Source organism: Anabrus simplex, chromosome 1 (genome assembly GCF_040414725.1).
Source record: "Anabrus simplex isolate iqAnaSimp1 chromosome 1, ASM4041472v1, whole genome shotgun sequence".
In the NCBI taxonomy this organism is placed as follows: Eukaryota; Metazoa; Arthropoda; class Insecta; order Orthoptera; family Tettigoniidae; genus Anabrus; species Anabrus simplex.
In genome coordinates this window covers 1,513,546,546-1,513,618,634 of record NC_090265.1, presented here as the reverse complement: position 1 = coordinate 1,513,618,634, position 72,089 = coordinate 1,513,546,546, and positions in this window count along the sequence as shown.

The window sequence follows — 72,089 nt, the reverse complement described above, 5'->3', positions numbered from 1 at the left end:
ATTACATTTTTCACTTTTTATCCCCGAAGAATATCGAAATATGCAGGCAATTTTAATGATGGTGCAGACCATCGGAAATTCCTATCACATAACAGATTGCACAATCTCCGTTCAATTTGGAATGATCTACAACCTTAGTCTTATGACTTTTTGCCGTATCTGTATCCCTTTTACGTTTGATTTTTCTCTCTTAATGGATGTTAAGTCAATTTGGAATTTTCACATGCATAATTCATACCTTCGATTACCTATATGAAATACAGAATCATCAAACTCTTCACGAAAATTGGCCCACCCAGTAGCCATATATGAGCCAAATGCTATGTATGTAGCTGTCACATAATTATCCGAAAAGTAATGTAATGTGAGATAATCTTACAAAACCTTTACCCTGTTCCACGTTTCTAACTCAATCTGACCCAAGAATAGATGACATATCATAGGACCAGCCATTTAGGCCACTAAATCCGGCGTGTCTTATGGCATAATCCTTTGTAGATATGACGTACGTTTAGTAGCAGTTAATCTGTAAATGAAGGTCTTCAATATTGTAAACACGCATATACTTTCGTATGTCGATCTATATATATTCACTGATGTCGATTTGTAGCGATCGAGAAAGGGTGGGTCTGCTATTGTAATCAGTACTCCCCACACCGACTTTGACTGGCAGTAGGAAAGGGTTCCTTCTCCAACTCCTGTGTAACTGTCATTAGTAAGGAAGGTCTACAGTTGTAATGAATAGTTCACTTCTCGATTTGACTTGCAGAAGGCAAGTGAGCATGCAGTTTTGTTTAAAACTCCCCTACCCGATTGTATTTGGCAGTAGGCAAGGGTGCCCGCCATTATAAAGAAATGTCCTCATCTAAAATGTGACTGGCATTTGGCATAGTGGCCTGCTATTTTGATGGAAACTCACCAACTTGGTGTGACTGGCAGTAAGCTGGCTGGAAGTAGGAAAATGGGCCTGGCATTATAATGATAACTGCACAACTCAATTTCGAGTGATAGTAGGGTAATTGCCTGCCATTATAATAGAAACTCCTCAACTGTAATCTGTCTGGAAGTAGGAAAGGGGGGGGGGCTGCCATTTTAACGAAAACTCCCCAGATCGATTCTGTCCACATAGTAGGCAATGGGGCCTGCAATTATAATGTAAACTTCCCAACTCGATTGTGAATGGCAGTAGGCAAGTGAGCCTGCCGTTATATCACAAATCCATAACAAACACTTTACATTGGAAACAACGTACGGGGACCTCCCCATGCTGTTTCTCGGATAACGCTAAGAGACATGCAATTTTAAAACAATCTTATTTACTGCATGCACACTATTTACTTCGATATTCGAATAAAATGTAGTCTTACAATAAAAACTTAGTCAGTCTTGTATGCAGACTCATTTGCTAGTTGCTTTACGTCGCACCGACACAGATAGGTCTTACGGCGACGGTGGGATAGGAAAGGGCTAGGAGTGGAAAGGAAGCGGCCGTGGCCTTAATTAAGGTACATCCCCAGTATTTGCCTGGTGTGAAAATGGGAAACCACGGAAAACCATCTTCAGGACTGCCGACAGTGGGGTTCGAACCTACTATCTCCCGAATACTGGACACTGGCCGCACTTAAGCGACTGCAGCTATCGAGCTCGGTACGCAGACTCATTTAACATAGTGGTTAAACATTGCGTGAGACATCAATAAGCTATTGGCGGTAAGTTGTTATTGGAAACTAGCCTCTTATCTTATTGGTCGATTACATTGAGCAAATTATGAACCAAGTGGAAGTGAAAGAACGAAAGCTTCCTTCATTTTAATAATGGGCAGATGACCTAGATGTTAGTCCCCTTTGAACAACAAGCATCATTATCATTTAGCTTTATTGTAATTGAGAGAATAAGATTTAATATTTAAAACTCTAATTGCTGCCTGATCATCTCAACTTAGACTACTGGGGATGGTATAAAAAATTAATGTAAGTATTTAGTCACATAGCAGTTCTCCTGCCAATCTAAAATTTCTGGCAATACCAGAAATCGAAGCCGGCTCCATCAGGATGGCAGATAATTGTTACATGGACATATGAATAATGAAATAGAAGCACAGTGACCCCTAAGAATGAAAAACCTCGTAATTCGATTGCTTTTTTGAAATTGAGACAATTGAACTAAAGTTTGAAACTTCGGAAGTAGAGCCACAAGTGAGGAAAAATCGAAAAACTGGATTTTACTGCCGTCCAGAGACCTGTTAGTATCCTAAACCACCGATATCTCAGTAGGAAAAATTTAGTGTGAAATACGCGTCAGCCATACATTATGATTAAACATTGTAGGTTTAGTTGTCTGTAGTAATGCTTATTTAATACCATAAAACAAGTAACAAAACATCAAGTTGTCAAATATCTTATAGCGGTTACCTAAATTAAGTAATATTGTGTAGTAAAATTAAGTTTCTCCAACCTTTCATGCAATGGAGGTTACACTAGATTCTCTGAAAGTGTACTGAAATATAAAGTAGAACTCGTCTTTACCGCAAAAGTACGAAAATCTCGTATAACCAGTAACAGGTGTGTTTAGCATGTTTGTAGGATGTTATGCAACATTGTTATCAATAAACCTATTGAGGGAGGCTGAAATCTAAAGAGAAATATATATATAAACTTTGTTAAATCGGATATACGAGGTTTTCATTCTTATATGTCGAAAAGTAATTTGAAACAATTCCATACTTGGCTACGGACCCCATGGTCATCAGTCTACGCTCCCAAGTTGAGTGCCTCACGGGATTACCCCTTTAAGTCGATTCTCACTAAGAGCAGGTCATACAAAATATGCGTTCTAATGCTCCCCAATCGCAAGGGGTTCTACTGTACTTCACACAAAAATGATTACATTTCATTATTTATATACACTCCAATTACACGTAGTTTCATTCGACTTTTTTCTATAATTTCTTTAAATAATTACGCTTGTTTAAAATCTGCAGTATTTTGCCAATGGGACATTATTTCTACCATTGATCATTAATATTATTTACAATTTTATCTTACTTTTCATTTCTAAAATTAAACCTTAATATTTATTTTCAATTTTATCCTAGTTAAAAAATTAGTTTGGCAGAAATATATGCTATGTTAAGAAGCGATTCCTGTCCGACTCATTGGCTGAATGGTCAGCGTTGAGGTTCGATTCCCGGCCGGACCAAACTCGTTTGATTAATTCTTCTGGCTCGGGGACTGGGTGTTCGTGTTTGTCCTAATTCTCCTCTTCACGTTGAGACAACTCACCACACTTCCAATCACCAAAGAAATACGCAATAGGGATTTCATCCCTATACGTAGGGTTGGCGTCAGGAAGGGCACCCGGCCATACAAGAGGGCCAAATCCACATGTGCGACTTAGTTCGCACCCGAAACCCCACAGGTGTGGCAAAAGCGGTAGAGAAAGAAAAGACTGAGACGCAATTCCTTATATGCAAATCATGGCTTGGGAAGAATTATTGATTAGAAAATACGGCCTATGTGATAAAACAATATACCGTAGAATACAATTTTGAAAAGAATACTGTTTACATCTTAATAGTATTTCGAAATTATGTAATAATTTTCTGTCCTTTCACAATTTGCCTACATCCGATGCATATTTTTACAATTCAAAAATATATTTTGACTTCGAAGATTTTTCTCCGACTTTAGGTATTGTGCAAAAAGTGTTGTTGTAAGCTGTATAATTTGACAGAGGCTCTGATGATAACTAAAAGCCAGTAGGCACCAAGACAAAGTTTCCAGTTGTAGGATTAACATTCAATTCAAAACATTACTATGAATTTAAATTATATTTGCTTGAATTAATGAAAATTTCCGTTCTTCTTCTGATCTGACGTTATTCGTTATTCGAGAATTCCCTTCCCCAACTTCTTGTACACGTGGCGTAATTCTCTACGACATTCTCTTTGAAGGACACGTAGTGGCAGTTGCGACTAATTGCTTCCCTGTCCTTGTTTATGGGAAACAGGTTACTAGGCTTGCGGTCGATCACTCGAGCACAATCTATATGTGTAAGGTGCCATGCTCTCTTCACTCCCGTCTTCCCTGAAGACTCGCGTCCAAGTACATGCACACATATGAACAGGGTATTAAATCGTAAAAACATTATGTCCATTAAAGGAGTGTACTTCGTTTATGCCACTAAATTTCGCCAGAAATCTCCCGATAATCTCTCCATTATTCCTAAAATTGTGTAAAAAAACGAGTCTTTCCTGCTATTGGAGGGAAGTTTACATTTTGAACGTATATTTTTCAAACCAAAAAACGTGACCTTGCTGCTGTATTTTAATTGACAATTTTATCCACTGTTTCAATGTCGTTATAAAGCAACATGAGAGCTTCTCTCTCGAGTGTTGAGCGGAATCAATTAACGCACCGTCTGGTAAGCGAGGGATTTGTATTTCAGTCCATAAGGGGATCACTTATTCAGCTCCTTCGTCTGATAATTACGATCACCTTGAGAAAATAATCCTCTAAATGCGTTCCTCACTTTTTCTTGTTGTTTAGGATAAATTGTACTTAGTGTGTGTCAACCCTGACTGATAATCACTAGAATGTAATGCATCTGTTATGGCTCGACAGCAGAAACAGTCATTTTATATTCTATAGCATTTGATCGCACTTCGGATCTATGTGTTACGAGGATACCCGTGGAGCAGAAACAGGTTAAAGAAGGTGCCGGGGTGAATGGGTCTATCTACAATATCAAAATTAATTTAAAACTTGAACTGAAGGTTATATTTCTTTCATAACTTCAAACTTAACAATTTTTCACTGAATAAACATAACAATGAAACATAAGGTACAATGACAATTTCATAAATTGGAAAATTCAAGATTCAGACCTTAACAATTCTCGGCTACAAGCCCCTAGGTTACAAATTTACAATTGAAAGTGGTATTATTTAGTTAAGGGCAGAAAACCTCTAATTCAAGAGCACTTGCTCCCTAAATTACAATATCTAGCCTCCCAAAGGCACCCTTCACTGTTACAAAACATTGAAAAAGAGCTAACAGGCTCTCAGTTTTCCCAGCCTACTCAAGGCAACATTACATGAAAATCTGACAATCTCTGGCCTCTGAAAGCACTATTCACAAACTGAAATATTATTACACAGAGGTATCTCGTATCCAACCTACAGGGCCTTTGCCAAAAAAGAACAGGATAACTAAACGGCCCAAACACAAACTGAATGGAGGCGAACACTGCGCTCCAGATAATGAAATATTAAAACCTATAGGGCTCTCGGCCGGTGAAACTGGGGCTATTCCCACACTACTGAGGTGGCTCGCATGAAAAGTACTTTAATACATTACAGAAACGGAAGGTTGCGAAAGCGTAGCCACCTCAAACCAAGATGAAGGGGAGCTCGAGAGGGTAACTCACTCTCTATCCCCGATTTACAATCAAAGATTTTATAAAGCTTTTACATTAGCCGAAAGAAAAGTTACATTTTAGAAAAGTATTATTACATAATTAAAGATTCGGACCTTCCCCTCGGATTAATTTGCGGATACAGCAAGAAAAATAGAATTTATGTGGTAATTATCTTTTAGATGTTCTGCTGGCCGAAGAAAGTGGTGGCCCAGCATCCTGGCTTAACACACACACAGAAAGACGATGATCAATTGGACTAAACATGAAAATCCGCGGTTTATATACCCTCAGGGAAGGTTCGAGAGGATTCTGGTCTAATCCGTACACACCCTCTAAATTTAATTGGTTAAGCTCAAAGGTTACACTCAAAATCAAACAAGAAGCCTGTGAAAGGTTGAATATTAATTAAAGAAATTTTTCATTGGCCAGATTCAAAACAGGCGGAAAGAAAAGGAAGTGTTGCCAACCCAAAAATAAATGAACATAGATTCAGTTATGGGAAACCTAGGAATATTAAACTTCTTTTAGTTACAAGTCCCATCTTGCACCAGAGTGCACGATCTGATTTTTGGTAGTGTCATCTGTGGAAGAATGTCCAAACTTCTTGATGAATGGAAAACAAAACAAGGAGAAATTAAATCAGTTTAGGAAACTTGACAATGACACTATTCCTTAATATTTCACTGGTGACATCTTCCGGTTGAAGTTCCAAGTTCAGGTATTATCAGTTTCACCATATGATCGATAGGGGAGTTTATAAGGGCGCTTATTTTGAATGCGCGGCGTTGAGGTGTACGTCCCGGTACACTATGAATTGGCGAGTGAGTGTTGTAGTTTGACGACTTTCTTACGTTAAAACATCTCATGTACAGACATCGTGCGAATGAGTTTACACCATGTCCCGATAAACAGTGAAGTCCTGGAAAAGCGTTATCGGGACGTGCTAATGACTTATTTGAAGAAGAGCCAGACATCGGTAACTGGGAAGATGTCGCATATGGTCGGCGGATGTGGCGAAGTACTGTCCATTACATTTTGAAAAACAGCGAGGGAGGCATAAGTTCAATTAAAACTTCCATTGACAAGAGGGAGGCTGGCTGCTACAAACTCACTGTACCTGCCGGCCGAGTGGGTTAGCTGTGAGAACGGGATTCAGCTACGTTGGTTGAGACTGGCTTGTACAGCGTCACTGTACTCGCCAGCCGAGTGGGTCAGCTGTGAGAACGGGATTCAGCTGCGTCGACACTGGCTTGTACAGACTCCATGTACTCGCCGGCCGAGTGGGTCAGCTGTGAGAACGGCATTCAGCTGCGTCGACACTGGCTTGTACAGACTCAATGTACTCGCCGGTCGAGTGGGTCAGCTGTGAGAACGGGATTCAGCTGCGTTGGTTGAGACTGGCTTATGCAGACTCACTGTACTCGCCGGCCGAGTGGGTCAGCTGTGAGAACGGGATTCAGCTGCGTTGGTTGAGACTGGCTTATACAGACTCACTGTACTCGCCGGCCGAGTGGGTCAGCTGTGAGAACGGGATTCAGCTGCGTTGGTTGAGACTGGCTCATACAGACTCACTGTACTCGCCGCCCGAGTGGGTCAGCTGTGAGAACGGGATTCGGCTGCGTCGACACTGGCTTGTACAGACTCACTGTACTCGCCGGCCGAGTGGGTGAGCTGTGAGAACGGGATTCAGCTGCGTTGGTTGAGACTGGCTTATACAGACTCACTGTACTCTCCGGCCGAGTGTGTCAGCTGTGAGAACGGGATTCAGCTGCATTGGTTGAGACTGGCTTGTACAGACTCACTGTACCTGCCGGCCGAGTGGGTGATCTGTGAGAACGGGATTCGGCTGCGTTGAGACTGGCTTGTACAGACTCAATGTACTCGCCGGCCGAGTGGGTCAGCTGTGAGAACGGGATTCAGCTGCATTGGTTGAGACTGGCTTGTACAGACTCACTGTACTCGCCGGCCGAGTGGGTGAGCTGTGAGAACGGGATTCGGCTACGTTGAGACTGGCTTTTACAGACTCACTGTACTCGTCGGCCGAGTGGGTTAGCTGTGAGAACGGGATTCGGCTACGTTGAGACTGGCTTGTACACACTCACTGTACTCGCCGGCCGAGTGGGTTAGCTGTGAGAACGGGATTCGGCTACGTTGAGACTGGCTTGTACAGACACACTGTACTCCCCGGCCGAGTGGGTTAGCTGTGAGAACGGAATTCGGCTACGTTGAGACTGGCTTGTACAGACTCACTGTACTCGCCGGCCGAATGGGTCAGCTGTGAGAACGGGATTCAGCTGCGTTGGTTGAGACTGGCTTGTACAGACTCACTGTACTCGCCGGCCGGGTGGGTCAGCTGTGAGAACGGGATTCAGCTGCGTTGAGACTGGCTTATACAGACTCACTGTACTCACCGGCCGAATGGGTCAGCTGTGAGAACGGGATTCAGCTGCGTTGAGACTGGCTTGTACAGACTCACTGTACTCGCCGGCCGAATGGGTCAGCTGTGAGAACGGGATTCGGCTGCATTGGTTGAGACTGGCTTGTACAGACTCACTGTACTCGCCGGCCGAATGGGTCAGCTGTGAGAACGGAATTCAGCTGCGTTGAGACTGGCTTGTACAGACTCACTGTACTCGCCGGCCGAATGGGTCAGCTGTGAGAACGGGATTCAGCTGCGTTGAGACTGGCTTGTACAGACTCACTGTACTCGCCGGCCGAATGGGTCAGCTGTGAGAACGGGATTCGGCTGCATTGGTTGAGACTGGCTTGTACAGGCTCACTGTACTCGCCGGCCGAATGGGTCAGCTGTGAGAACGGAATTCAGCTGCGTTGAGACTGGCTTGTACAGACTCACTGTACTCGCCGGCCGAGTGGGTGAGCTGTAAGAACGGGATTCGGCTACGTTGAGACTGGCTTGTACAGACTCACTGTACTCGACGGCCGAGTGGGTTAGCTGTAAGAACGGGATTCGGCTACGTTGAGACTGGCTTGTACAGACTCACTGTACTCGCCGGCCGAGTGGGTGAGCTGTGAGAACGGGATTCGGCTGCATTGGTTGAGACTGGCTTATACAGACTCACTGTACTCTCCGGCCGAGTGTGACAGCTGTGAGAACGGGATTCAGCTGCATTGGTTGAGACTGGCTTGTACAGACTCACTGTACCTGCCGGCCGAGTGGGTGATCTGTGAGAACGGGATTCGGCTGCGTTGAGACTGGCTTGTACAGACTCAATGTACTCGCCGGCCGAGTGGGTCAGCTGTGAGAACGGGATTCAGCTGCATTGGTTGAGACTGGCTTGTACAGACTCACTGTACTCGCCGGCCGAGTGGGTGAGCTGTGAGAACGGGATTCGGCTACGTTGAGACTGGCTTGTACAGACTCACTGTACTCGTCGGCCGAGTGGGTTAGCTGTGAGAACGGGATTAGGCTACGTTGAGACTGGCTTGTACACACTCACTGTACTCGCCGGCCGAGTGGGTTAGCTGTGAGAACGGGATTCGGCTACGTTGAGACTGACTTGTACAGACACACTGTACTCCCCGGCCGAGTGGGTTAGCTGTGAGAACGGAATTCGGCTACGTTGAGACTGGCTTGTACAGACTCACTGTACTCGCCGGCCGAATGGGTCAGCTGTGAGAACGGGATTCAGCTGCGTTGGTTGAGACTGGCTTGTACAGACTCACTGTACTCGCCGGCCGGGTGGGTCAGCTGTGAGAACGGGATTCAGCTGCGTTGAGACTGGCTTATACAGACTCACTGTACTCGCCGGCCGAATGGGTCAGCTGTGAGAACGGGATTCAGCTGCGTTGAGACTGGCTTGTACAGACTCACTGTACTCGCCGGCCGAATGGGTCAGCTGTGAGAACGGGATTCAGCTGCGTTGAGACTGGCTTGTACAGACTCACTGTACTCGCCGGCCGAATGGGTCAGCTGTGAGAACGGAATTCAGCTGCGTTGAGACTGGCTTGTACAGACTCACTGTACTCGCCGGCCGAGTGGGTGAGCTGTAAGAACGGGATTCGGCTACGTTGAGACTGGCTTGTACAGACTCACTGTACTCGACGGCCGAGTGGGTTAGCTGTAAGAACCGGATTCGGCTACGTTGAGACTGGCTTGTACAGACTCACTGTACTCGCCGGCCGAGTGGGTGAGCTGTGAGAACGGGATTCGGCTGCATTGGTTGAGACTGGCTTGTACAGACTCACTGTACTCGCCGGCCGAATGGGTCAGCTGTGAGAACGGGATTCGGCTGCATTGGTTGAGACTCGCTTGTACAGACACACTGTACTCGCCGGCCGAATGGGTCAGCTGTGAGAACGGGATTCGGCTGCATTGGTTGAGACTGGCTTGTACAGACTCACTGTACTCGCCGGCCGAGTGGGTGAGCTGTGAGAACGGGATTCGGCTGCATTGGTTGAGACTCGCTTGTACAGACTCACTGTACTCGCCGGCCGAGTGGGTTAGCTGTGAGAACGGGATTCGGCTACGTTGAGACTGGCTTGTACAGACTCACTGTACTCGTCGGCTGAGTGGGTTAGCTGTGAGAACGGGATTCGGCTACGTTGAGACTGGATTGTACAGACACACTGTACTCGCCGGCCGAGTGGGTTAGCTGTGAGAACGGGATTCGGCTACGTTGAGACTGGTTTGTACAGACACACTGTACTCGCCGGCCGAGTGGGTTAGCTGTGAGAACGGGATTCGGCTGCGTAGAGAGGCTTGTACAGACTCACTGTACCTGCCGGCCGAGTGGGTCAGCTGTGAGAACGGAATTCAGCTGCGTTGAGACTGGCTTGTACAGACACACTGTACTCGCCGGCCGAGTGGGTGAGCTGTGAGAACGGGATTCGGCTGCATTGAGACTGGTTTTTACAGGGTCATTGTACTCGCCGGCCGAGTGGGTCAGCTGTAAGAACGGGATTCGGCTACGTTGAGACTGGCTTATACAGACTCACTGTACTCGCCGGCCGAGTGGGTCAGCTGCGAGAACGGGATTCGGCTGCATCGCAACTGGCTTGTACAGTCTCACTGTACCTGCCTGCTGTAAGAACTGGATTCAGCTGCTTCGAGTCTGGCTTGTACATTCTCACTATACCTGTAAGTCGAGTGAGAACTGGACTTGACTGCGTCGTGAATGGGTGGTACAAACTCACTGTACCCGCCGGTCGAGCGGGTACAGCTGTTTTCATAAGTAGTAACCACTACGATTGAGATTCACATAGACAGTTTGCACGTAATGAAGAAGAAATTTGTACTTCACACTTAAAATATACAAAGTGCCTACAACAAAAGGGGGCTCCAAATTCCAGTTCTAAAATATATTTCATATTACATGTTCTACTATCGACGGCTCAATTACAGGGAACATTTCACACCTGACATCCGCTGTTCCATACCATTATTACACCCATAACCTGGTAACGTAATTTAATCAAACCATACGTGTCATTCCTATTCTGTAGATATCACCACCCATATTGTCTGATTGTGACCGTTATAGTAAGTTAGTACCATTATGTTCTCTCCACGTCATAATATAGCGTGGCGAAATGGAGTGTCATTAGTACAGTTGCGTGGGGGTAGTGATTTAGCAATCTAGCTCAGTAAAAAGTAAACAATGTACCTCCTACTCACCGTCTGCACTTTGGGAGAAGTCGAGTTGTTATGGATAATATGAATTATGAATATATGACCCCCTCGCACAAAAACTGAGCGAATTCTTTTACGAAAGAATCAGTGTCAAACTTCGTGTACCTCGTCGCGCTCTATGAAATTTCGTAATAAAATATGTATTGCTGTATATTTAAGATGCATTTATTCAATACACATTTTGTCAAAAAAAAAAATGCGTAGACCTATTAGGGGTATGTCAGGAGAGAGGCAAGCAATGCTTAGGGCCAGTGTTTCCGAGCTACGTCCCTTGCGGATAAAGTGCTGTCCGAATTAATTCCCGCATTACTTTGAGCGTTGGTTTGAATTAATTCCTGCCTTGCTGAAATCTATAAACTCGTATGAAGATCAGAATTAACAATATAATTTCATAGAGCTAAGAAGAAACTACGAAAAACGTATACAATTTGCTGTGTATGACAAAGAAAACATTAAATAAGTAATGACAAATTGCACTATCAGTCGCCAAGGGTTTCTACAAACAATTACTGCACGTTTCTGCCACCTGAGGCAGAGGAATGCTTATCTTTGTATTATTTGACACAGGGCCCGTGCTGCTTCATAGCCTTCGTTATAAATAGGTCAAATAACCTATCTTAATATAAAACTGCTTCATGAACTGCCCGGGTATTATTTTTGCTAGTTGCTTTACGTCGCACCAACACAGATAGGTTTTATGGCGACGATGGGACAGGAAAGACCTAGGAATGGAAAGGAAGCGGCCGTGGCCTTAATTAAGTTATAGCTCCAGCATTTTCCTGGTGTGAAAATGGAAAACCACGGAAAACCATCTTCATGGCTGCCGATAGTGGAGTTCGAACCCACTATCTCCCAGATGCGAGCTCACAGTTGCGCGCTCCTAACCGCACGGCCAACTCCTCCGGTGGGGGTACTTATTTTGAACTTTTAGGAATTGTATTTCCTATTAATTCTGTGTGAAGTCATTTTTGTAGATTTCTTTATTGTGACGTTGATTTATATTTTACGAACATTTTTTACAGTTTGTTTTACGTCACATCGACACCGATAGGTCTTATAGCGACGGTTGGGTAGGAAAAGGCTGGGAGTCTGAAGTAAGCGACCATGACTTTAATTAATGTACAGCTCAAGCATTTCTCTGGTACGAAAACCAAGGGAAACGATCTTCAGAGCTGCATAATGGTTTCGAACCCAGTATTTCCTGAATGCAAGCTGATAGCTACGTGACAAATCCACGTAGCCACCCGCTCGGTTTTTACGAAGTACTTTGTTGCTTTAGAGGTATTGTTGGGTGTTTAATTTAAATTTTTAATTTCAGATTGTTTCGTTTCGCGTGGAACTTTATTGTTGTGTCAGTCCAGATTGTCTGGGAAGTAGTTGATATGTTTATACGTCGCACTATACATTCCAACGATTCCAACTGTAATTAAGACCAATCTGCCTAGTGAACCTGAAAACTGTGAGTTCAGTACTAACCTCGTTCATTTTGAACATTTACTCTCCCCCCCCCCCCCCCCTCTGATCTGCGTACCGATGAAGGATGAACTTGGACAAACGGCATCCGGCGTGTCACACTTCATCTCAGTGACCCCAAACAGTATGGATTCGACACTAATATTGGTATTTTTTATTATATTTACACGTCACTCCCACCCAATCCCCAATCGTAGGAGTGCTAGGGGTGTCTTACCTCCACAGTATTTTCTTCCAGTCATATGTGATGTGTACCAAGTTTGATTGAGAGATACGCTGGAACATACACGCATACATACATCATTTCGATTATTTTTGACACTACTGGGCGAGTTGGCCGTGCGGTTAGGTGCACGCAGCTGTGAGCTCGCATCCGGGAGATAGTGGGTTCGAACCCCACTGTCGGCAGCCCTGAAGATGGTTTTCCGTGATTTCCCATTTTCACACCAAGCAAATGTTGGGGCTGTACCTTGATTAAGGCCACAGCCGCTTCCTTCCCTTTCTTCGGTATTTCCTGTCCAATCGTCGCCATAAGACCTCTCTGTGTCGGTGAGACGTTAAGGAAAAAAAAAATTGACACTTACTTGCTCATTCCTTCTCACTCCCCTGCCCCGTCCTCCACCGTGCCTTTGGTGGCTGAACATGGACTTAAATGTCATCCGGAGTGTCACTGTTTATCTCAGCGATCCTAGAAACTATGGATTCAATACTAATATAAGCCGTTTTTTATTATTTTTACACGTCACTCCTTTCCCACTCCATCCCTAGGGGTGCTGGATGTATCTTTCTCTCATGGTATTTCTCTCCAGATTTTATTAAGTCATATGTGGTAGAAGTTTGGTTGAAATTTCAGGTTTGCTTACAATCGCCGTTATTTTTAATCGTTTATCGTAGATATATTTACGTAAAGATATTTTCCCTTTACTGTGTGCAACCCGCTAAGTACAAAATGCATTGTGTGCTAGGGTGAGCCTTCGCCCGCAATTATTGGAGTGATCGTTTAATTATTTGATTTTACAATTACTCAAAGTTGATTCAACTTAGAGATCCTTCAATGCTTGATGATTCACTGGCAGGTAATTTCGGAGTGAATAAAACAAAAATGAAGTAAATCGGTCCAGTAGAAAGGACGGATGGACTGGACAAATCTGCTTTAGGAAACTTTTTCAACATGTAGATAATCTTTAGAAGTTCACACAAAAATTTTACTATACCTCCAATAACGAAAATACAGTGACTCTGCATTACGGAATAAATTCGTACGTGTCAATTCTCAAAACCAGCGAAATAATTTGGACATATCCATCATTAGAAAGCAGTAATAAATTCGAACGTTAGGAACTCAATTTGAATGTAGTCTTCATGGTAATTTCCTGTGAATGTAATTATTACAGCTGGTTTTAAAGCATAGAAATACATTATTTTATTGGCAAAGTGTAGATAAATGCCCGTACATTAGTTAAACAAACAAGATATTTGCATGATAATGTGCTCTTAACTTTCCTTGATGATTGTACTCGGGGATATTTACAGCCGATCACTTACTGTGTCATGATACTTACGTTACTTCACCGTCCCACGTTCATACATCGTCCCACAGAACCTAGATTTAACAATATTATATATCAATAATGAGAGATTCACCAACAGATTCATTTTCATTTCTAGATACAGAATGTGAACATCATTCGAAAACAGACTGACCGAAGTACGATGCATTTCGATCGAAGGTAAGGCATGTTTTGAAATAGTATTCATAAAGGAAACCCCCATTCATTCCTCCTATGGGGGAGAGATTAACATTTTTTCTGCTAATTGCTTTACGTCGCACCGACACAGGTAGGTCTTATGGCGACGATGGGACAGGGAAGGGCTGGGAGTGGGAAGGAAGCGGCCGTGGCCTTAATTATGGTACAGCCCCAGCATTTGCCTGGTGTGAAAATGGGAAACCAAGGAAAACCATTTTCAGGGCTGCCGACAGTGGGGTTCGAACCTACTATCTCCCGATTACTGGATATTGGCCGCACTTAAGCGACTGCAGCTATACAGCTCGGTCATTAACATTTTAAGGGAATAGACAACAGTTACTTCGTCTTTCACCGAACTATATTTCGGTACTCAATAATTAGTACGTTCTGGTTTATTAGGTCATGTTGAGTAAATACAGTACACGCCAGAGGCATGTTAAATGCGGAATAAAACTTGGCCACAGAGTACCATATCCGTTCGTTCATATATGAGTGCATAATGTTTTATACAGTCAAAGCCTTCTGTAAAAAGTGGCATGTGTTCTCTTTTATCTTTCTGTTGTGTCATACTCTTGTGTGCCAGTTGGGGGAAAATACTGAAATATCTTCGAGAATAATGTAGGTTTGCATGTACAAAATTGCTGCGCGCTCGATGAATTGCCAAGGGAGTTTCTCTCTGAGCCTCATGATCCACTTCGCCAATCGCAAACACTTCAGTGCTCTACTGCTGACGCATTTAACCTAGTATTCCTTTCCTCTACGGAATCGCCCGTTTGCTGCCTGATTTGCCACCTTGAAAGGAATTCTTTGCGCAGTGGGTCTTTGAGCCACTCCTATAATCCACTGTGCCATGCAAGGTGTTATCCACTGTCTCCTTCTTCACGAACAGATTATACTTTCGAAAATGTTCATTGCTTCTAATGGAAAATTGTCATATAACGGAATCCATCTTCAGAATCATTCATTTAAAATTCAGTAACCTGTTAATAAAAATGGTTAAAGTTGTAATTTTCGCTGTTCATTTCGAAATAACTTCCTTATAAGGTTTATCTTTCCTCAATACTCGAAGTTCTTTTTAAGCATGGCAATAAATTCAGTAATACACTGCCTGAAAGAAATTGAAGCAACCAGGATCAGAGGAGGAAAGGAAATGAAACTTCACGTGTTGAAAGGGTATGTGATGTTATTTCAGTGATTACAAAATTCAGTCAAATTTACAAAGAACTTGGCAGTATGAGTCCACTTATTTTTATGACGTTACAGCCGCTCTGGCCTGGATGTATGCACTGATTCTGTTGGGAAGGGTGTCAAAAAGCCGTTGTATCCCCTACTGAGGCAAGCTAGCCCACAACTGTTGTAACTGGTTCTTAATATCCTGGATACTGGCACTGGAACGGATATTAAGGGCCCGTAATACACTTTAGGCTACCAGATAAAGATACAATTCAATGATGTTTACTTCAACTACTCGTATTATGTTACCTTCCTCTTATCCTTTAGGATAAAATCCAAAGAGACCACAGTTCCCACGCTTAGAATGCAACACTCCAGTCGTCTGTCCAAATATGTATGCCATCTCTTTTCAGCTTTGTCAACAGGTAATAAGAGAGCGCTCCACAATAGTACTAACAAACTTATAAAACCGCTATTCTTCAGCAATAAAGGCTGAGCTATGGGCACAGACATTGCAACATCTTCTTTTTACCTTTATTTGCTTGTTACTGAGTTGTTTTTTTTTTCATAATGTTTATACCGTTTAGAGCACGTGATACTCGTAACATTTTATTAATGTTGTTTTGCGCTTTGAGGATCACCAGTGGAAAGGGTTTAAAGCTGCGTATTTTAATTTAAAAATTAACAACTAAAATAAAATAAATAATTGGAGAGGAAGGTTTCTCAATTGTTGGTAATACTTTGAATATATTTTACGTACTTTCATTTAAATGTGACCATTCACTGTACATATTCTCCCAACACGTCGAGCTATTTGTGCCATAAGCACTCATAAAAATGTTACACACAGTTTTCTTACCGTAATTTATACCACGATAGGCATGAGTAATTAATCCTTTATCTGTATATAGCATCCATGTGATAATATGTGTATCAGTGACGCCTGTAGTAACGTGAATACAACGGAACCTCGTTAATACGGATCCCGTTAATCCGGAAATACGGTTGATCAGAAATGATTATGCAGGCATCTCTATAATTTACTCAATCTTAAAAGTAATAATTGTAAATCTAAGAGTAATGATATTTTAAATTTACGAAGATTATGTATTGGAGAACGAAAATTATTTGATTTTGAGACGATTATTCTGATATGTTCTGAAATACTTTCAGTTAAAATTATGACCATTTTAGAAATAATAATAACAATAATAATAAAAAATTAAATGTTGTTTTGTCCAAGATATCCTATTAATATAAAACAACCGTTTTAATGAAGTTGTTTACTTTGTTATGCTTGTCTATGAAAAATAGGAGTGAGCACGTGAACACACATTTACAGTGAAACAAAGGAATATTTCCTTTTGGGAGTATCCCTCTTTCCTCTATAGATTCCAGTCGGTGCGGATGGTGAAGGCAAGAGCTCCTCTTCCGCATGCATACTGAGCGTCATCATCAAGGTATTCTGCCTTATGGCAGGTCTTGTCATGGGATGAACCCCTTCCACTGTTGCCTCTCCTGCGCCAAGTTTTTCATATCCGATTTTTTTTCTTTTTTTTGCTAGTTGCTTTACGTCGCACCGACACAGATAGGTCTTATGGTGACGATGGGACAGGGAAGGGCTAGGAGTGGGAAGGAAGTGGCCGTGGCCTTAATTAAGGCACAGCCCCAGCATTTTCGTGGTGTGAAAATGGGAAACCACGGAAAACCATTTTCAGGGCTGCCGACAGTGGGGTTCGAACCTACTATCTCCCGAATACTGGATACTGGCCGCACTTAAGCGACTGCAGCTATCGAGCTCGGTATCCGAATATTTACTTCCTTTGATATTGTCCAACATTTGATATGTTTTCCTTCCTCTTCCTCGTTTGCATTCCACCATTCCTTCTATTCCTTCTTTCAGTAAACAGTTCCTCCTCAAACAATGTCCGATCCAGTTTATTTTTTTCCTTCTAATGATTTGTAACATACTTCCTTCTTCTCCAGCTCTTCGTAATACCTCCTCATTCCTTACCTTATCTTCCCATTTGACTTATTCTATTCTCCTCCATACCTACATCACTAGTGCCTCCAATCTTTTTTAATCTCCCTCTCAATGTCCAAGTCTCTGCGCCATACAGCGCTTTGCTCCAAATATAACACGTCGAGCTTTTTGTGCAATAAATACTCATAAGAATATTACACACGGAGCGTAGTTCATATTAATTTGTACTGTTAATAGTATCGTAAAAATATATAACATGTGAAATAGAATGTATATAAACTGTGCTATCGAGAACAGATCAGGATTTCATGCGGATAAAGAGGGATCCACTGTACTTACAATTCATTGCGAGCAGAACCAATTGTGAGCCCATATGTTGGGTACCATTTTTCCATTCATATACCAAGAGTTGAACTATAGATTCATTGACAAGACCTTCCACTATGACTGGAAAGTGGGTTCAAACCTACTATTCTTCCCAGTTATTCTCCAAAGACTGAGTGTACATTGTTCCAGGCACTTATACCAGCCATAAATTCAAGACAGAGGCGGGAATTGAACAATGACCAGTAGAGTGGAAAACGACTATGCTGATCAATAGATTGCAGTGGTGGTGTTCTATAACAATCGTCCTTTCTTACGGCCTTGGCGTCTCATCCAGCAGAGTGTAATCATTTTACTTGTATCAGTTGCTCCCCTTTCCCTTGAGAATCTCATGCGAGAGTTGACTCAAGTAAACAGATATTTAAAACCATAGCAGCGGAAATAACGCACACATAATCCTGGGGGAAATTGAATAAAAGCTCCACATAGTGCTGAGGTGGTACTGAACTGAGGCACATAAATGTAGGTAAGCAATCACAATTTTAAAAAGTACTTCATGGATAAAGATTTAATGTGGCGGCTGCGCATTTTATTCACATTTTAAGGATCAAAGGTTAAAATTGGAGATAAGGATACGAATGATTCCATAAGCAGCGAACATGAGGAATATGGATGAAAGAACGTGGAAATGATTTTTATGTAAAATATACCATCCCAGGCACAAATTACTTCAGAGCTATTTTTTGTATGAATGACGTACTTTTACGTTTTCAATTAGCCGATGTATATTCCTGATTAGATACAGTATTTACAATACAGTGTATCATTTGGTGTGGAATAAATCAAGTTTGTTACTACTGTATCAATAATCTGCCTCAGACTCATCCCTGGCCTTGACAATGTAAAAGTGCCTGTGTTATGACGCTTGGGATGTCATTCTGTATTCAGCCAGTACCTGTGATGAAAGTCGTGAAGGTGCCTCTCACTGGGTCAGTTATCGTGTGCATTTCAGTCAGCTTGGCAGAATGATATATAATAACATTCTGGATGGATGTGGAAAGCAACAAGAAACCATTCCACTCTCATTTGCCTATACGCACATCCAGTGAAGCTTGGGCATTTTTATGGCAACTAACAGTGAAGCTTTGGGTTTTCGGGCTGAAGACTCAATATCTCGTAGATACTCTTTTGAATGACCGCCGAGTGCGTATGTGTCAGAGAACCAACCACGTTTATAGATGTTTATTTGGTGAAACATGCTAGCTGAATGGTACAGCACAGCGGCTTTCAGTTCAGAGGGCTTCGGGTTCGATTCTCGGTGGGTCTTGGGATGTTAAGTACATCTGCTGAATTCCTCTAGTTCGTGGCCTGAGTGTTTGTTTTCGTCTACGAGAAAACATTACACTAAAAGAAACACGCAATGGCGTACACATTTTTCTCTTTGCTACTTGTTTTACAACAGGTCTTACGGAGACGATGGAATAGGATAGAGTGTGAAAATAAGAAAACATATAAAAAGCATCTTCACGGCTGCCGACAGCGGGATTAGAAAGTACAATCTTCCGTATGCAAGATAACAGCTACTCGCCTCTAACCACGTAGCCAACTCGCTCGGTATTAGTGAAAACATCCTTCGACATTTTTTTTATTTTTTTAATGTAAAACTAGGCCCAATCCAAATTTGATTCCGACCCCCAGTTGCTCATAGAAGGTCACGAAGAGGAAGAATATATGGTGATAACTGAGTAGCACATCTCACCAAGGCGGCTTTTTTCGAATCCTGTCCAATGTATGTGGGATTTTTAAAATAAAAATTATCGTCCCTGTGATCTGAATTGCACATAAAAACTAGGGTACCTGCAACTATGATAAAAGTATCAACAGTCACATAAAATACAAGCCTGCTAACTTGCTTTCTTATTTATTTATTTATTTATTTATTTATTTATTTATTTATTTATTTATTTATTTATTTATTTATTTATTTAGTCAGTCAGTCAGTTAGTTAGTTAGTTAGTTAGTTAGTTAGTTAGTTAGATAGTTAGTTAGTTAGTTAGTTAGTTAGTTAGTTAGAAATAGATCAGATATATAGTGAAAGAAAACTGGATGCACATGGCTGAAAGCAAAGATTATTGGTTCCCGAATTTGTTGCACACACGACTCTCTTTTGGAGAATCATACATTCGACAACCCTGTCCATGCACTCCGCTGCTTAATATTCATTCATCTACAAGTTGCCGCGTACTTTTCAACTATGTAACAATTAAGATTAATGTAGTGTTTTCAATCACACCAATCACCGTTGCATTGCTGTATAATGAATCAAAATGATTAATTAAAGAGGTTAGTTATTCTATGAATTGAATTCTTAACGAAGAGTTCTGTTTCTACCTGCAACAACTCCGCTCAATGTGGAAAAGAATTATCACAAGAAATTATGAATGTCCTAAGCTCATTATTAATGTTACTATCACATTGAATTTCACTTTATACTATTGTTATAGCAATAACTTCCATGTTCATGATTACATTTTTGTTGACTCCTCAAGTTGATCCTGAGATGCTGAGGCACGCAGGTGGACATGAGGCTATCAGCGGCTTGTCGTCACGTAGTGTTCGCGCTTTGACCCTTTGTAGTTTATTGCTAGACGACGATGAGTGGTAATAGTAGCGCCACTATGACCTTGCAAAGCAAGTTTGTTTTAAATACAATTCGTGAGTGTTATTCATCGCCTGCTGTTGACGTTGTGGGGTACGTGCGAGTCAATCATTCCTTTAAGGAGACAAAGAAGACAGTATCAGCAACTTACTCTTTGATCGAGTCCGTGCAATAGGGCTACGATAAGATGGATGTTCTTTCCGCTATATTCCAGAAAGACTTGGCAGGGGTGCATCCACAGCACACGGGTTTGGCAGCACACGGGTATCAGCGGAGAGGGAAGACCACCGTATTCGTCACATGGCTGTGATGGATCCTACCGCATCTGCAACAGCCATTATATCTTCAGTCGGCACCAGAGTGATACAGCGAACTGTAACAAATCGATTACTTGCAGGACCACTAACTCCGAATCACTACCATCTGCGACTACAATGGTGTTAAGCTAGAGCTCATAGGAGGGCGGAGTGGAAATGTGTTGTGTTCTCAGTCGGGTGAAAGTGATGGCCGTAGGTTGGTAAGAAAGTGCCAGGTGCGCGATTGAAATACGGTGTCGACAAACTGGATCTACATCAGGAGTTATGGTCTGGGGAGTGACAGCAGGAGCACTCTTATCGTTATCCCAAAAACGTTGACAGCGGATTTGTACGGCAGATTGATGAGTGAACTACATGTGCTGCCTTTCATTCGAAGTATTCAAAGGGGTGTTTTCCAACAGGATAAAGCTCGTCCTCATACCACTGCTCTACAGAGTGTCTACCGATTGCTTTGGCCTGCGATATCACTAGACCTTACGCCAAATGTGTACGTATGGGACATTATGGGACGACAAATCCTGCGTCATCCGATACCAGCATTAACCGTTGATGATTTGACTGACCAAGTGCAACAGGCTTTAAACTCCACCCCATAAAATGGCATACGGCATTTATACGACACAACCCATGCACGTTTGCATGCTTGTATTAAAAATCGTGGCGACTACAGCGGTTCTTATTATACCACCTTGTCACATGTCTTCACGCGCATACTTGAACTTGTGACCTGGAAACATTAATCAGGTAAATATGCTACCTAAACAATTGATTAATCCTAAATTGCCTTTCTCTGAACTAATGTTTTCTTGATGTCGGGATTTCATTTTCCGCCAGAGTATAATAATTCATCACTGAGTGACAGATACAAACAGAAACATCTGCGAATACGAATACTTAACATAAATCAGCATTGGGAGTATTATCTCCTAGTAGTCAAGGTTTACCCAAGGTTTATTGATGTTAATTTCACAGCAGTAATCTTCCAACTTTCGCATGATTATAGAGCTATCAACATAATAAAGGGGAACGCGGGGCTGTAATTTTCTGATTATGGAAAGTGAAGTGGACAACTATCAGCATCTCATTCGTAAGAAGACTGGGGTGGCTGTTGAAATCGGAATCTGTGTTGATCGTGTAATGATTAAGAAGAGAGTCCGATAGGGCAGTATTATTGGACTTAAATGTTTTCTTATAATTTATACACTTCTGCCCAAGAGTTAAGGAATTTTCGAGATTTACGGAAGGACATGGGTCACGGTGATAATGTGTGCACTAAACATTATACTGGCAACAATTTTTGTTATTTGCTTTACGTCGCACCGACACAGATATGTCTTATGGTGACGATGGGACAGGAAGGGGCTAGGAGTGGGAGGAAGCGGCTGTGGACTTAATTAAGGTACAGCCCCAGCATTTGCCGGGTGTGAAAATGGGAAACTATGGAAAACCATCTTCAGGGCTGTCGACAGTGGGGTCCAGCCCACGATCTCCCGAATACTGGATATGGTCGCAGTTAAGTGACTGCAGCTATCGGGCAACAATTTGACGCGTGACACGTCATGGGCAATGGGTGGCACTGACCATGTGCGGTGATCCTCGGGCGGTTGCATACAGAACGTCAGTGCGTAGTGTGATGAATTTGCATGTCAATACAGAGTGCACAACGGCTCCCCATACTCTGGATCTGACCGTTTGGTATGGCTTACGATAACGCATCCCATTGATGGACAAGCGTCTATTGGAGGTCAACAATGGTCAGTGGTGGCGGTGTTAGGGCTGCGATCCTTCTGCCAAGACCGTTCTATGCATGTTCAATCTAATTTAAGTCCGGGGAGCGAACTGATCATTCTAGACGTGTGATGTTCTCTATTGCAGGTACTTGTCCACCAGGCCAGCCCTGTGTGGGTGGACATCATCATCCAACAAATGGAACTCAGGTCCATATGCGCCACGAAGAAGTCGCACGTACTGCTGCAGGATGTCACCCAATAGACAGCACTCGTCATAGTACCACTAGGAAACACATGCAGTGGAGTACGTGCTCCTAACATGATGCTGCCCCAGACGAGAACACTGACGCTGACATATTGGTCCTTTTCCACAATACTGGCAGTGTTATAACGTATCCCAAGCGCGCGCCAAATGAATAGACGGCTAGAGTCACTCTCCAAGCTAAACCGCTACTAATTCGTGAAAATGACATTACCCCTAATCACGATGACACAACATTCAACGAGCCGCGCGGTGCCTTCGTGTGAGGGGAATGCAACTAGCGAGTCGTCGAGCATAAAGGGCAATCTCTGGAAGCCGACGACACACAGTCTGTCGGGAGATTTGTGATTGAGAGACTGCTGTGATGTTTCTAGCCTGTGCAGGGGCTATGCTGATTGGGGAAGATAAAGTGATCCTGACGCTGAGTTGTAGCACGTGGTCAACCTTAACCTGTTGAACATTTCCTCCCACCTGGAATCTTCTCCACAACCGTGAATTGACGCTACAGGTGACGTTCATATCCTGGATCACATGGCGCTAACTGTGGCCGGTCTTTATTATCTGTCGTTGATCCGACCATGCGTAGTGTCATTCAAATGTATTCTCTGTGGCATCCTGCTCCCCTATGACTCGAAAACTGTATGCCAAACGCACAAAACACGCAGTCAGAAGCAACTGTACGCAAGAACACTGCCACACGAACAGTTTCAGGCACTTCAGGCACACTTGGTCTCGTACTGGACTATCAGTTTTGTCACATGTTTTCGTGTTGTCCAGCCACGGTTTAATCTGCACATCATCGCAATGACGCGATGATTTCTCGTTAATCTCGAACATCCTTTTACTTATGGACATGAGTGTACGTATATGTGAGTAAAGAACTGGAGTCACAAATAATCTTCTTCTTCTTTTCCTGCAGCTTTTCCCCACACCTGTGGGGTCGCGGGTGCGAACTGCGAAGCACATGTGGATTTGACCCTGTTTTATGGCCGGATGCCCTTCTTGACGCCAACCCTATATGGGGGATGTAAGCACTATTGCGCGTTTCTGTGGTGGTTGGTAGTGTAGTGTGCCGTAAAACAGGGCCAAATCCACATGTGTGACACAGTTCGCGCCCGCGACCCCGCAGGTGTGGGGAAAAGCGGTAGAAAAAGGAGATTGTATAGAGCAGTAAATGAGTTACAGGATTGTGAGTGACTACACAAAGATCTAGACAATGTTGTGAGAGGGGCGGGATGAAAAGGCAGCTTGTTAGTTTCACTAAGAGGGAAAGTCATCTCAGTTTTAATTGTGTTGATGGGATGATTTACCTGTTGGGTATCACTGTAAATACCTAGGTGTTAATATAAGGAATGATCTTCATTGGGGTATTCACATTAACGAGGTTATAACGAAGGGTGACAGAACTCTTCATATAGTTGTGAGGGTATTTTGTGGTTGTAGTAAGGATGTATGCGTGCCTGCCTCTTAACCGGAGGCCCCGGGTTCGATTCCCGGCCAGGTCAGGGATTTATACCTGGACCTGAGGGCTGGCTCGAGGTCTACTCAGCCTACGTGATTAGAATTGAGGAGCTATCTGACTGTGAGATAGCGGCCTTGGTCTAGAAATCCAAGAATAACGGCCGAGAGAATTCGTCGTGCTGACCACACGACACCTCGTAATCTGCAGGCCTTCGGGATGAGTAGCGGTCGCTTGGTAGGCCAAGGCCCTTCAAGGGCTGTAGTGCCATGTGGTTTGGTTTTAGTAATGATGTATAGATGACGTCGTATACGTCTCTAGTGAAACCCCAATTAGAGTGTACGGGACTCACACCAGGACTACTTAATACGAGAACTGGAATAGATTCAAAGAAAAGCAGCACTATCTATTCCTGGTGATTTCCGACAAAAGAGTAGTGTTACCAAACTGTTGCAAATTTTGGGCTGGGGAGAGTTGGGAGTAAGGAGACGTGCTACTGAACTAAGTGGTAGGTTCCGAACTATCACTGAAGAGATGGCGTGGAATGACATTAGACGAATAAGCTGCAGTGGAGTTTTTAAAGGTAGGAAATGTCATAATAGAAGATAAAGGTGAATTCAAGAGAACAAGTTGGGGCAAATATTCATCTATAGGCCGAGGAGTAAGGGATTGGAATAATTTATCGTGGGAAATGTTCGAAGAATTTCCAAGTTCTTTGAAAAGATTTAAGAAAAGGCTAGGTCAAATAAATTTCAAAAATCGGTTCGGTAGTTCTGAGCTTACCTGTTATATATAAGTTTAAAGAGTATCAAGGTCTCTCTTTACTGTATATTTTAGTATAGACTAGCTGATGTGCCTGTGCTTCGATACGGAATTCTCAGAAAGACTGCCTATTTGGTTTTCCCAACTAAAGTCAACATAGGTCATTGCAATGACGATAGTAGGAATGTTGCAATTAAAAGCAATATCATCATATAAAATAATCAATCAAGTGAAAAATCGCACATTTTCTCACTTTTAAAGAACAGTACTACGCTGCAGATCTAATAGTCCAAAGTTCCAGAGTGAGAATGAGCAGGCCGTAGACAGCCCCAAACACTCCTCTGCCATTATTCCGTTAAGTGTGCCCACTGCTCATTCCAATCAGCGCCTCAGAGTAGGGATCGAATGGCTAAAGGTAAACTCATGTCATAACGAGATGGTACAGCTTTTTCCAGGCACACCCCAATTGGAGCTGAGGTGCATGTACCATTCCAACCGCATACCAGCCCTCCTCACACTCTTAAATTTATGGCAGTATTCGGGAGATAGTAGGTTCGAACCCCACTGTCGGCAGCCCTGAAAATGGTTTTCCGTGGTTTCCCATTTTCACACCAGGAAAATGCTGGGGCTGTACCTTAATTAAGGCCACGGCCGCTTCCTTCTAACTCCTAGCCCTTTCCCGTCCCATCGTAGCCATAAGACATATTTGTGTCGGTGCGACGTAAAGCAACTAGCAAAAAAAAGTATTAAATTTATGGCAGTGCCGCGAATCGAACCCGGGCCCCGAAGACGGGAGCTAATAACACTAACTGTTGTGCTACAGAGGCGGACATCGAATGGTTGGAATGCTATTATGAACCAGAGGAATGGCATGCAAAAGAATAGAGAGATCTAACTCCCCAGCTACGTCCCGCCAATATTCAGACAGGCTGTTATACTCGGTACACAACAGTAATCCCATCTATCGGAGATGAGTGGCATAAGAAGACACAAGGAACATCACAAAAAACAATGGTCAGTGTTATGTTATTGTTGATCAATTTTATGAGCTTTCTCATTCAGTAGGCCTTCACATTTAGTTTTCTTCCAACTCTGAGATATTAGGGCATCTTATGTAAAGAGTCCTCCTTTCTATCACGACTCCCTCTTGTCTTATTATTCAAACCATCGTTCCTTCATGGTTTTTTCTCATTTTCAAAATCATATTCACAATTTCTCTTGTCAATGTGATTCGTCTTCACAATGTCTCTTGTCGATGTGGACCGATGACCTTGCGTTTTCACACCTTAAGGCAATCATGACAAAATCCCTCGCCAGTTAACACGATTGAGCAATATTTCCATGTAAGCAATGCTCGGCGTTGATATGGAGCAACAGAAGTATAAATTCATCTAAATTCACGAATTCTCTCATTATAGTCGTCCCCCTGTGGGTGGGGGCGGTAAAATAATACGCACGGTACCCCCTGCCGGTTGTAAGAGGCGAATAAATGTGGCCCTACAAGCTCTGAACTTGGGAGGGTGGGTTGGCCCGTAGTTGAGTCCTGGCATTGCTTGCATTTACTTGTGCTAGGCTTCTCGCTTTCATTTGTCCTATCCGACCTAGTTTAGTCAACTCCTGTCCATTTCTGACCCCGACAGTATTACGTATGGAGGCGTAGGGAGTCTTTCATTTTCACGCCCTTCCTGGCCCGTGTCTTTCTTAGACGATATCTTAATTCTCCTGAGTGTCGGAGCCCTTCCATTACTTCTCTCTGTTAGTGTTATATAGAGGATGGTTGCCTAGTTGTACTTATTCTTAAAACAATAGTCAACATCACCACCAACATTATCGAAGTCGGTGAATAAAACATAAATGATCGGAAATTGTATTCTCTATAACTTTTGATATGTAATACTATTCGATAGGACCAATACCGTAGGTAGTTAAAAATTAAATTTTTGGCAGCTTCCTCTAAATTACCATTTCTGCCAGGGTGATGAAAATTACTTTCAGCGAAGACTATAGTTCCTCATTAGCCGACTTTGCATACCCATTTTCATCAAATTTTGTTTACCCATTTTCTCGTGGCTCGGCGCTGATATAGACTTAGCAACAAAAATCCATTTTTTAAATATCTCTGTTATCATAGCCCATACGGTAGAAATGTATACACCGGGCGAGTTGGCCGAGCAGTTAGGGGCACGCAGCTGTGAGCTTGGATCCAGGAGATAGTGGTTTCGAATCCCATTGTCGGCAGCCCTGAATATGGTTTTCCGTGGTTTCCCATTTTCACACCAGGCAAATGCTGGAAATGCCAGCTGTTTAAAGTCTGCATTACCTATTTTGTTCCATATTTCTTCAATATTAACACATGATACCTTTAACTCGAGTTATTTTTTACTTCTATGTTCTAAACTCCCTGACTTACTTCTAGTCATTCTAGATCTTTCCACTTCATTATACTCCCCCTCCGGAGAGCAAATAACGTCCTTCTCAGATAGTTCTTCTGCGATTTTTACTCTACTACCTGAACCCAACCCCTTCTTCTGACAAAAGTCTTTCAGACTCACTGACCTACGCCTGGATGTATCTGCAGCTTCTCCACGCGGCGCCGCTGTTGACATCCGGCTCGCCTCGTCGTTCCTCCCACCGTTATTTAACTCCACTGGAAGATCTGACGTCGACTGCTGAACCACCTGTCCAGGGTTATCAACACCAGCACCGCACGTAGACTCTGGAATCTCTTGTGTCATCACTCCTACACCATGCACTTCCACTGATGACCCAAACTGCTTACTTCGCTCTTTGATCATATCACCCAGATCTATTAGTACAGATAATACTTACGACCTCGTAAAACATTTCACCGTAAGGAAAACAGCGAGAAATCACTAAAATACGGAACTGAATCTAACTATACATAATAAGAATCGGAATGTACATTGTGAACTAAAATAAAATAGTGATGAAGAAATGTAAAGCATGATATGCACTGTACAGATTGGTGAGATGGGTCACATAACGTTGGTTATGTGTGACACAAATCTTTGGAGCTTATCGATGCATGTATGTTTGGTGTTTACTACCAAAATTATTTTCTCTGCATTACCGTCTTGTATTTTCCGTATGGTTGTTAGTATAGAGTTGCAGTGGGAATAAGTAATTATTGAATTTATCTGTGGCCGTTGAAAGATAAGTCATGCGAAGGAATATAAGAACATTATTTCTGTTACCATAGATATTTTGTACAACGCTTTACTACAAATTTTAAATTAAACGTTAGATGTTACCTCTCCACTCGGTATACCTACGATCTTAGATTCTTAATATACTGACAATTATTATCTCATTATATCCCGTTCCTTATTCATAGTTTGTATTCTTTTTCAGAAAGTAGTTAAGAGGGTAATCCCAGAACGGTCAGTGCTCTGATATATAGTACAGAGCAGGACAAAACCTTCATATCACTCAGAATGAAATAAAAAACCACAGCCTGTTTCCAGTCATTTGACCGGGTCAGGAATGGAATGAATGAAGCCCCCATCTAGCGGCGAAGATAGGAATTGTTCCGGCTGCCGAAGACTGTCGCACTACTCTGGGGCAAAGATTAATGACTGACAGATGAAATGGAATGATACTGGAGAATGTTACTGGAATGAAAGATGACAGAAAAAACCGGAGTACCCGGAGGAATACCTGTCCCGTCTCCGCTTTATCCAGTACAAATTTCACATGGAGTGACCAGGATTTGAACCACGGAACCCAGCGGAGAGAGGCCGGCGCGCTGTCGCCTGATGGACAATATTAGTCTTTGAAAGTCTAAATAAAGTGGCGAGGGTATTTGATGAGAGGTATGTTATAACAGAGCACGTTTTATGAGGACAGAATCTAATTTATTCTCCAGTTCGCGATAAGATATTCTTCGCTGTCACCCCCTGGGGTCAATAACCCGATAGAGTAATCTCCGAACGAGCTTACGTATTCAGAATGGCTCCCCAGACCCTAGCTCCTCTGACAAATTACAGTCGATGTGAATCTTTCTAAAATACGGCAGATTGCAGGTATTATTATACGATTTGTAATACAAAATGCTGCGATGGGATTGTTGCATTATAATCTAATGAATACAAACACTAAAAGGAATGGACTGCATACTCTTCACCGTTAAACTGTACTGTGCGTGAGACTAATAATATTGTTTTACCTCGTATGACAAAAATCACAAAGTTATCACGTACTTTTTGTAAGAGTGTTATACTTCATATTCGTTATGCATTAATATTTTCTGGTACTGTTTTCTCAGGGAAGGCTGACGACCATCTGGGAATGTTCTTTTTTTCTATTTTGCGCTTCATATATCTGATCTGGGCATCCCAAAATCGTTAAATTCGCTTTTATTTTTATAGATGAGCTTTACACCTAGAATTGAATGATCCTCATCCTTAACTTTTTCACAGTTTGGTTTCCTCCGACAGTATGCATACGCCCCCTCCTATCGAATCTATCCTGTCTCTACGAAAAGCATTCCAATTCCGGGAAGGAATATCTCGTCCATAGTCTAATACCACTTCTTAGCTATGATTCAGCTGCTATTACAATATTTAGAAAATATTATTTGAAGTAGTTTAAGAAGGGGAATCTGCCACATGGACGACAGTCCTAAATGCAGATCATCAGTGATTGATTGATTGATTGATTGATTGATTGATTGATTGATTGATTGATTGATTGATTGATTGATTGATTGATTGATTGATTGATTGATTGATTGATCAGGGTTAGCCTATAGTGGATATCGTACCACTGTTGGAAGTTGCGCGCCCCAGATGATCTTTCTATTCTCGTTCATGTTTCCCTTTTAGCTTGCCTTTTATGATCACACTGTCCGACTCGTTGGCTGAATGGTCAGCGCACTAGCCTTCGGTTCAGAGGGTCCTGGGTTCGATTCCCGGCCGGGTCGGGGATTTTAACCTCCATTGGTTAATTCCAATGGCCCGGGGGCTGGGTGTTTGTGCCGTCCTCAACATCCCTGCAACTCGCACACCACACATAACACTATCCTCCACCACAGTAACACGCAGTTACCTATACATGGCAGACGCCGGAGGGTGTGCCTTAAAAGGGTATCTGCACTCGGCTAGAAATAGCCACACGAAATTAAAATTATTAATCACACTTGTATTAGGGTGTGTTTATGATGTACCGAAATAGGTTGTTTTCCTGGGTTTTGCAAGGATTAAGACTTCCTGGAACAACTGTCTACCTCCGTGTTCGTAACATGTTGCACCCATTGGATCATAAAATATTCCACGATGAATCAATTCCAAGTGTCTGCATGAAGCCGTCAGTGCCCATACTTCGACACCATAAACCAGCACCAATTTATGGTGCAGACAGGCCCGGAGTTTAAGAGTACCAGAAAACTTCCCCCCGAAAAATAAATAAATAAATAAATAAATAAATAAATAAATAAATAAATAAATAAATAAATAAATAAATACGGAAGTGTTACGTCACGATATTTTTGTAGAATAGGTAAAAAAAAGTTCGGTTTTATAGTTCGTAATTACAGGAATTGTCAGGTGATTGTATCTAGCAGCAGTTATTATTGTGTTCAGCCTGTTACAGTTGTCCCTCGTAGCACGAGCGCTAAGTTCTCTGACAAAGAACTGCACCAAGTTATTATAATAATGACAACCATGAAAATTAGTACCAAAATAACATATTCAATTCGGAATTCACATGTTATTCAGGTGTAGTGTACCTGATATCGAAATAAGTACAAATTTTGTTCAACTTTTCACTTTTATCATACATTTTGTTCAACAACAATGAATTGACACAAATTTCTAAAGGCAATAAGAAGTCAGTATAGTAACGATCGGTCAGTTTAGAACGAGCTCATTTTGAGATTAGATGTGATATTTTCAAACATTTTGAGCAGTTTAAAATGATTCACATGTGGTCTGCAACTGAATCTTCGGTTAGAGAGAGTTGTTATTGCTCATTGAAACCATTTAAGGTTAAGTACGAACATCTAAGTGAAGAAATATGAAGAGAGATTGAGAAAATCAACGAAAAAATTAGTGCGAATAAGTGAATTTACGTTGGATTTGAACATCTATTTATCATTTAATTTTTACTAGGTAATCTCACAGTAAATTACGTCTTGGGTATATATGCTAAACGGATGTTGTTGTTTGGGTCATCAGTTAATAAACGTTTGGTGAGTTGAGGAAATAATACTGGAGTTATTTGTACTCTTGCTCTCTGTAGGAGGTATGTGTTATCGTGGTCAACAGCAGGGGCGTAACTAATATGATTCGGGCCCGCAAACAGAAAGAAATTTGCACCCTCGAAGAAATTGTATGAAACCTATCAATTACAGACTTAAATTTAACTGCACCGGGCGAGTTGGCCGTGCGCGCAGAGGCGCGCGGCTGTGAGCTTGCATCCGGGAGATAGGGGGTTCGAATCCCACTGTCGGCAGCCCTGAAGATGGTTTTCCGTGGTTTCCCATTTTCACACCAGGCAAATGCTGGGGCTGTACCTTAATTAAGGCCACGGCCTCTTCCTTCCAACTCCTAGGCCATTCCTATCCCATCGTCGCCATAAGACCTATCTGTGTCGGTGCGACGTAAAGCCCCTAGCAAAAAAAAAAAAAAAAAAAAAAATTACTGCAGCAAATATAAGAAAATCTTTACGGTATTGCAAACTACATCCGTTGCATGGTTGAGATCAGGTTGATACTGCATATAGGAAAATCAAGAAAACTTTGGAGAAAGGAAAACTAGGTGTTTGAATATTACGAACTCTGGTAGAAAACTTATTCTAGGGAAATAAAACAAGGCAGAAATATGGCAGCAACATAGTCAACAGTTGTATCAAATGAATGAGTTAGATGATGAGTTTCTGGAACAAGAAGAAGCTGTTGATGTTGATGAAATGGGACATCCAATTTTGAGGTCAGAATTCGACAGAGCTTTGAGAGACCTAAATAGGAACAAAGCATCTAGAATTGATGACATACTGTCAGCATTACTGACTGCCTTAGGAAAAACTGGCATGCTAAGGTTATTGCATTCAGTGTGTAAGATTTAAGTACCATCCGGTTTTAGACATAACGTTGTCATAACTATTACAAAGAAAGCAGGTGTTGACATGTGTGAAAACTGCCATACCTTTAGTTTACTATCTACCGCTTAAAAATGTTAACAGGCATTTTTTATAGTAGAATGGTAAAACAAATTAAAACTGATTTCGGAAAGGACCAGTTTGGCTTTGTAAGAAATGTAGGAAGACGTGAAGCAATCCTGACTTTACGTCTGATCTTAGACGATCGAATTAAGAAGGACAAGCTCATGTACATGGCATTCGTATATGTAGAAAACGTATTCAGTAATGTTCATTGCACCAAGCTATTTGAGATCCTGAAGGTGATTGGGATCAGATACAATTTGTACGAAAGTCGTTTTGCAGTGATAAGAATCGGCTACGAAAATGAAGCAGAAATTCATAAAGGAATGAGGCAAGGCTGCAGCTTTCCCCCCTCTCTTTTTCAACTTTTATGTAGCAGGCGGTAAAGGGAAACCGAAGAGAAATTTTGAAAGGAAATCACTATCCAAGGAGAGGAAATTAAAATTCTGAGATTTGCCGACGATAATATTATTTTATCCGTGTCTACAGAAGATCTGGAGAAACTGCCGATTGGTATAGACACAGTCTTGATGAAGTAGTACAAGATTAAAATAAATAAATAATAAACAAAAGTAATGGGGTGCTGTCGAACGTAGTCAGATGATGCGGATACTATTAGATTAGGAAATTAATTAATATTGATGTTTGGGTATGAGAATAACTAAGGAGGCAGAAGTCAGGAGGACAGAAAATGTAGACTAGCGTAAGCAATACGTCCTTTCTTAAGAAAAGAAATTTGCTCACTTCTACAAAAATACAGATAGCAAAATTATTTTTGAAGGTTTTCAACTGGAGCTTCGTATAATATCGAAGTGAAACACGGATAGTAACTAGCTCAGAAAGAAAGAGAATAAAATATTTTGCAATGGTCTTGAAGGGCTGATTCTGTAGGGGTTCTTGATTTGGGAACGGAGGTAGATAAGCACTGGACTCTCTTTTCGGGATTTATAATCCAAGTCGTGGGTTATTGTTGTACTGAGATTAAAGTAATACACAGCTATTAAGTAAGTAAATCTATTGTTTTATTAGTAGGCCTTCATCACATGAGGGTGGTCTTGGTAAAGCTGATGTGTGTAAGAACCATACTTGTGCATTTATGTGTATACGTTAGACGTTTTCTATTTCGAGTCATTATCCTTTTTTTCCTGATTTTAAATTAAACCTTCCTTTTAAATATTTATTGATTTGTATTGTATGTAGACCACCCTCTTATACTTGTTTTTTATGGCCCAGGAGGCCCATATCCAGTGCATGGCCTGTTCGCTAGTCATTTGCAGTCACGGTCCAAACCCAATCCTTGGTATGCTGATTATAGTCACGGCACTTAATTTCCAATGCGCTCTCTAATCTTCATGATCATGTTTCTCCTGGATCGGGTGTATCATTATATCTTCATGGAAATTTATCGTAGTAGATATTCATATAATTAGCCGATATGGGTGATACAGCTTGGGAATTCCATTATTAGTTTGGCAAATTTACTTACAACTACAATACCATCATCTACCCCCTACATTCCTGAGCGATTTTAAAGCTTTCGTACGTCCGTCCTTTTCATTCTGCATTCTTCACTGTACAGTATTTCTCGGCAGCCGTATTCCCTGCATTCTCATCTTCTGTCTCGCCGTGTCTGTCATATGTGTCATGTTACCTGTTCCATCTCCTGGTCACCACCCATTCAAAATTTACAATTATTCTGTCGCACATAATGAAACCAAACCCAATGTCACTACAGCCCTTGAAGGGCCTTGGCCTACCAAGCGACCGCTGCTCAGCCCGGAGGCCTGCAGATTACGATGTGTCGTGTGGTCTGCACGACGAATCCTCTCGGCAGTTATTCCTGGTTTTCTAGACCGGAGCCGCTACCTCACCGTCAGATAGCTCCTCAATTCTAATCACGTAGGCTGAGTGGACCTCGAACCAGCCCTCAGGTCCGGGTAAAAATCCCTGACCTGGCCGGGAATAGAACACGGGGCCTCCGGGTAGGAGGCAGATACGATACTCCTACACCACGGGTCCGGCTCCTGTAGCACATAGTTCTAATAACTATTCGCCGCACCTATTATACCATTCATTTTGACTTGTTCTCTTTTTAACTACTCTTTCCTTTACCTCTATGCAATACACTGGTTTTTGATCAGCAATACTCCCAATTAAGTTCCCATCAGCAGAATACCTACACTTTAATCCATATTCCTTAATCATCTTTCATATTAGGTCTCCATCACATCTTGTCTTTGAAACCCGAAGCTATCAAGTTTACGACCTCGAGGGTGTATTTCATTACTACGCCCTTCGTGACACTTCCAAATATTTAGCTGGTTCCAGGAGCCATTTCTCCTCCTTCTTATCTTTGTAGAATTCTGAGGAGATGGACCTAGTTGAACTTCTTATTAAAACAATAATCACCACCACCATAGATTGTTTGATCCAACTTTCTTTTGTATGTGTCTCCCAGGTTTCCATTCTTTGTACACTCATTGTTTTCTTCCTAACATATTTTATATATTCTCATACTTTTCTACTCTTCGACCCATATTACACCTATCAGCAGGTTCATAATTCCTATTCTCTGTTTTTTCTTTCTTGTCTGTGGGGGAAGGTAAGCGACCTGTCTCGTATTGATCACCATATGATCGTTAATGTGGTCAATTAGCTGGTCCAGTCATTGAGTTATGACTGGCTGGCTGGCAGAGTGCCAGAAGCTCGTGATGGATCGCTAGACGACCTGTCATCTTGTCAAGAAGACTACCCACTCTCTCTTCATTACTTCTCAAGTGAGAGTGTATTGTCTTTACGTCCTAGTCAGCGCCTCTACTTCCTTGGTTTTTGCACTAAGCTTCCCGTTAGATCAAGACTGTATGACGTTTTTGCCTTAATTTCAAAATCGGGTGAATTTCATGCAGAAATATTCATTCTTCATGAATAATTTTCTTAAGATATTCTACTATACTTCAGCTAGTTTTCTATTATCCTTTATGAGCAGTTTGTTTTATGTTTTTTTTTTTTTTTTTTTTTTTTTTTGCTATTTGCTTCACGTCGCACCGACACAGATAGGTATTATGGCGACGATGGGACAGGAAAGGTCTAGGAGTGGAAGGGAAGCGGCCGTGGCCTTAATCAAGGTACAGCCTGGTGTGAAAACGGGAAACGACGGAAAATCACCTTCAGGGCTGCCGACAGTGAGGTTCGAACCCACCATCTCCCGGATGCAAGCTCACAGCTGCACGACCCTAACCGCACGGCCAACTCGCCCGGTTTTATTTGATGTAAGAAGGTGTTGAAAAGTTACATCTATAACAGTTTGCTTATGAGGCTCTTGACATTGCTGTGTAGCTAAGGAAACTTCCAATCCAAGCATTTCGGTTTTTTCTTTTCTTTCTTTCCGGCTTTCTTACATTTTTCATTCTCATTCACATTCTTTCGTACATCATTTATTTATTTATTTATTTATTTATTTATTTATTTATTTATTTATTTACTTATCAGTTATTTCTTAATCCATTCCGTCCACCTTTTCCTGATCCTCCTGCCCTCCTTTCTGTTTTTCTTTCTTTTTACCGTCATCCCTCCTTTCCATTCATTCTAGTTTTTACCATTCTGTCCTTTATATTTTCTTCCTCGTTCCCTTCCTCCCTTCTCTCCACCTAACCGTATTCTCAGACTCCTTTTTCCTTTCTCTCTCTTTCCTTTCATTCTTTCTTTATTTATTTGTTGTATCCCATTTGACTCCGTATTTAAATTCCCAATCACATCCCTGGGAGCTTCTACCGGACCCCGTTTACTACACCAGTGGTCCCAAAATGTGCACCACGTGTATGTATCTTTCTCCATCAGGAGTGTTGCATTAGTACTTTCTGGCACAGTAAGATAACCGAAAAATAGTTCGCTCCTCATCTTCCTAGTGCCACTCATTATAGTTTTGTGATGAGCTTTTGAGTTTATCTTGAGCCACACATCTTTTAATGGGTTCTTTGAGAGTCATATAAGCTTCAAGAGTAGTGAACTAAATAAGAACATATTGAACGGTACCTTGAGTCCATTACCGTAATGCCAATGGTGTGGCAGAAGTTGCTGTCTATACAAAAAGAATAGGCTTGTTTTAGGTCATATGAATCATATTCCGAAAGTATCCCATTTTTAAAAAGGACTCGGCCATATTAAGGTTTATTTAGGAGCCATAAGTTTCAGCGTTGCCTAGTTTTAGTTATTACAACAACTCGGATTTTTTCCATTTCTCAATAATCCCCTCTCCTTAACTTAGGATTACAGTATTTATCTTCCAATACGTATTTCTCGTCCTGGCGCTTTTCACTTTTGTGTCATTTCTTTCGACTCCTACACTACAAGCTCACAGCTGCGTAAGCCTAACCGCACGGCCAACTCGCCCGGTGTTATGACTAGTAGCTGTCGCACTCGGAGGGCTGGGTTCAATAATCAGTGATGGCATAAATTGAAGATTGAGGAGAGTGCTTAAGCCTGATGTCGGAATAGCCATTTAAGACAAGTATAAGAGACATTTACTTTCTATTAATGTTAAAATTAGGGTTACGAAACTTATCACTATTATTATTCATTTAATATTTTATGCACCGAGCTCGATAGGTGCAGTCGCTTAAGTGCGGCCAGTATCCAGTAATCGCGAGATAGTCGGTTTGAGCCCCACTGTTGGCAGCCCTGAAGATGGTTTTCCGTGGTTTCCCATTTTCACACCAGGCAAATGCTGGGGCTGTATCTTAATCAAGGCCACGGCCGCTTCGTTCCACTTCCTAGGCCTTTCCTATCCCATCGTCGCCATAAGACCTATCTGTGTCGGTGCGACGTAAAACAAAATAGCAAATATATATATTATGTCATTTTAAGTGGCGAAGTTATGACTTCCGGCCCTCTCATAGACTTACTATTATTAATATAATCATTTCTAATACGGTTGTTATTGTTGCTATTACTTTATAGATATCTGTAAAATTTATTCCCTAGTAACTGTAAGTTGTAGTAGTTTCATTTAATTGTTAGCCTGCCGGGCTGAGTGGCTCAGACAGTTAAGGCGCTGGCCTTCTGTCCCCAACTTGCCAGATTCGATACTGGCTCAGTCCGGTGGTATTTGAAGGTGCTCAAATACTTCAGCCTTAAGTCTGTAGATTTACTGGCACATAAAGGAACTCCTGCGGAACTAAATTCCGGCGGGGTGATGGGATGATTGGAACCGATAGGCAAGGAAGAGGGAAGGAAGCGGCCGTGGCCTTAAGTTAGGTACCATCTCTGCATTTGCCTGGAGGAGAAGTGGGAAACCACGGAAACCACTTCCAGGATGGCTGAGATGGTAATCGAACCCACCTCTACTCAGTTGACCTCCCGAGGCTGAGTGGACCCCGTTCCAGCCATCGTACCACTTTTCACATTTCGTGGCAGAGCCGGGAATCGAACTCGCGCCTCCGGGGGTGGCAGCTAATCACACTAACCACTACACCACAGAGGCGGACTCTATATAACTTAAAAGTCTTATTATGTTTCTTGTTTTTATTGTTCACTCGCCCTCAAATTAAAGTAGAATTTTATCGTGTGCTGACCAAAGGAAAGCCAAACTTATAATACTTAAACATATACACCATTCCTAATTTTTAAACTGAATTTTCTGTTCGTATTTTTATCTACGTCATATGAATAATTCATGTATTCACACCTGCATTTTCCGATTACAGCATCTCTATTGGATACGATATAGAAGTAATGCTGTGTACTTTATTATACGAAACATTTATAAGACTTAACGTTTTCTTGAAGAGTCTGTAGCTTGACACTATCTGGCCATGTGCTGAAGGAAGAAAGCGAAAATTACTTAGGGAATTAGCATATTCTCCGTTGCCGGCCCCGCGCTGGGCAGGAAACTCTGATGGAGTAGCGTTTTATAACTGCTGCTGTATAAGTTATGGCTTGGGACTCGTTCCCTTTTCTTTATTTAATCGCCCGTTAAAGCCTCTGTAGATATAAGACACTGATAAAGACACCAGTTAATACTTGATATGTTTAGATGTTCAGATAACTTATAAGAGGTGATTGTTTTAAATCGCTTACGACAAAATTTAGATATTATTGTGTTGATAGTATGGTCAAATCAAAATTTTAAAACCTCAGCTTACGTTTTCACACATTTAACTAATCAAGTGTCAACAGAGTGAAAATAAGGTTTAAAGGAGAATTTTGTAGTCCAGTCCTAGTTCCTGGAGTACTTTGTTAAGCGTTTCTCTATCAACGGAATCGTAGGCCTTCCTTAAATCAACAAACCACCGTGCGGTTTCTTAACTTGGAAATGCAAGTACAGTTTTAAGTTTGAGGATCTGTTCAGCACAGGATCGGGTTTTCCTGAAGCCTCCCTGATATTCTCCCAGTTGACTATCCAGCTGATTTTCTGCCCTTGTTGTTGGTAACGCCTTGGAGAGAATCTTGTATGTCACCGGGACGAGGGAAATTCCACGGTGGTTATTTAGATCAGTAAAATCTCCCTTTTTACGAAGCGGATGGATCAGAGCCAATTTCCAATCAGGTGGTAATTTCTCTGTTTCCCAGATGTCCTGGATGATCTCGGTGAGCTTGCCCACGGCATTGCTTCTAGCAGTTCAGCAACGATAGAGTCCTCTCCGGCTGCCTTACTATTCTCAAGAAGTTGAATGATTTGGCCAACTTCTGCCAATGAAGGAGGCAGCGAGTCCGGGTTTGGTGTGGATTGTTTCTAGTGGAAGTTTTCGCTGGGTGGAACACAGTTGAGTAGGTTTTTAAAGTACTGAGCTAAAAGGTGGCAGTTGTCCTTGCCGTTAAAAGCCAGTTCGCCTTGTGGGTATCTGAAGTGGAGGCTTGGCGGAGTGTATTTTCTGAGTGTCTCCTTGAAGGTTGTGTGGAAATCTCTGGAGTTATTTTTAGCAAACCTCTCTTCGATTTGGGTTAGTTGGTTTTGTGGGAAGGTCCGTTTGGTTTCTCGAATTATCTTGGTTGTATGCCTTTGCTGACAAGATGTAGTGTTTACAGTGCGCTATGTCTTCTGGTGTGGGCTACAATAAATTGTTACTTTCATTGACCTGTCTCAGTCTCTCCCTTGGTTTTGACAATATGAAAGTGGCTGAGGTAAGAGTGATCCTAGTAATGCCATTCCTTATGCAGCCAGTCCCTGCTATGAATGGTGTGAAAATGTCGCTCATAGGGTCGGTTGGTGCAGGCATTTCAGTGGGCTTGGCAGAGTGATGTGCAATAGCAACTTCTGGCTCGGTGAGGAAAGCAACGGGAAACTACCTCACTCCTCATTTCCCTAGTACGCCTCTTCAGTGACACCTAGGCCATCTATGACAGCTAATGGTGAACCTGTTGAGGATCCAACCAGCCTTCGGGCTGAATACCCAACATACATACATCTTGGTTGTAAGTCGTGTAAGAGGGTGCATAAATTCATCCCCTCTTTTGTAAAAATATTTCGCCTGGAATGTTAGAAAACTGTTTATATACATTAAAAATATAGATATCACTGATGGCTCTTATTCAATAACATGTTCTTGGTATGCCGAAGTACATGTACATATTTCAGGATAGTTTATGCACTATAGTTTCTGCGAAAATTGGCCTTGAAACCAGATCAGTGCATTTATTATTGTACAATCTCGTCTTTCCTTTTCTTCTTCCTAACCTCTTTCCCAGTTACCTGAGGTCGGTACACTGCATGTATTTATCCAAGTTTTACGGTCCAATGTCCTTCCTGACACTAAATGTATTTGGAGGCAGTTATTCTCAATTGTGGTTTTCTGTGGCGATTTGTATTGCGATGTACATGAAGATGTGTATTAATTCGAATACAATCACCCAGCCTGCGAGCTGGAAGAATGAACCAAACGCGGTTAAAATCCCCATCACAGCCGAGAATCGAACCCGGGGCTCTCTGAACCGAAGAGTACTACGTTAACCATTTAGCCAAGGATATGTCGAAGATGTAAATACTACAATTTTCCCTTAATTCACATTAAGACCTAATGATGTCCTTTATCTCTTGCCCCGTAAGCTTCTGATGGTTGATGATGATGCTAGTTTTTTAGAGGGGCTAACATCTAGTTCATTGGCCCCGTCGTAAGCTTATAAGTCTCTGAAAAACTCTGAGTGTTTCATATCTTGCGGGATGTATGTAGCAAACGTGAGATGCCGGCCTAGTCTGTTATTACCACTTAAAGTTCCTTAAATGTCACAAATTCGTGCCATTGGCTGATAATACGCTAACGAACTTCTCGACTTGTCCATCACGTACTTCACGGGGTACTTTTGGGATGTAGATCTGGGATGCAACACAGAAAGAGTTTCGTTCTAATTACCAGACCTATGAGTCAAATGTTAAGTGCATTTAATTATTGTATTAGAGCACGTTAGTGCCGGTATAACATGACAGTAGTTACCAGGTCACCTTCATGATCAACCCACCGTCTACCTGATAATGAATGTACTCGTCTGCTGTGATGGTTTCTTGGATTTCAATTCAGGCTTCGTGTGATGGGGCAAGGGGGCTCTCATCGTTGAAGGGTGGATTGGCGATATTTGAGTCTGATATCGTTTCCACTTACTTGTGCCAGGCTTCTCACTTTTTTCCTCTCTTATCCGATCTCCCTTCGTCATTCTTTTTCTTTTCTTCTTTTTCGGTTATTGGTTCTACGTCGCCTTATAGCGACGGTGGAACAGAACAGGGCTAGGACCGGAAAGGAAGTTTTAATAATGGCGTATGGCTTCTGGAGAGGCTTGGTGTAGCTCTTTCTACCTATGGGTGACTTGCTCGTTGTGAAGATGGAGCCCTATCTAGGATGAATTGTAGTGTTAAGAATGACACACACATGCATATACACACACACCGCCACCTACCCCGAGGATAGCCTGATTTTCAAAGCCTGGGACTTGTCCATACCGTCTGAGATTGGTAGACAGAATACACCCACAACAATACCTACGCGTCCTCAGAAGTGACCAAAAGGGTTGATCCACGAGAGGCTCTCAATCTGAAAGCGAAGAGTAGTGACCACAGATGTTCTAAGTAAATCTGGCATTCTTTCTGCCTACCTGTGCTAGGATGCTCGCTGCCATATATCCTATCTGACTTCCCTTGGTCAAATAATATCTTCAGACACCGAAAGAGATCTAGGAAGGCTTTCATTTCCGTACCCCTTCTTGGTATTTCTCTTTCTTCTGCAGGTACCTTCGCTCTTGTAACTTCCAATTTCACTTTCCATTAAAGTTAGAAGAGAAGGATTGCCATGTTGTTCTGCATTTAATAATCACCACCTCCACCTCTTCATTCAATTCTATATGAAAGTATATGACTCATTGGTAAAAATGAAATGGCGTATGGCTTTTAGTGCCGGGAGTGTCGAAGGACATGTTCGGCTCGCCGGATGCAGGTCTTTTGACTTGACAACCGCAGGCGACCTGCGCGTCGTGATGAGGATGAAATGATGACGAAGACGACACATATACCCAGCCCCCGTACCAGAGAAATTAACCAATTATGGTTAAAATTTCCGACCCTGCCGGGAATCGAACCCCGGACCCCTGTGAAGAAAGGCCAGCACGCTAACCATTTAGCCATGGATGCGGACATGACTCACTGGTGACGCAAGGTTAGCGCTGGAGAATATGTGACATACAGTAATCTTCTAACCGACAGAGACGTCTGTAAGAAGATACTGTATTGTGAAGCGTTCCATTTTCATACATTATTCGTCTTAGTGTGGGGATATTTTCGCACGTTAGTATCTCTTGGCCACTTGAAAATATAACGTTGGGTAGACGTTTAAGCTGCCTGTTTACTCCAAGGGAAGGTTTATAGTGGACAAAAATAACTTGACAGATATGTCCTTATCTCTAAGCAGCCAGAAAGTGTACAATAAATAAATCACTTACTGAAAGCTTTCAGTCTTCCATAAAGGCCAGCCCGTATCTGTTTAGCGCCGTAAAATGGATATGATCCACTTTTAGCTTATGCGTTAATACTCGTAGCATATGTGAGAGGAGCAGTGGCGTGCGCTGAACATATTCGTTACCCCAGCTGCAAAATTATTGTTTAAATATAAGCAATCGTAGCCCCACTGCACTCTCTAACGCCAGCATTACCATTTTATGAGGCTGCGTTTTTCGTGGAAAGGTCTACTTGAGAGAAGTCTTTCAAGAATATTTTCAACCACAAACTCGCACATATTTCCAAATTGATATTCACGGCAGTGACAACACCATCACAGCTTAATCTAGAGCAGATTTTAAACAATGCACTTACAGTTTCACCCGGTGACATTTCGTGATCGTACAGTCATGGTTTTCACAAGAATACACTGGGACTAAATATTTGTTTTTAATTTAAAAAGCCTAACCTAAACTGAATCAGCAATGTAAGTGGTATTTTACCGTCGCCGAAGTTCTATACTTTCGCTCGCTTACTGAGTATACGTGCATCAACGACAAACGAGGGGAGAATATTCGTCACGACGTATAACACACGTTATATTCATGAAGAACGGTACAGAACTCACGAACACTTCACCTACAATCCAAGAGGGACACTACAAAACTTCACTATATACAACTATACAAAATTAGTTTACTTCGCGTTAGCTCTGTGTTCTTGCTGGGCAACCTAAAGATTTTTCTGCGGCTGTCGGGAAACATATTCTACACATGCCATCAATGAATTACAAAAAAAAAAAAAAAAAGAAAAAAAAAAGAAAGATAAACTTTATACAGGCCGAAATCGGAAAATATACACTGACTGACAGGGCAAATGCAACACCAAGAAGAAGTGGTTCGAAAGGGATGAAAGTTGGGGAAAAAACAGAGACGGCACGGACGAATAATTGATGTTTATTTCAAACCGATATGCAGGTTACACAATGCGCACGGCATCGACTCAGTAGGATGTAGGACCACCGCGAGCGGCGATGCACGCAGAAACACGTCGAGGTACAGAGTCAATAAGAGTGCGGATGGTGTCCTGAGGGATGGTTCTCCATTCTCTGTCAACCATTTGCCACAGTTGGTGGTCCGTACGAAGCTGGGGCAGAGTTTGCAAACGGCGTCCAATGAGATCCCACACGTGTTCGATTGGTGAGAGATCCGGAGAGTACGCTGGCCACGGAAGCATCTGTACACCTCATAGAGCCTGTTGGGAGATGCGAGCAGTGTGTGGGCGGGCATTATCCTGCTGAAACAGAGCATTGGGCAGCCCCTGAAGGTACGGGAGTGCCACCGGCCGCAGCACATGCTGCACGTAGCGGTGGGCATTTAACGTGCCTTGAATACGCACTAGAGGTGACGTGGAATCATACGCAATAGCGCCCCAAACCATGATGCCGCGTTGTCTAGCGGTAGGGCGTTCCACAGTTACTGCCGGATTTGACCTTTCTCCACGCCGACGCCACACTCGTCTGCGGTGACTATCACTGACAGAACAGAAGCGTGACTCATCGGAGAACACGACGTTCCGCCATTCCCTCATCCAAGTCGCTCTAGCCCGGCACCATGCCAGGCGTGCACGTCTATGCTGTGGAGTCAATGGTAGTCTTCTGAGCGGGCGCCGGGAGTGCAGGCCTCCTTCAACCAATCGACGGGAAATTGTTCTGGTCGATATTGGAACAGCCAGGGTGTCTTGCACATGCTGAAGAATGGCGGTTGACGTGGCGTGCGGGGCTGCCACCGCTTGGCGGTGGATGCGCCGATCCTCGCGTGCTGACGTCACTCGGGCTGCGCCTGGACCCCTCGCACGTGCCACATGTCCCTGCGCCAACCATCTTCGCCACAGGCGCTGCACCGTGGACACATCCCTATGGGCATCGGCTGCGATTTGACGAAGCAACCAACCTGCCCTTCTCAGCCCGATCACCATACCCCTCGTAAAGTCGTCTGTCTGCTGGAAATGCCTCCGTTGACGGCGGCCTGGCATTCTTAGCTATACACGTGTCCTGTGGCACACGACAACACTTTCTACAATGACTGTCGGCTGAGAAATCACGGTACGAAGTGGGCCATTCGCCAACGCCGTGTCCCATTTATCGTTCGCTACGTGCGCAGCACAGCGGCGCATTTTACATCATGAGCATACCTCAGTGACGTCAGTCCACCCTGCAAGTGGCATAAAATTCTGACCACTCCTTCTTGGTGTTGCATCTGCTCTGTCAGTCAGTGTAATATGCTCTTCTATATTACAATTGATTTCATAAACTGGCTCTATTTTTATTAGCAAGACGATGTTCAAGTAGCTATAATGTTAACATATTGATTTTTTTTTTTGCAGTCTATAGTGTGTGGCGCTGAATACTTCCAGAGTCAAGTATTAAAACTAACATCCGTTACCTAAGATAGCTGGCCTGCCACCGTAAATTGCTGTCGTGGGAGGGGCCACAGCACCGCCCCACTCCCAGGGCAAGGAAGCTTAAAGTGCATGCGTCAACCAAGCGACTTAAATTTCGCTGGGGTAACTCTTTTTCACGCCGGCAAGGAAACCCGGCTCGCTGGAGAAGCTGAACTGCGGTAGTGTGAGCGGATTGTCGAGATAGCTGTACTTGGCTTGGCTTAGATGTTCGCAGTTTTTTAAACTGTGTGAAAAGCGCTCTAAGAAGTTATGAAATGTAAAAATGTAAATACAAAACTATTTACCGCAGCAGCGCTGGGATAGATGGGGTTCAGTGCACGCCACTGGGGAGGAGTATAGTAATAAAATAAAAATACTGTGTCGCTATTCGAAATTCATGACAGTTCAATGTGGTAGAATGCTACAATGATTTTTCTCCTGTAATTCTTGTAATACTTCGTCGGAAGAAAGAATTAGAGATGGAATGTTGTGTCGGATAATTTGAGTTAGGACATGAAAGTACACAGCAAAGAGTAGGGAAAAAGAAGAAAGAAGAAGAAACAACTGTCTCTTTATGTACAAAAATTTGTGACGGTGTCATTTCACTGATGAAAGTTATTGATTTTGCAGAATTGCCTTTGTACTTCTATAAACCCTCGTGTTCGTAGAGGGACCTTGCCCAATCTTTAACATTGCAATACGCCATAGTGTGAGATGAGGTCATTTTAATGGAGTTTATTTGACGTAGAGCACTCATTCACTAACTTATACACGAGTTGAAATCAATGTACATGATCTTCAACATGGACTTGATTTAAAAAAAAAAAGACATTTTATCCAACTTCGTGTAAGTCTGCAGTAAGGAACAGTTTGCATTTCAAGCAGCTCAGACATTTGCTATTTGTAATTCCAAATCTAAAAGAGTCGTAAGTTGCAAGCGGGCTGTTCTATTGATATCCTGTCTGTGTAATTACTACTTACTCCCTCTTTGAGGATGCTTCAGAGTTCACTGAAATTATTAAATTTCAACGGAAAAGTCTATCCTAACACATTGGTTTCTAGCAGTAGATGACCTTAAAAGAATACTGGCGGTTTTATTCGTATCTACACAATAGTTGTTCCGAGAATATAATAATTTGGGCGCTGAAGTTAGGGTTTTTTTCTTTATATTCATGATACTGTTGAGAATGGCAAATTTTCCTTCTACCTCACCTCGGAAATGAAAGTGATTTACAGAGTCAGAATTTATTCACAATCCGTTGCTTGACTAGAGAAGAATTAATGATCCGGGTATGATTATAATATGTCAGGTCCTACTCGTTGGATGAATGGTCAGCGTACTGGCCTTCGGTTCAGAGGGTCCCGGGTTCGATTCCCAGCCGGCTCGGGGATTTTAGTCACTTCTGATTAATTCTTCTGGGTCAGGGGATGGGTGGGTGTGTCCGTTCCAACACTCTCCTCATCATAATCATCACGGAAACACGCAATAGTGATTACATCCCTCCATATAGTGTTGGCGTCAGGAAGGATATCCGGCCATAAAACAGGGCCAAATCCACATGTGTGACGCAGTTCGCTCCCGAAACCCCACAGGTGTGGGAAAAAAGCGGTAGCAAAAGAAGTACGATTACAGGTTCCTACTCATCTCACAACAATCAATGGTATGTTCCCATTCTAGAGCGAGGTTGCCTCATCCTCCGAAGGTTTGGAAGTGCCATAATCATACTCAATTGCACACGATTGTACTCCTCGAAAAGGAGTATTAACAGGAGTAACATATTCAGTTACATCACAACTATTGTATCACACTAACAACCATCACAGGAACTTATTCATTCTGCTAGGATTAAAACATGGATGATCTCTACGTCTAAGGAAGAATGGCATTCATTTGCGATGGGGAACAAAGAAGAGGGAGAAAGGGGTAGAATCCTAGATTAATGAGTGAATGATATACAATTATATCTTCTTCTTTTACAGCTTTTTCCACACACTGGTAGGGCTGAGGGTGCAAACTGTATAATACATGAAGAGTCGGCCATGTTTTATGACCGTATTGCCTTCCTTTCTCAAACACTACGTGAACGGATGTATTCATATTGCGTTCTTTGGGGATGGTTGGTAGTCCGTTGCGTTGTGTTGTATTGTGTTGTGTTGTGTTGTGTTGTGTTGTGTTGTTTTTTGTTGTGTTGTTTTGTGTTGTGTTGTGTTTATATGAAAATGTCATGCAAATCTAACTTTCGATGTTAATTGTTTGAATTTTTGGTTTTCAGTTGAATCATGAAAATTATGACGAACTTCTATCCACCAACATTTTGACTAATCCTTCTGAAGTTTTTGAGTCAGAATATTACTTTTGGACCTGTACCCAAGCCAGCAAACTTATTCAAAATTCATAAAGTGTCTACTTCTCATATCATCACACGAAATGAAATCAGTCTGTTTGCAGATCTTAGTCGACCATAGGAGGGTTGGTTTTAGCTACCGCTGGAAACGACTGTGCGATGGTGGTGACAGTTACTTTTTTAAAAGAATTCCGACCTCTCTTAGAATGTTGGTATCGGTTAGAGAAAGAAATGGCTCCTGGAAGACCATAATGAGAGGAATCGAGGAATGATACAAGACAACAAATCTGTGTCAGTGACACACAGCACAAGGGCTGCCAACACACTGAAGCAAAATTCTCTCATCATAATCACATAATTCCCATATTTCTGTTATCAGTTAAACTATTTTGTTACTTCCTAACAGTTTATTGAAAATGTGATTAATTACAACTGATATGGAATATAATTAATTTACAGTAGTTACATTTTATGCTTATGTGCTTGCCTTTAAATGCTGTAAAAGCGGAATAGTCACGTGTGTCTATTAGATAATTGCAACGTACTGTACATGTAAGATTTGCAGTCAATCTCCGTCCATTGGTCAACGGTTCAGAAGCCCCAGGTCCGAATTGTCAAACACAGTGACTGGGTGTTTATATCCCCTTTAATAAACATATTCAGTTACATCACAACTATTGTATCACACTAAGAACCATTACAGGATAGGGATAAAAACATAGTGTACAAAATAACAGGACAATTTCTGGAATATAAAGGAAGAAACATGAATAACATAGAGACTATGCAGGTTTAGTTTCAGCATGAGAAATAATTTACAGGATCTAGACTCTGTTTCCTTTCCTTTCAAACTGAATTATTAAGAAACGTCTATTCAAATGATAAGGAGCATTTGCCGACAAGAACGTAAAGAAAATAATAGAGATTGACTGAAAGTAATTACCGGTCTCTTAAACCATTTTGTAGTAATTAACAAATACTTCAATCTTCCTCGGCGATTATGCTTTAGGTATGAGGTAATTATTATTATTATTATTATTATTATTATTATTATTATTATTATTATTATTATTATTATTAATAATAATAATAATAATAATAATAATAATAATAATAATAATAATAATAATATTCACATTTCACTTTCATGGAGGTTCACAGATCACGAAACGGCCTGTTGCCAAGTTCTCCCGGCCTCTACTGATGTGATAGGAAGGTTTTGTCATGAGACAAATGTTCCGAATGATAACCTTCTGCATTTGTAGAAGTGTATAGACGATGCCCAGATCCTGAAGGTGCTGTTGCAGCTTATTGTGCACAAGTCCTGCGGTGGAGATCACTAAAATCCCCACTGTTGCCATATCCATTTCCCGCAGTTTTCGAACTTCTGCTGAGAAATAAGTGTTCTTTTCAATCTTCCAGACATAGGCTCGGTGGACAGTGTGATCTGAAGGGACCGTCACATCCAGAAGATCAGTTTTCCTGCACCGTTTGTCCGGCCTGTTTGATCTTATGGACCAGTCTGCCTGTGAAGATCGATTCCAGCATGGCACCGAACGGTCCATTTTCGAGCACATCAGACGATCTGTACTCACAATACGGGATTGTCACATTTATATGTCTCGACTTGATTCTCAGTTCATGGTACACAATTTTCGCTACCTCATCATGCCGATGAGTATACTTTTTTAACTGTCATGGCCTTACCTGCACCCACTAAGAATCTCACTGTCGCCATATCCATTTCCCACAGTTTTAGAACTTCTGCTGAGAAATATCTCCACATCTCAAGTACATGTCGTTCGCTTCTTCCTTTAAGATATATTTGTGGTAGTTACGGGTGTTTATGACTGTATCCTGGATTGCTATCAACAACCCTTCTGTTTTTTCGTGGAGGTAGCCGTATTTTAGCAAAAGTGGATTTCAGCCTGTCAACAAATTGTTGACTTAGATGGTGAGGATATGAACCATGGAGTTCATTATGCTTTCAGGTATGCTGTGGTTGTTCTGCGTTGACAAATTTTGGAGGAGCAGTCGGCAAGCTTTTAATAATGCGAGCAGTAAACTCATCATCAGCACAATAGATAGCTGCGAATAGATGTTGATCTCCTGTATTATTATTATTATTATTATTATTATTATTATTATTATTATTATTATTATTATTATTATTATTATTATTATTATTATTAATTGCCTTTCTTACATAGCGGGGCTCAGGCTATGAAGCCTGTTATTATACTAAACCATATTATGAAACACTATTCTACAACGTATAGAATAATCACTAGTTGAAACATTATACTTCTACTTATCACTAAAATTAAATTGAATTTAAATTCTGCTAAATACAATCTGATTTCTCCTACAAAGAATTAACTCTGCTATGAACAGCAGAATTTTGTTACTCTTTGCAGCGCTAAATCAACACTTCAAAGAATTCCAGCGGATCAAGATTCCGACACCATAGCGTCTCTTAAAACTTGTAGTAATTGGAGGGACATGCAATGAATTATATTAATTAATAAAATTCTCAATACTGGTCGGTGTTGACATAATTAGTTCTAGAATGTAACTGAATAAATCATTATCTAAGACTTACAGCGCGGTTATGGAGGATATAATTTTATTCCCGGCCGCCTGGGATATTTTAACCACACCTCGCTAAATTCTCTTGCATGGTGATTGGGTGGTTGTGTTTGCCTCAATAAACATCTTCATTTACATGAAACATAATCACAATACCAACACTCAGTAGTGAGTACATTCCTCCACGAATCACTGGAGTCATTAAAGGCTTCCACCGTAAAATTGGGCGTGATCTACACATAGTACAGACCCAAGTCATCGGAACAAGGCAAGGAAGATAAGAAAAAGAGTATAGGCTGTACTAAATGGAAGACAAAGTAATTATCGAACATATAACCCCTTCACACACCACGTATTCCTGTAAAAACGGGCTCGATAGCTGCAGTCGCTTAAGTGCGGCCAGTATCCAGTATTCGGGAGATAGTAGGTTCGAACCCCACTATCGGTAGCCCTGAAGATGGTTTTCCGTGGTTTTCCATTTTCACACCAGGCAAATGCTGGGGTTGTACCTTAATTAAGGCCACGGCCACTTCCTTCCCACTCCTAGCCCTTTCCTGTCCCATCGTCGCCATAAAACCTATCTGTGTCGGTGCGACGTAAAGCAACTAGCAAAAAAAAAAAATCCTGTAAAACGGAATTATTTGGTGATAAGATGATAGTGTAAGTTGTTACGTAATGTGAGAGAGAATAAAGAAATTTCACATAGCATCAGGTGTTAATTAAAATTAAATCATTAATATGTAAATGAAAGAGGAATGCGAACAGAAACCAAGTGTGTTAAAATATGTACGAGTCCATAATGAATTCAGTAGTTATCGGCAAAGTGTTGTGTAGGAGATTTGAAAAGCTCGCCACATATCAGCATGTTTCATTATTTAAGCTCACTCTCTCTTTCACATTGACGTGCTTCTCATTTCCATATTTAGCTTCGCACTCACTGTGATGGTGGAGACTGACAACGACAAGTATAAGTTCCTCACAACATTAACTGAAAATCCGACCTCTCGACGAATAAACATCTAACATCTTTCCAAATTTTGACTGATGTTTCGACCTGTCTCAAAACGAAAAGAGGAATTCATAGGTCTCTAGAATTTGATCTCATCGAGATCAGATAAAGAGAGTTGAATGCCACTCATCTGTTATTTTTAGTCCTTAAACCATAATTATCGCTTATCTCATTCTCCTGGTGCCTCCTCAATACAGGAGGTACTGTAGGTAACCACCATATTAGAGATGACGTACAGTGGTTTAACACACATGCGGCCCTTTCAACCTTCTTAGTCCAGTCTATTATTCCTTTCTATAACCAGCTAAATCAGGATACATATTTCATTTTAAAATACTTGACCGAATTATTCTGTCTTTTCTTCTTTATTACGAGTTTAGTTCTACCGCTACTACTGCTCAAAACGTTGTCATTCGATCCCAGAAGAGGATGGCGGGCCTCGTAGACGGTAACGCCGTCTTTCAAGCCAGGGAAGTGTAATACGGTGAAGAAGATGTTCGGAGAAGGCAAGGGGGTTGGCGGCTGTCCCGGCATTCGCCTTAGTGAAGGTGAATGAAAAACGACGGAAAACCATTCTCAGGACAGCCAAAGGTTGGTTACCAGCCCCTTTCCGTCTCATAAATGTAGAGGCGTAAAGCCACAGCAGAACCGTGGCCACTCCTCCTCTGTTCGGGTGGGTAGTTGGAGTGCAGGGGCATTGAACCACAGACCAGCCATGGCCACCTGTAGGCCGAAGCCCACTCTGCATCCGCCGACGAAGAACTTTCCCAGTACAACGAAATACCTCCGTGTTGGTGATTTTTCAATATTCGGCTGCTATACATCCATATTTAAAATGTCTACAGTCGACTCGTTGACGAAGTCCTTTTAGTATTCACCCTCCGACGCCGTAAAGCAGCAGCAATAACTCACAATTAGAAACGTTCAAATGAAACGAGAAACAACAAGAGGTGTCACGAGGATGGTCACTGGATGCAGGTAGAGCGTATGAGAGAATTCCAATAGGTGATGTTCACAGATTACCACTTCTCTACTCGCAGCCTGAAAAAAACATGATACTCGAGTAGACCCGTGTTGTTTCACTCAAAAGCGGGACATATATTTCTCGTCCGTACAACTTCTTCCTCTTCTACTTCTTCATTATCTGTTTCCCCACCTGGGTCGGTTTTTCCCCCGGACTCAGCGAGGATCCCACCTCTACTGCATCAAGGACAATGTCAGCTTCAGACTATGGGTCGGGGGATACAACTGTGGAGGATGACCAGTACCTCACCCAGGCGGCCTCACCTGCTATACTGATCAGAGGCCTTGTGGGAGGATGGGAAGATTGGAAGGGATATACAAGGAAGAGGGAAGGAAGCGGCCGTGGCTTTAAGTTAGGCGCCATCCCGGCATTTGCCTAGACGAGAAGTGGGAAACCACGGAAAACCACATCCAGGATGGCTGAGGTGGGAATCGAACCCACCTCTACTCAGTTGACCTACAGTGGCTGAGTGGACCCCGTTCCATCCCTCGTACAACTTTTCAAATTTCGTGGCAGAGCCGGGAATCGAACCCGCACCTCGGGGGGTGGCAGCTAATCACACTAACCACTACACCACAGAGGCGGACGCCGTACAACTTTGAAAGTTAATTCTACGGATATCTGCTAAGTGGCAGCGAGTTGCTTTGGAAGGCATTATTTTGACTGTTGTCAATGTACTAGGAAGAATATACCAAGCGGAGTGGACCCAATCTCTACATTCGGGAGACGCGAGGTGTCGAACCTCACCGCCAGCTGTCCTGAAAATGGTTTTCTCTTGTTTCTCATTTTCACTTTGAGGCAAGTGCCTGGGCAGTTCCTGTTCATAGGCCACAGCCGTTTCTTTCCACCACCTTATCCAATTTCTTGCACTACCATTCATTTCATTCTGATTACCTCCTCAACAGAAGTTAGCGTCAAGAAGAGCGCCCGGTCGTAAAATTCATGCCATATAAATTCATCACACCTGATCCCCGTATCAAGAAACAATGCATTTGGAAGAATAGAGTGCGAGATTCAAATGTCCCAATTATAATAATAATTTCGTGTGGCTATTTCTAGCCGAGTGCAGCCCTTGTAAGGCAGACCCTCCGATGAGGGTGGGCGGCATCTGCCATATGTAGGTAACTGCGTGTTATTGTGGTGGAGGATAGTGTTATGTGTGGTGTGTGAGTTGCAGGAATGTTGGGGACAGCACAAACACCCAGCCTCCGGGCCACTGGAATTAACCAATGAGGGTTAAAATCCCCGACCCGGCCGGGAATCGAACCCGGGACCGTCTGAACCGAAGGCCAGTACGCTGACTATTCAGCCAACGAGTCAGACATGTCCCAATTGACTGGTAAGCAGAGGATAAAATCCAACTATCATTGCGGAAAGAGAACGTCTCGACCAGTGAGACTCCTCAGAATTGCCAGGGAATGGTAAATAATTGTTGTATTTGTGACCTAGAAACCAATTTTCAAAGAAATTGAAAAGCGATGTGTGAATCGTTATGATATATGGGACCAACAACTGTGGATGTGCAGAATAAAAGTGAAAGAGGTTCGTATATAACAGCACCCACGCTTGCTGGATTGATGAACTAAAGATGATGGTAACTAGACTGGAAATCCATGATCCTTAAGGAAATGTCTTCTCTGTTGATTTTAGCACCATTCATTTCATTTAGGTGATGAAGCCCCCTCGGGGTAAAAACTTCCGGTAAATTCGACACTGATTGTGTAGTTGTGAGCTTGCATTCGGGAGATAGTGGTTCGAATCCTACCATCGGCAGCCCTGAAGATGTTCTTTCCTGGTTTCCCATTTTCTCACGTGACAAACACTGGGGATCTACCTTAAGTGAGGGCACAGTCGCTACCTTCTCAATCCTAGCCCTTTCCTCTCCTTGCGCCACCGAATACCTTCGAGGGGGTAATGCGACTTTAAACCACTAGCAAAAACAAAAAACAAATAAACAACAAGTTACTAAGTATGATAGATAGACTGGTTAATTCTATTCCTGGCCGCCCTTGCCACCAGGAGTTAACCTGGTACTTATTCTTCGTGTAGGTTGGATGAAATCCAGGGCCAAACACCGGTCCAGAAATGGAAATCTCGTTTCTAATTATATGACATTCTAATAGAGATCCGAACGTCATTCCAAGAGAAACGAGCATGCCAACCACAAAGTTCATATACATTTGTATTTAAAATTTCGAAGGAGAGGTTTTGGACTGACGTCTATTCACTGAACCTACAGACGAACCGCTTTACAATATACGGAAATTTGTAGTTTTAGTTATTTAAGTTCATTCATATTTAACGATAGTTGATTTTAATGATAAGCTGCAGCTTCTTCTCTTTACAACTTGCTCTACGTCGCAAAGTTGCAGCTAGCAGCATTTCTAGTCTATAGGCCTACTGTCATTAAATTCAAACAAAATCTAAATGAGATTTTATAGTCAAAAATTCACAACTCAGTGAAAGGAAATAGATTTCGTATCATTGAGATCGTCGAATTTATAATGGTCAACGGATACTATGCACATACGTGAGTTTAGAAGATGATAAGGGTGATAATGGTAACAACACAGTGATGTCTTTCGGTGATTACACATACAAGTGGTGCAGTTAAGCATTAACATTTCTATTATATTGAAAGTAATGTTAACCAAAGTGTTCCTGCTGTGGGAGGTAGCACACAAATGCATGGGGTGATTTCCCAGGCACTTTCAACTTGACATCGTAAGTTAGCGACTACAAGGCAGGCCTGTGCCTGACTCCTCACTTTCATATTTCCTGTCTGATCTCCCTTGCTGTCTTGTGATCTCTGAGGACTTAGATTTGCACCTTCAAGTGACTCATGTTTACATGTCACGGCTCCATATAAAGTTTGGAAGGTAAAAGTTGTTCGGAGCCGTACAGTAGGGTGCAAAGTACATGTTACGTTTATGTTACTTTGCAGTTGTCTGCCCCGTGGCTAATTGCTTAGCATACTGGGCTTTAGTTCAAAAGGTCCCAGGTTCAATTTTCATCTAATTCTTGGATTTCAAACTTCATTTGTTATTTAGTTTACCTTGGGGCTTCATGTCAGTTAAGACCCTGTCCTCACAAAAGTGGAGGCCGCTAATTACTGTCAGTTCGAAAGGCGTGCACCAGGCCTCTCCAGAGGACACACACAATTATTATTATACACTTAAAATCATATATATATATATATATGATTGAATCGATGTTATAGGTGTATATATATACAAAAATACTGCAAAGGCCCACCAGCGCCTGCAGTCAGCCGCGCCACAAGACGTGGCAGTGTGCGCGGCACTCGCGAAGCCCGGGGACTCACGCTACAACAGCCACCTAAAGCAGGAAGACGGCTGGTCTCTGCACCGGTTCCCGACGCATCACCTCGCCCTTCTTGGTGCATGGACAGTCCACTGGTATTATGCATTGTTTTGTTCCTTATTGCCTTTTCAGCTCTGTTATTGTTTATATCTCATCTGTATCATGCTTATTCTCGCCCTTCTTGCACATAATGTAACCTTTCTTGTACAGGGAGTGGTTCGCTCCCCACTGTGTTATATTTCCTGGCTGCTATATATTTTGAATTTGAATAAAGCACATCAGAGAGCTCTTCAGACTGGGTTCGGTCCCGGAGACGAGGTCGGGATAGTGGTTTCCCTCAGATCCTCGCTTCCTGGATCGGGGCCCTTCGGGGTGGGGTGTCTGCTTGCCGTTTCCTCTTCTCGGCCGCCGCGACTCTCGCCAGTGCTTCTTTTGTACACGCACCCTTCCGGTTTGTATATAAACCGGAGGGTCCGCGGCCTGGCGAACAGTCTGCGAGTGGTCGGGGATAGGAACGGTCTCCTTCTTGATGGATGCAGTATTTTTGTATCCGTCTCTTGGCACAGGGCAGAGCAAAGTGTAGCCTCCACCGAAGTCCCAGTCTCATCCATGGCTGTGATAATATGGAAGCCGCTGAGGTATGGGTGGTGCTGAGTAATGACATTTGGAGCACAAATAGTGTCCGAGTTTTATGAAAGATGTTGCTCATAGGGTTGGTCATGCTGTAGTAGCACCTTCTGGTCCAGTGAGGAAAGCAATGGCAAACTACCTCACTCCTCATCTTGCCCAGTACACCTCATTTGGGCTCTGTCATTAGTTTTTGCGGTTTCCCTATAACTGCATAGCATTTGGTGGTGCTATTTGAGGATCCAACCAGCCTCTGGGCTGATGACCCAACAGAAAGACATTAGTTTTACGTTCCACCAACTATATTTTAGAGACGCCAGTAAATATACCGACACGAGTCAGGATCGAACCTGCCAAGTTGGGTTCAGAAGGCCAGCGCCTCAGCCGTCTGAGCCACTCAGCCCGGCAGTTATTAAATACATTATGAGAACATACCTTTATTGGACTTACCTGGTATTACTCAAACAACTGTTCAGTCATAATGGAAGCTAAAATATTAATCAACGTACACTTCTATGTAGAAACCCTGGCTCATACCGGTAACTCATGATAGCGATTTCCCTTTTGCAAAATGTACACATTTACCTAACAAACACCTGACTCCGTACAGCTTCTCCTATGAATGGCTTGAAGTAAACCCAGGACAACAAATACTCCGTGTGAAATGGAAAGTGGGTCATAAATAACCTCCTTAATGAAATTTGTTATGATTTAAAAAAATAGAGAGATCTCTGTGTGATCCTGCAGAGGGAGGAGTGAGTGTTAGCTTCCACTCATCCCATGGACGACGGTAAGTAAGTGTTGTTAGAAGCATGAAGAGGATAAGGCGAAGCTGTGAGACATTTAAATGCCAACCCAAATCGCTATTCCTATATAGGCCATACTTTTTAGCTCGCAAGTGTGCAGACACGATATAACAATATGAACTTTGGTAATAACTCAACTACCGAGCGAGATATGGCCGTACAGTTAGGGACGCATAGCTGTGAGCTTGCATTCGGGAGATAGTGGGTTCGAACCCCACTGTCGGCAGTCCTGAAGATAGTTTCCCGTCTTTCCCATTTTAGTACCAGGCATACGCTGAGGTTGTACCTTAATTAAGACCACGTCCGCTTCCTTCCCACTCCCAACCCTTCCAGTCCCATCGTCGCCATGAGATTTATCTGTGTCGGTGCGACGTAAAGCCAATTGTAAAAAAAAAAAAAAAAAAATTCAACTACTTGAAAATCACGATAATTTCTGCTGGAATGCAAGTTAAAAAGTAACTGAAAGATATTTTATCTGTAAATAGAGTATCTCCACTGAATGGATGACAACGCAGAACGCAACCCAACAGTTAGAAAAATTATTAATCACTTGCTGGTGTCTACTGTCGCAGTGAGGGAAAGAGGGATGAATGTTAGGTGACTCGACTGTAAATATATTTTCCAGTTATAGTAATCATAAAATAATCCATGACTAAATACAGTCAATGTACTTAACGCACTGTTACAAAACAGATCTAGCCGTCTGAAAGTAGATATTTTGCGCTATAATGTTTACTACTCGTGGTGTTTTATGCATTGATGAATCAATTCACTTCTAGTGAAGTTAATCTCGTAAAGTAATTAAGTAATTTATGACCGATTTTCTCAATGTAAAGAATTGAAAAGTGCTCATTTTTTTTTTATTTCCGAAGTTTATGTGCGAGAATGCGAGTGTTTGACAAAGGGTTAGTGTTTGTCATCCTAAGACGACCGGGAAATTTCCGGAGGCTATTCCATGGTAGCGTCGAAAATGGCACCGCCTGATCACAACAGAGCTGGCGTTACGAGTGTTTACAGGAAGTACGTAACGATGCATTTTAGTGTCACTGCAGCGCCGAGTCCTGAGAGGCAATCAGCTCGCACCATAGTGAACTGATTCTACTACGTCCTTTTTTGATAACGGTCATCCCATTCTTCCCGCACACTGGGAGAAGTAGTGTACATATCATGCTGGCTCTGTGTGGTGGGAGACAAAGAAGTAATACTTGAGCCTTTTCTGAAGTCATTGTGGCTGTTTCTTGAGATAAGAGACGATTATTTCTCGGTATTCATGTATGTTAGGAAAGTTGGGAGATTCCGAAACCTAGTAGGCCTATGTTATTCAGGTCACTCCCTGAGAGGAGATGTGTTAGAGCATTCGGTGACTAAACTCCAGGCAATCTGACGCATAAATAAAAACTACTTTGCAGAAGAAATGTATAATCTAAAATATACAAGATATTTGTTAAGTAAGAGAGATTTTTCAGTGACCTTGTCAGAAATTGATATTGACATCAGGATCAATGGGTAGTACTTGAACAGCATTCGCTATACTGATGATACCGTGTTGCTTGCTACAAAACTGACTGGATCTCCAGTTGTTTATCTTAGACTGAGTCATGGGTTCCAGTGAAAGTTATGATTTGTGTCTCAACATCAAGAAATCCAAGTATCCAATTATCAGTAGAACTAGAACGAAGGGTGGACTTCTGGATGGAAGAAACCAGATTGAAAGTCTCAGTACCAGTATCTATTTGGGAAGTCATCTAAATTAATACCGGGACCACGAGAAGGAGATCCGAACGAGAACGAAAAAAGCAAGATCCATCTTAACAAAAAAGAGGCATTTCATCTGTTGTAGACACCTAACACTTAACATGAAAACTGTAATTTAAAAGTGCTACGTTCTCTCTTTGTTTTTGTATGGAGACGATTCTTGAACATTGTACACTGACACAAAGAAGGAGATTGAAGATTTTGAAATGTTGGTTCATCCAGAGCTACTTACAATATCATGGGTTGACCAATTGACTATCAAAAATGTCAAAAATATATTGAGCCTAATGAATAAGGAGAATAAACTACTGAGTACCATCAAAGAAAGAAAGGTGGGATACTTCCGGCATATCATGAGGAATGAAGGAAAATTCCAAATACTCCCGCTCATCATGAAAGGAAAGATCGTCGGGAAGAGTGGTGGAGGACACCGACGTATCTCCTCGCTAAAGAACCTGGGAGACTGGTACCAATTGTCTTCGGTAGAAATATTCCAAACTATCCGAAAACACCACCAAGAAGATCTAAGTTGCCATGATGATTAGGAATGGAGAGGGCACTATAAAAAAGGAAAAGGAAATAGAAGTGAGAACGTATTTTGTATTTTATGAAATACTTCCCATTATGCAGAGGCTGCCTTGCGACAAAGTATACTATTACATTTATTTTTAGAAGAGAAATAGATATACTTGAGAAATGTTGATGGTGACCTAATTGTAACAATTATTTATTAGAATTATCAATGAACCCCTTAAGACTACAGTATGGTGGCAATCACCCCTAACGTCGTAACTGGTAGAGACATCTGTTTCCATAAATTGGCGGCAAAAATGGGAATTGTTCCCCTCGCTCCTATCATCAGACCCACCATGTCGATTTCCTCTATCTGATATTTCTCCGCGCAGTAAGGAATTGTTGGTTGTTAAATATTCTTCTTCTCGATGTTGACTTAGGCTTTCAAAGCGGACAGTGGGGTCGGTGTTGTAACCTCTCTTCTTATGTCGATCCTTCCGTGGTTCCATTGTCCGCTAAGCCATGAACCATGGTATATCAGCGTTGTCGCAATTAACGAGTGGATGTTATTATGACGCGTATTTATTAAACATCTTCCATGAGGTCAAGATCCCAGAACATGCGCAAGAGTTTCAATCTCATTGAGTCAGCGCTTACAAACGGAATCGTTCTGAGATCTTACTGGTACCGATCTAACTGCCGAAATGTTTGCTGTCATCTTAATTACCTTACGCCATTCACTACATGACAAACCTTGATGATCTAGAAACCAGGAGGCGGCAGGAGTATATTCACTGCCTCTTCCTTTCTGTTGCAAGTTACACCACTCACAGAATGCCCTTTCTCTTAGTACTCTTCTCACCCAAGTTTCTCATTTTAGTATTTTATTACTAGTTGCACATAACGACAGACGGTTTTAACCAAGGTAAATAACAATAAATGGCACATGCAAGACCATTCAGTGTGTATTCAGTGCTTTAATTAGCACCGAGGCAACGATATAAAGTTATACATTTTAAGTGGAACTATAACAATTTCTGTCGCATACAAAGTTGATTTTACGCTGCTGCATTCAGAGATGGAATTATTTCCACAATCAAACACCTACGACTGTCGAAAATGAAATGACAACTGAAGAGTGCACGTTCTTAAATGTGGCGCCATTAGGACCTAACTCATAGGTCAAAAAGACAAGGACTACGCGTCACTCATGCCTCGCGTTGCATCACCCAGGGAAAGGGGGTGAACATACAAACAGCCTATTGCGCATCACCCTTACCATGTTCTGGAAGTTGTGAATCTCGGCGCTACATTACCAGTTATCCGCACTCAGAAACTGATGGTCGAATTATCCGGATATCGTTCTTTGCAATTTTGCAGTAAATAATCTTATGATAGCGAGAAGGATCAATAAAGACCAGTTACTTCTAAATGTTCTTATTAACTGGAAAAAAAAGAATGTAATTAGTGTTATACAGGGTTATTCACCTAACATGTTACACAGAAATAACTTCTAAACCATTAAAGATATCAGCATTCTGTTTCCATATTCGTAAATAGTACACAGGGCCTTGTAAAATAACGTGCTACTTAGTCTCATGAGGTGATTACTAACCGAGATATTGATACTAACTCCATATTTTTAAATGGAATGGCACAAATTCATACAGCTTGCCTACAAGATCAACTGCGTACAAGTTCAAATATGTAAGTATTTTCAAAATCGGACAATTACTTTTTGACATATAAATAAGAACAGCAAATGCGGTTTTGCTGCCGTATCAGACGGCGTGAAGTCGGGCAAGGATATATTGAGGCGCAAGCTGCTTCCTTGCCTTGATTCCAGCCACAGAACGAATACCAGACATGTACTGTAAACATAATGTGATGTACCGTAACATACCCTGGGTGTGTGTGCAACGTTATTGTATGACTGGCGAACACACAACGGGAGGGGGGGGGGATTAAAGTTGTTTTGTTTTGACATGTAATAGGTTGCGCTCAGTTTAGCGTTTTTTCTCACGGATGGGAATGGAAAGGATTCGGAAAGAAAGTCGGCCGTGGCCTATCACAAAGGTACCTATCCGGTATTTGCCTGGTGTTGAACATGGGACACCATGAAAATCACTTTCAGGTTGGGTGAGGCAGGACTCGAACCTACGCTCTCCCGAATGCACGCTACTACAGTCGCGCTGGAGCTCTGCGGAGATTAATGCGTGTAAAATAAAACATGAATAATAGTGTTGCTGCCATCTCACCACGATCAGCTCTGAACATTTGCTTTTCTAGAAGGAGGTCTTCCGGTGTTTTGTGTTATGTTTATTTCTCAACTCACAGAGTAGTATGAACTGTACACTAAAACCAGTGACAATTTCTGCTGATGCTTGTTGTTTTAAGGGGCTTAACATCGAAGGTCATCGGCTCCCAGTGACAATTATAGCTTTCGTTATGTTCATTTCAAGGCAAAGTACTTTATTCCTTTTAAACACATCAACCCTTTCTGTCCTGTCATGTGTTCGTCTGTCAATCACACTTTGCAAACCCATCACACGTGTACGAGGTGCTTACATGCCTGGTATCCATTCTGTGGCTGAACTCACTCCCAGGAAACTGCTTGTGCCTCAATATGTCCTTGCCCGACTTCACGCCGTCTGATGCGGCATGCAAAACAGCGCATGCTGCTCTTACTTATATCTCAAAAAGTAATTGTCCGATTTAAAAAATACTTACATATTTGAACTTGTACGCAGATTAACTTATAAATCAGCTGTATGAATTTGTGCCCTTCCATTTAAAAATATTGAGTTAGTATCAATTTCTCGGTTGTTAATCACCCCATGAGGCTAAGTAGCACGTTATTTTACAAGACCCTGTGTACCATTTACGAATACGGAAACAGATGCTGATATCTTTAGTGGTTTAGAAGTTATTTCCTTGTAAAATGTTACGTGAATAACCCTGTATAATAAATGTCAACTTGGTTAATAATTGCGATATAAATAACACGTGAATGTGGTGTAAAAGTATCTGCTTACATTTTTCTCCGTCATATTTTCAAATGTGAAATGGTGGGATTCCGCATTGGGTAATAGGTATGTGCTCCTACCCTCCTCCAAATAAGTTGTAATAATTGTATTTTGGTCACATGCTGTATTTTATTCTTCGGGATACATTCAGACTTACACTTAGAAAGGACGGCCACACATTAAATTAATAAAAATAAGGCATGGGCTCTAATGGGCCAACACTTGCTCATTCCAACCACTGGACGAATCTGTTGAATCATTTCTAAACAGACTGTACATGCAATAGATACCAAAATAACCTTCTGTGAGTACCATTCGAACACACTACTTCCTGTTCTTGCTACTGTGTGAACTTACAATTTAATGTAGCCTTCGTTTTAATTATTCTGTGTGGGTAATAACACTTTTTTGGGTGGGTCGGTGGGTCTCTGGCAAGCATAAAGGAAGGATTTATTCTCATCTCTGCTTCACCAATCGTTTCATATCGTTCGTACATGCGTTTTTCGTTCCTAAACATGCACCCACGTTCGTAAATTGGGAACCGTTAATTGCTCCATAATGACCGGACGCTCAGGCGGTATCGAAGCAATCTCCGATGTTTTCTTCACTTGCTTTTGATTTCCAGTATTTTAATGGTTAATTGTGACTTCTATGGTGAATTTATATGATCAGTATGCATCGTGTGATGTGAAATGATCATTTTCTGCTGTAACTCATGATGTGCATAGTTTGTGTTTTTATGTAAGTTTAAATGTCATATGTTGGCTCGTGACGTCATAGTTTCATCATGGCTCACCTTCAACAAGTTGAAGGGATGAACTATGACGTTATAAACATGGCTACCATGGCAAGAGAGTCGTAGCGCTTGGCAAATATTTGCTTTTAGTAAGTACTTAGAAATTGCAAAAATCATCATTTTCGCATATAAGTTCTTTTTTATTTTGACATTATAGAATTCGCACTTTAGGTTAAAAGTTTCTGAGACCCAAATTGGAGATGGCTTGTGTACCGGACCCCGAAATGATTTTTTAAAAGCAAAGGACATATAATTTTAAATAAAAATAAGAAAAATGCCACTGTTGATTTAGATTTTTGGAGAGTTCTATGTAAAAATAAAATAAAAATAAAAACAAGTTAATTAACGCTCCGTGGGAACAGGCAGCTGAGAGAAGTATGGAGGAACAGGGAAACAAGTTCACAAGCTTCGCCAGGAATAACGGCAAGTACACGGGTATCCCGGTATTCGGGTAACCGCGGTAACGGGTCTTCCATGACCAGATGTCCTTACTGATGCTAACCCTATGAGGGATCTATTCACTATCTAGTATGTTTCTATGGCGGTTGGTAATATGATATCGTGTGTATTAAGACGAAAAAAGCACGCAGCCGAGAGAGAGGAATTCATTCTGCGTGCTACTTGTGGTTTAACGTCGCACTAAAGCATTGAAGCTTCAGAGGAATTAATCAGACGTTAGTAAAATCCCCGGACCGAGTGGGAATCGAACACAGGATCCTGTGAACCGAAGGCCGCTACACTGATAATTCATCTGAGGAGTCGGTCAGAAACTGTACATGGCATAAACAAATTACTTATCTTCATCGGGTAAACTCAACAGACGAAGAATAAGCAGTTCGGAGAATTAGTTGGAGGGTTTAGTATATTAGATGTCTAGCTCATTTTCTGAAATATCAGCGACGTAGCCTTCTGCTGAGAGAGCTCTGATTCGATCTTCGTACTTTAGCCACTTCTGGTTGATACATTAAACGTCCAGTTAATATAACCTTATAACTTACGACCACTAAGAGGATAGAACAATGAGTGCTTCGAGTAATTCATTTTCACCTCAATTAAAAATGGTAAGTAAGTCATTTTTGTCAAGAATCAAGAGCCAATTCCAGTTGCTGCGAATTAAGCCGTTTTCAAATTATATTATCTTTTCTTAGAATAAATATTTCAGTGTGAGAATACAGTGGAAGTGAATGAACAGACCTAATTAGAAGGTTAATTTGGTAACACAATATAATTCAAATGACAACTATTCCTATTTACAATGACATTATTAACCGCCGACTTGAAACTTTTGTTCTGCTTATCAAATTAAGAGAAAGAAATATTTACCCTTAGAGCAGTTAACTCCCACGCACCGAGGGCGTACTGCGAGCTTTCACACGCATAGAAAAACGAGACAAGGTATTAATGTAGAAAAGGAATAGAGAGGAGAAAAGAAGACAGCCTTAAATTGGACATGGGTATTTTATACCGTTCATCTTGTATCTTATTGTTATTGTTATTGATTGATTTATTATTTTTCTCCAGATCTACAGTAACAATACCCATTTGATCCGTTAAAAGAGAAAAATAACAATGTCCAGCGTAAGCCAAAATTCACACTCTATGTACTGTACAGAAAAAGAAAAGAAAATAATGCACGAAATGAACAGAAAATGAATAGGACAATTTAGTAAAATAATGATACTTCTTGGACATGGCATGAATCCCCTAAGATACTCCGGAAACGTGACGCCCCAAATGAAGGTCACCACGGTAGTCAACCTCGGCCTCTTCATGTCACGTCCAACTTCTCTTCTGAATATTTCTATTGTTTTCCCAGAGTATGCAATTTAAGCTGTATTATGAATGTCACAGACCTTCGTGCCCCTGCTGAGTAAACACGCAAACCTTTGCACATTCCATTCCTCCTACATTTCCTCTACTTGACTCCCTCTGAGTTGCTGATTCCATACTTCCGTTGCACACACATTCTGCTACTGCGTACACTGCTCACGTTGCAACTTTATCACTGCACTACTTATCTGTTCCTGCTCGTCTTATTCAACCATGCTTAATCTAATTTAAATAATCATATACAACCAACTTTGCTTACCGATCTACCATTAACTAATGAATCACTTACCAATACCATTTAAACTGTGCTGCCTCTCTTATCATCCATCCATCATCACCTTTCATACTTAATACTTCAATTCCAGTCCTCCATCTAAACTTCACTACCTCTCTTATCATCCATCTATCGAACTCCACAAACCATCCATCTTATTCCAGGCCACATTTACTTCAACAATTAGAATACACATACAGACACCACCACTTGAATAAATACCATCTAAACTTCGTCACCTCTCCTAATTTCCATCCATCATCTAAACTTCGCTACCTCTCTTATCATCCATCTATCGAACTCCACAATTCATCCATCTTATACCTAAAGACACTTGAATAAATACACTGACTGACAGAGCAAATGCAACACCAAGAAGGAGTGGTCAGAACTTTATGCTAATTGCAGGGTAGACTGACGTCACTGAGGTATGCTCATGATGTGAAATGCGCCGCTGTGCTGCGCACGTAGCGAACGATAAATGGGACACGGCGTTGGCGAATGGCCCACTTCGTACCGTGATTTCTCAGCCGACAGTCATTGCAGAACGTGTTGTCGTGTGCCACAGGACACGTGTATAGCTAAGAATGCCAGGCCGCCGTCAACGGAGGCATTTCCAGCAGACGGACGACTTTACGAGGGGTATGGTGATCGGGCTGAGAAGGGCAGGTTGGTCGCTTCGTCAAATCGCAGCCGATACCCATAGGGATGTGTCCACGGTGCAGCGCCTGTGGCGAAGATGGTTGGCGCAGGGACATGTGGCACGTGCGAGGGGTCCAGGCGCAGCCCGAGTGACGTCAGCACGCGAGGATCGGCGCATCCGCCGCCAAGCGGTGGCAGCCCCGCACGCCACGTCAACCGCCATTCTTCAGCATGTGCAAGACACCCTGGCTGTTCCAATATCGACCAGAACAATTTCCCGTCGATTGGTTGAAGGAGGCCTGCACTCCCGGCGTCCGCTCAGAAGACTACCATTGACTCCACAGCATAGACGTGCACGTCTGGCATGGTGCCGGGCTAGAGCGACTTGGATGAGGGAATGGCGGAACGTCGTGTTCTCCGATGAGTCACGCTTCTGTTCTGTCAGTGATAGTCACCGAAGACGAGTGTGGCGTCGGCGTGGAGAAAGGTCAAATCCGGCAGTAACTGTGGAGCGCCCTACCGCTAGACAACGCGGCATCATGGTTTGGGGCGCTATTGCGTATGATTCCACGTCACCTCTAGTGCGTATTCAAGGCACGTTAAATGCCCACCGCTACGTGCAGCATGTGCTGCGGCCGGTGACACTCCCGTACCTTCAGGGGCTGCCCAATGCTCTGTTTCAGCAGGATAATGCCCGCCCACACACTGCTCGCATCTCCCAACAGGCTCTACGAGGTGTACAGATGCTTCCGTGGCCAGCGTACTCTCCGGATCTCTCACCAATCGAACACGTGTGGGATCTCATTGGACGCCGTTTGCAAACTCTGCCCCAGCCTCGTACGGACGACCAACCGTGGCAAATGGTTGACAGAGAATGGAGAACCATCCCTCAGGACACCATCCACACTCTTATTGACTCTGTACCTCGACGTGTTTCTGCGTGCATCGCCGCTCGCGGTGGTCCTACATCCTAATGAGTCGATGCCGTGCGCATTGTGTAACCTGCATATCGGTTTGAAATAAACATCAATTATTCTTCCGTGCCGACTCTGTTTTTTCCCCAACTTTCATCCCTTTCGAACCACTCCTCCTTGGTGTTGCATTTGCTCTGTCAGTCAGTGTACCATACAATTACAATACACTTAAAAACACCTCATCACCTCGTTACCTCTCTTATCCTTCATCCATATATACAGACACCATCACTTGAATAAATACCATCTAAACTTCGCTACCTCTCTTATCACCAATATCATTTAAACTTCGCTACCTCTCTTATCATCGATCCATCATCATCACCTTTCATACTTACACTTCAATTCCAGTCCTCGTTTACTTTACCATTGCAATCATCTAAACTTCGCTACCTGTCTTATCATCCATCCATCGAACTCCACAATCCATCCATCTTATTCCAGGCCACATTTACTTCAACAATTACAATACACATACAGACACCACCATTTGAATAAATACCATTTAAACTTCGTCACCTCTCCTCATTTCCATCCATCGAACTCAAACTTCGCTACCTCTCTTATCATCCATCCATAGGCAAACCATGTTACTTTCTACTGTTACTTGTCTTTTTACTTCTCGTAATTACTCCTTCTTCCATTTTTCCCTTTTTACCCCATAGCTCCTTCAAGCTCAAGCTTCTCCCTTTAACCACGGCACTTCTTACTTCTGCTTCCTCCCTCAAACCATTATTCTCGCTCCGATTCCGTCCACTTGTCTTCCCCTGTGATTCTTCTTCCATCATCTCTTCCTGCATCCTGCTTTCTTCACTCGCGCTGACCTCCGACACTATTTCGTTCATTAATTTCTTGACTACTTCCATCCTCGTTGCATTTCCTTTTTCTTCAGCTCTTTTTACGATCGCTTCCCAGGAACCCCATCTACTCAGTGTTCCTCCCTTTACAGTATGCACATCAGCCCTGGTAGTTTCTTCTTGCCTCAAACTCTCTTGCCTCGAACTCTCAGCCCTGCTAGTTTCTTCTTGCCTCAAACTCTCATCCATTGATTTCAGTTTCGACACTGTCCGCTTTCGGGTCCAATTCCTGTCGCTCACCACAAGTATCTGGCCACTAATATACGCTCTCAATCCCTGAATTTTTGCTTTCACTAGATGTTTCTTAAGAATTTTGAAATTCTTACTCTCTTGTCTTCCGAAATCTCTCTTAACTCCAATGTTCTCACACTGTAGATTACCAGCGTTCCTTGTCACTATATCTGCCATCAATGAAGATAGCAGCGACACGTTTATGGGCCTGTGCCCTCCCACCTTGCCAACTCTCTCCACATTGTCTATATCTACCTCACTGAAATTTATTTTCATTTTCTTTTGTATGACACCTACCACTTTGTAAATAATGTCCACTTTAGATTCTGCCTTTTCTTACTCCACCCCTTAAATAAATATGGATTTCTTCTTACGCTCCTGTCTGAAGACTTCAATTTCTTTCTTCAGGTTTACCATCTCTTCTTCCATATTTTTTATTTTCTCTCTTAGTGACACCAGTTCTTTCTCGCTGCCTTCCATCATCGCCTTCGTATTTTTCATATAATCCTGGATCCACTCTCTCGTCTTTTCGTGCTCCTGGACTTGTTCCTGAAGCATCTTCTTTAATTGCTCAAACGGACATATCTCCTGTATTACTTCTTTTACCACTTTCCTCATAACTTCTACGTCTACCCAACTCATCCTATCTATCTCCTTGCCGACCGCTTGAGCCTACCGCTTCCCCACTCCTACTCCACTCCACTCAACAGGCGCACGCCACACGATACGTCCGTCCTCCTTACTGGCTTAAGCTAGACTGTCATCTTGTATCTATGAAGGCTACAGCCACCTGATGACGCAATAAAAATCCCATTACCATATCCTTGTTTGCACACGATAGACACTTTGATTTTTTAAAGGATGGAAGGTTTTATTGGCTGTTGTGCAACCAGTCTGGTAGTTCCTAGGTGGAAACATTTCCATCCAGTCCGGTTCCATGGCTGAGAGGACAACATCTTGGGCTAGGTCCTCGGGGTCTCGGGTTCGAACCCCGGCTGGGTCGAAGGATTTTATTTGTGAAATACTACTTCCCTTGACGCGGGGACTGGTATTTGTGCTATACACAACATTCTTGCAACTCATACTCCACACACAACACTATTCTCCACTACACTAACACGCAGTTTTATGCACGGTAGCTACCGTCTACTTTGCTGGAGGTTCTACGTTACACGGACTGCACCAGGCTACAAAAAAACCACACGAAATTATCATTGCCTTGAAGTTTGCTTCTAGGTAGCTTATCGCGTGTACTGTACCTTCTTCTACTGCGTTTTCCACACATGTGACGTTGCGGGTGCAAACTGCGTAGCACATGTGGATTTGACCCTGCTTTACATCCGGATGCCCTTCCTGAACCAACTCTATTTACAGGGATGAAATCATTATTGTGTGTTTCTGTGGTGGTTGGTAGTGTGGTGTGTTGTCTGAATATTAAGAGGAGAGTGTTGGAGCCCGCAATCCTCTGAATTGAAGGCCTCAACGCTGATCATTCAGCCAAGGAATCGGACGCGTACAGTTGCGCCTCGATGGCAAGTTATTGTAAAGTCTGGTATTGCTTTTAATAGGCTTCAAAGATTGAGAGCGGGTCAGCTCTTTCTTGTGTTTGAAAAGTGCCTCTGGGAGGCTTGAGGTTAAAAGTTGGGAGCAAGTGCTCCTTGAATGAAGAGGTTTTCTGCCCTTTGAATAAATGAGTGTACCTGGGCAATATTGGGCTAGTAGCTCAAGGATTGTGTAACTGAGGCTCGAAGCCAGAACTTGTAATGATCCCCTAAAATTTGTAAAAAAAGAGGAAGATGCTTGAACTCAGTTTCTAATGATTAAATATGACAGTTATGGAACTAAACGAGGCCATATCACTAGTTATAAAGAGGGGCTGATGACCTAGATGTTAGACTCCTTTAATGAACAAGCATCATCATCATCATCATCATTTATAAAGAGAGGATAGTACAGTGGAGGCATTAAGTAAAGTCAGAAAGACTTGCAGACTAAGCGCTGAAAGGCATAACAGTTTATAATGAAGATGCCTGCCTGCTGTCATTTCTTGATGGATACCGTACTTTTGTAACCATCACTTGGCACAGGCCAGAGTAAAGTGTAGCTTAAACCGAAGTCCCAGTCAACATCCATGGCTGTGACAATATGAAAGTTGCTGGGGTATGGGTAGTGCTGAGTAATGACATTCGGAGCATAACTAGTGCATCTGAGTGTTATGAAAGGTGCTGCTCATAGGGTCAGTCATGCTGCAATAGTACTTTCTGACCAAGTAAGGAAAGCAAAGACAAACTACCTCATTCCTCATCTTGCCTAGTACGTCTCATTTTGGTGCTGCCATTGGTTTTTGGGGTTTCCTTATAACCGCCTAACCTTTGGTGGTGCTATTTCAGGATCCAACCAGCCTCTGGGCTGATGACCTAACAGACAGACAATGAAGATGCATGCATGTATGTTATTATCCGGCAAATTAGTCGAATGATCAGCGTCGGGGCGTTCACTTAGAGTTTCAGGTTTGATTTCCGGCTGAGTCTATGATTTTAATCACGTCTAGTTAATTCATCTGATTTGGGTAATGGGTATTTGAGATTGTCCTAATGCACTCCTTTTCATATACATACAAAACCCCACGCTACCGACCACCACAGTAATACGCAGTCATTAATACATTCCTCCTCGTGAGGCTGGCGTCAGGAAGGGAATCCGGCCGTAAAACGGGCCAAGTCCACGTACGCGACACAGCCGTACCCGCGAACTTGGCAGAGTGTAGGAACTGTGGTTGTTTATTATTATTAATTGTTATGATTATTATTATTGTCCGTCTGCATGCCTTTATGGTTAAGGTGTCAAGAATTTATGATCTGACAGCGTGATTTGCTGGTTCGAGCCCTGCTGGTGAAAAATATTCTCACCGTCAGAATGTTGGCTAGTAATATAAGAAAGGTGGTGGTATACAAATTGTAATCTCTAGATTACGTGCTAAAAGCTTGGGTTCAATTACAAATCTCTCCACAGTTTTCATATGGACCGAGGGAATATGACACTGTTGATCGTGATTCGTCCATCCGATGGAGACGTTACTCTTCGAGCAGTCTCGTTGGTTTTACTCCACAAAACACACACACACACACACACACACACACACACACACACAAGCGCGCACACACACAAGCGCGCGCGCGCGCGCGCGCACGCACACGCACGCACACGCACGCACACACACGCACGCACGCATGTATATCACCCATGGGCGTCAACTAGAGCGGCCTGCACCTGGACTCTCTTATTATTATTATTATTATTATTATTATTATTATTATTATTAGCCGCACTGCTCACCTGTATACCGGAGCTTCCACTGGAAGATGAGTTTGACATGTTGGAATCTCATTTCCTGGAAAAGACCTTCCCTTTGCATGTTGTGAAGTATTTAGTTCGAGAGTTCCTGATGTGCTGCAGTGAGTCAGCGTTATAGACATATCATAATAGTTAATCGGCATATGCCATAAGTGAGAGCCGGAGTTAATTCATCAGATCTGCCACGCGCACGCCACACTACATGTAAACAAATTTTAATTGTCCGGCATTAAATCGAAATATCATGCACTCTAGTTATATTAAACATGCTATCTATCATAACTCCACATTTGCAAATAATAAGGCAGCTAATTGAAACTGCTATGATGTACTGGAGTAATGAAACCGCCCAATGTCATTTTGTGTTATAATGTGTTATAACAAGCTTCAACAGATCATCATTTCTACATCGTCCTTGTAGTAAAGTCAACACAAACAGAACACTGGATTACGAGCTCCTGTATTTTCATATTATTTTTAATGCAGGATGGTATGTATTAAAGAAATGTACTTACATAAGCTAGGACTTAGGTTTTTTTTTGCTAGTTGTTTTACGTCGCACCGACACAGATAGGTCTTACGGCGACGATGGGACAGGAAAGGGCTAGGAGTAGGAAGGAAGCGGCCGTGGCCTTAATTAAGGTACAGCCCCAGCATTTGCCTGGTGTGAAAATGGGGAAACCACGGAAAACCATTTTCAGGGCTGCCGACAGTGGGGTTCGAACCTACTATCTCCCGAATACTGGACTTAGGTATTAACTGGGTTTTGTATCATTTACTTTACTTTTATTCCATATGTTGATTTCAAAACCTACCAGGTTTTTGCAGAATGATCAGCATCGCGGCCTTCGATTCAAAGGTTCGCCCAATCGGTTTTACCAACGATCCCGATAGGGAATAGGAAAAGTGAAGGAAGGATAAGAAAGACATTGGTTTAAAAAACCTTCTTATTGCATCCCAGCAACATGGGCACTTTCATCCTTTGCTGAAGGTTGTGCGATTGAATCCCCACATGGTTGACATGGTACATAATACGAAGGATATGTAACCATAGAAGATTTACTGATATGATATTGAAGTCCTTTCTAGGTGCAAAGACAGAGGATCGGCTTGGCTTTTCTCAAGACTGATTATAACTGACGGTATTATATTATTATTATTATTATTATTATTATTATTATTATTATTATTATTATTATTATTATTATTATTTTCCTTCTTTCTTTCTTTCTTTCTTTCTTTCTTTCTTTCTTTCTTAATCTATTTATACTTCAGGGTCGGTTTTTCCCTCGGACCGCCTCAGTGGCAGTGTCCTGGAGCCTGAGACTTTGGGTCTGGGTTATACAGCTGGGAGCTGGGGAGGAGGAAAAGTACCTCGCCCAGGCGGCCTCACCTGCTATGCAGAACAGGTCCTTTGTGGAGGGATGGGAATATTGGGAGGGACAGGCAAGGAAGAAGAAAGGAAGCAGCCGTGGCCTTAAGTTAGGTACCATCCCGGCATTTGCCTGGAGGAGATGTGGGAAACCACGGGAAACCACTTCGAGGATTGCTGAGATGGGAATGGAACCCACCTATACTCAGTTGACCTCCGGAGGCTGAGTGGACCCTGTTCCAGCCCTC